Source organism: Mustela nivalis (assembly GCF_964662115.1).
Source record: "Mustela nivalis genome assembly, chromosome: X".
NCBI classification, from domain to species: domain Eukaryota; kingdom Metazoa; phylum Chordata; class Mammalia; order Carnivora; family Mustelidae; genus Mustela; species Mustela nivalis.
This window is the reverse complement of record NC_139040.1, coordinates 112,358,971-112,428,063: the sequence shown is the minus strand read 5'-3', so window position 1 is coordinate 112,428,063 and position 69,093 is coordinate 112,358,971. Positions and strand designations below refer to the sequence as shown.

General features: G+C 41.6%; 2 protein-coding genes across 3 annotated transcripts; both read left to right on the top strand.

Annotated features, from left to right (window-relative positions):
• The first annotated feature begins 13,273 nt into the window (after nucleotides 1-13,273).
• Nucleotides 13,274-54,400, top strand: LOC309855939 (uncharacterized protein). The gene is made up of 5 exons (XM_082716531.1): nucleotides 13,274-13,322; nucleotides 14,597-15,609; nucleotides 46,806-46,920; nucleotides 47,530-48,548; nucleotides 53,242-54,400. The coding sequence occupies exons 2-5, from the start codon at nucleotides 14,634-14,636 to the stop codon at nucleotides 54,285-54,287; spliced, it is 3,156 nt and encodes a 1,051-aa protein (XP_082572657.1). The 5' UTR covers nucleotides 13,274-13,322; nucleotides 14,597-14,633; the 3' UTR covers nucleotides 54,288-54,400.
• A 3,012-nt stretch (nucleotides 54,401-57,412) lies between these two features.
• LOC309856498 (melanoma-associated antigen B5-like) lies at nucleotides 57,413-60,907 on the top strand. Of its 2 annotated transcripts, none has more exons than XM_082717783.1 (2): nucleotides 57,413-57,494; nucleotides 59,635-60,907. In XM_082717783.1, exon 2 carries the CDS (start codon nucleotides 59,686-59,688, stop codon nucleotides 60,766-60,768), a length of 1,083 nt encoding a protein of 360 aa, XP_082573909.1. In that variant the 5' UTR covers nucleotides 57,413-57,494; nucleotides 59,635-59,685; the 3' UTR covers nucleotides 60,769-60,907. The 2 variants fall into 2 exon arrangements, with proteins under 2 accessions (XP_082573909.1, XP_082573910.1); XM_082717784.1 differs by lacking the exon at nucleotides 57,413-57,494 and adding an exon at nucleotides 57,677-57,711.
• The last annotated feature ends 8,186 nt before the right edge of the window (nucleotides 60,908-69,093 follow it).

The following is a 69,093-nucleotide window of genomic DNA, read 5'->3' as shown; positions in this document are numbered from 1 at the left end:
CTTTGGGTGGAAAGAAAAGGTCATAATCAGGAGTAAGAAAATTATAAAAGGCCAAGAAACAGACTCTTAATTATTAAGAACAAACTCATGTTTACCAGAGGGAAGTGGGGGGAGGGGATGGGTCAAACAGGTGATGGAGATTAGGAAGTGCACTTGTGATGAGCACCAGGTGTTGTATGGGTGTTGAATCACTGTATAGTACACCTGAAACTAATATAAGACTGTATATTAACTAACTGGAATTCAAATGAAAAGTTAAAAAAGAACATTACGAAGGTAAAATTTCAAATGTAAAATAAAAATAGTAGGTTATTCACTTATAAAACCAGTAAGGAAGAAAAAGCACAAAATCACAATATGTATAAAAATCTGTCAAGGGAGTCACAAATAAAAGGATATAAAGATACAAAGTATTATATCATATACATAAAATATGAAGGGGAGGGAATTAAAATTTAGTGGTTTAGGATAGGTTGAAACTTAAGTGACCCTTGACGTAATATAGACAGCTATATGTGTAAGATCTCCAAATGAACCTAATGGCAACCACACATCAAAAGGAATCCAAGTATGTTACTAAAGGAAGCCATCAAACCACAAGGGAAGAGAGCAAGAGGAAAAAAAAGGAACAGAAAAGAACTACAAAAACAACTATAAAACAACAAAATGGCAACAAGTACATAACTATCAATAATGGCTTTCTTTCTTTTTTTTTTTTAAAAGATTTATTCATTTATTTATTTGACAGAGAGATCACAAGTAGACAGAGAGGCAGGCAGAGAGAGAGAGAGAGAGATTGAGAGAGAGAAGCAGGCTCCCCGCTGAGCAGAGAGCCCGACGCGGGACTCAATCCCTGGACCCCGAGATCATGACCTGAGCCGAAGGCAGCGGCTCAACCCACTGAGCCATCCAGGCGCCCTCAATAATGGCTTTTAATGTAAATAGTCTAAATGCTCCAATCAAAAGACCTAGGGTGACAGAATGGATTAAAAAAAAAAAAAAAAAAAAAAACAAGATGCCTCTATTTGCTGCCTACAAGAGACTCACTGCAGACCTAAAAAGGCACATGCAAAATGAAAGTGAAGGCATGGAAAAACAGATATCATACAAATGGAAGTGACAAGAATGATGGGGTAGCAATTCTTACATCATACAAAACAGACTTTAAAGCAGACTGTAACAAAGGACACTACATAGTGATAAAGGGAACAACCCAATAAGAATATTTAACAACTTTATATACTTACGCTATCAACACTGGAGCACCTAAATACATAAAGCAACTATTAACAAACGTAAAGGAAAAAACTTACAGTAATACAATTAAAGTAGGGAACTTTCACATCCCCTTACATCAATGGATAGATAATCCAGACAGAAAATCGATAAGGAAGTGGCTTTGAATGACATACTGAACCAGATGGATCTAACAGCTATATTTAGATCCTTTCATCAGGAAATGACAGAAGATTCTTTGCAAGTACATGTGGAACATTCTCCAGAATAAATCACATGTTAGGCCATAAAACAAGTCTCAGGGTGTCTGAGATGATTTTGAGGAGAGTTAGTTCTGAGGGAAGTAGGAGCTAAGTAAAATGAACTTGACACAGTAAGAAAGCCTTGGTTATTAGAAAGAATGGTCAAGGGGCGCCTAGGTGGCTCAGTGGGTTAAATCCTCTGCCTTCAGCTCAGGTCATGATCCCTGGGTACTGGGATGGAACCCTGCATCTGGCTCTCTGCTTGGCAGGGAGCCTGCTTCCCCCCCTCTCTCTGCTTGCCTCTCTGCCTATTTGTGATCTCTCTGTCAAATAAATAAATAAACTTAAAAAAAAAAAAAAAGAAAAGCCTCAATAAATTCGAAAAGATTGTCATACCATGTATCTTTTCTGACCAAGACTGTATGAAACTAGAAATCAATCACACAGAAAAATCTGGAAAGAACATGATACATGGAAGGCTAAATAACATACTACTCAACAATGAATTGGTCAACCAAGAACTCAAAGAGGAAATTAAAAAAAAAAAAACACAGAGACAGATGAAAAATGAAACAACAATGGTTCAAAATCTTTGGGATGCAACAAAAAACTCTTCTAAGAGGGAAGATTATAGCAATGCAGCCTACCTGAAGAAACAAACAAAAATCTCAAATGAACAAACTAACCTCACACCTAAAGGAGCTAGAAGAAGAACAAAGCCCCAAACTAATAGAAAGAAGGAAATAATGAATATTAGAGCAGAAATAAATGAAAAAGTGACTTAAAAAACAATCAGACAGGCCCATGAAACCAGGAACTGGTTCTTTGAAAATATCAGTAAAAAATGACATGCCTTTAGCCATACTCATTATCAAAAGAGAGAGAGAGAGAGAACTCAAATAAAATTAGAAATGGAGGAGAAATAACAACCATGACCAAAGAAATACAAAGGATTATAAAACAATATTATGAAAAATTACATGCTAACAGACTGGACAACCTAGAAAAAAAATACATTCCTAGACACATAACCTTCTAAAAATGAATCAGAAAGAAATAGAGAATTTGAACAGACTGATCAGTAACATTGCAATTCAATCAGTAATCAAACAATTAACAACAATAACAAAAATCCCAGAACAGATTGCATCACATTTGAATTCTACCAAACATTTAAAGAAGAGTCAATACCTATTCTTCTGAAACTATTCCAAAAATAGAAGAGGAAGAAAAGCTTTCAAAATCATCCTATGAGGCCAGCATTACCCAGATACACAAACGAGATAAAGACAGTACAACAAAAGCTTACAAACTGATATCTCTGATGAAAATACATGCAAAAATTCTCAACAAAATGCTAGTAAACCAAATTCAACAATAAATTAAAAATATCATTCATCACAATCAAGTGGTATTCCTGGGATGCCAGGGTGGTTCAATATTGGCAAATGAATTAAAGTGATATATCACATCAATAAAAGTTAAGGATAAAAACCATATGATCATTTCAAAGAATGAAGAAAAAGCATTTGACAAAGTACAACATGCAATCATGATAAAAGGCATCAACAAAGTAGTTTTAAAGGGAACATACCTCAACTTAAAAAAGCTATCTATGAAAGACCCACAGCTATCATTGTATTCAAAGGTGAAAAACTTGAGAGCAATTCATTTAAGATCAGGAACAAGACAAGGATGTCCACTCTTACCACTTTTATTCAACATAATAATGGAAGTCCTAGCCACAGTGATGGGACCAAAAAAAAAAAAAATCAAAGGGCATTCAAATTGGTAAGGAAAAAGTAAAACTTACATTATTTGCAGATGGCATGATATTATATATAGAAAACCCAAAAGACTACACCAAAAACCTGCTAGAACTGATAATGAATTCAGTAAAGTCACAGGATACAAAATAAACTTACCGAAATCTGTTGCACTTCTATAAACTAATAGTGAATTAGTAGAAAGAAAAATTAAGAAAATAATCCTACTTAAAATATCACCAAAAGAAATGAAAAAAATTTTTAAAAAAGCACCAAAAGGAATAAGATACCTAGGAATAAACGTAACCAAGGACAAACGTAACCTATACTCTGAAAACTAAAAAACAATGATGAAAGTAATGGAAGACAACACAAGGAAATGGAAAGATACAACATGTGTACGGATTGGAGGAACAAATGTTGTTAAAATATCCATACTACAGGGGCACCTGGGTGGCTCAGTGGGTGAAAGCCTCTGCTTTCAGCTTAGGTCATGATCCAGGGTCCTGGGATCGAGCCCCGCATCGGGCTCTCCGCTCCACGGGGAGCCTGCTTTCTCCTCTCTCTCTCTGCCTGCCTCTCTGCCTACTTGTGATCTCTGTCAAGTAAATAAATAAAATCTTTAAAAAAAAATCAATACTACATAAAGCAATAGATAGATTCAATGCAATCCCTACCAATGTATCAATAGCATTTTTCACAGAACTCCAAAAAATAATACCAAAATTTTTATGGAACTACAGAAAACTCCAAACAGGGAGAGCAATCTTGAAAAAGAAGAACAAAACAGGAGGTATCACAATCCCAGATACTACAAAGCTATCATAATAAAAAAATAACATGGTATGGCACAAAAGCAGACATGTAGATTAAGGAACAGAATAGAGAGCCCAGAAATAAACCCATGCTTGTATATAGTCAATCAATATATGGCAAAGAAGGCAAGAATATACAATAGGGAAAGACAATCTCTTCAACAAATGGTGCTGGGAAAACTGCAGAAGAAAATATCAGCAGTAATTTCTTTGATGTTAGCCATAAAAACATCTTTCTAGACTTGCCTCCTCGGACAAGGGAAACAAAAGCAAGATTAAACTACTGGGACTACATCAAAATAAGCTTTTGCATAGTACAGGAAACCATCAACAAACCAAAAAGGCAACCAACTGAAAGGGAGAAGATATCTGCAAATGATATATCCAAGAAGGGGTTAATATTGAAAATATACAAAGAATTTAAGCACACACACAAAAAACACATACTCTGGTTAAAAAAAGGGCAGAGGACCAGAGTACACATTTTCCAAAAAGACATACACATGGCTGACACATGAAAAGATACTCAACGTCACTTACCAGCCGAGAAATGCAAATTACAACCACAATGAGATAACACTTTATGGGGTCAGATTGGCTAAAATAAAAAACACAAGGAAAAAGTGTTGATGAGGATATTGAGATAAAGAAGCCCTCATGCACTATTGGTGGGAATGCAAATTGCTGCATCCAATGTGAAAAGTTCCTCTAAAAATTAAAAATAGATGGGGCATCTGGATGGCTCAGTTTGCTGAGCAGACTCTTGATTTTGGCTCAGGTCATGATCTCAGGGTCATGGGATTGAGCCCCATGTTGGGATTCCAGGCTCAGTAGGGAGTTAGCTTGAGGACTCTCTCTATCCTCTGCCCCCAACCTCCACCCACTGGCTCTCTCTCAAATTAATTAATTAATTAATTTTTAAAAAAAGACAACAACTACCCAGCAACCAGAAACACCATAAGATCCAGTAATTCCACTATTGGATATTTACCCAAAGAAAATGAAAACACTAATTTGAAAAGATATATGAACCCCTATGTTTACTGCTGCATTATTTACAATAGCCAAGATATAGAAGCAACTCAAGTGGTACTCATATATATATCTATATATATGCCACCTCTTTATCCATTCGTCTATCAGTGGATATATATATATATATAATATATATATATATTATATATATATAATAAATTATTCAGCCACAAAAAAGAATGGTATCTTGCCTCTGTGACAACATGGATGGACCTAGAGGGTATAATGCTAAGTGAAATAACAGAAAGAAAGACAAACACCATATGTTTTCATTAATATGTAGAATTTAAGAAACAAACCAAAGAAACAAAAAATAGACTCATCTACAGAGAACTGGTAGTTGCCAGAGGATAGATAGGTGGGGAGATGGGTCAAATAGATAAAAGGGATTAAGATCACACATTTTTTTATATGAACACTGAGAAATGTATAGAATTGTTGAATCATTATGTTGTCTATCTGAAAACAGAACACAATGTGTTGATTATATATTAATAAATTTTTTAATGTTAAAAAAGAGTAGTAGCTATGATATTTTATAAATCAAACTAAGAATTCTTACATTCTATTTATGATAATAATGTAATGTAAATGTAATAATGTGGGTTGCCTGGGTTGCTCAGTCTTTAAGCGTCTGCCTTCAGCTCAGGTCATGATCCCAAGGTCCTGGGATTGAGCCCCACATCAGGTTCTCTGCTCGGCGGGGATCCGGCTTCTCCCTCTCCAGCTCTCCTTGCTTGTGTTCCCTCTCTCACTGTCTCTCTGTCAAATAAATAAAATTAAAAAAAAAAAGTAATGTGATAATATAATATGGCCTTCTAATAGGCCTTTCTTTGGAAATATCAAACAACTCAGCTGTAAAACTGTTGTGCTCATGAAATAGAGGAAAATAGAATCAAAGACTGTCAACTCGTGGATTCCCCAATACTGTCATTCTGTAAAATTTAAAAATGCATACTTCGATTTGTTTAACTTATCTGAGAATGTAGGCTATAATAAATCTTAATAAATGGCATACCATATTCACTGGTTCATTTATTTCCTTAATATTGAGTATCTGCTCTTTGGAAAACACCATGGTATTGCTGGAGATGTTAGGATTTAGGATAGGAGCAATTTTCAGTTGCTGGGATATCATGGTAGCCCAGGGGGACAAGGAGCAAAAAGGAGGGAGGAAAGTAGATTTCTGGTGTAAACACCCTGAGACAAGTCTATTTGGGCATTTGGAAAACTATATTTCTTTAGTGGTACCAAAGATTAAGAGTAGCTATGCAGTGGTTGCTAAGGTTGTGGGAGGAATAAACAGGCGAAGGAATCTTAGATGATGGTGCTTGCATATTTGAGAGACTAGAGCCTAGAATATAAAAGCGAGTCTAGAAACATCGACAAAGTCAAGGGTAGCAAGGACAAAAATGAACTAGGAACTTCATCGAGATAAAAAGCATTTGCAAAGCAAAGGTCAACAAAACCAAAAGACAACTGACAGAATGGGAGAATATATTTTGCAAATGATATATCAGACAAAGGGCTAGTATCCAAAATCTATAAAGAACTTATCAAACTCAACACCCAAAGAACAAATAATCAAGAAATGGGCAGAAGACCTGAACAGACATTTCTGCATAGAAGACATGCAGATGGCCAACAGACACATGAAAATATGCTCTACATCACTCGGCATCATGCAAATACAAATCAAAACCACAATGAGATACCACCTCATGCCAGTCAGAATGGCTAAAATGAACAAGTCAGGAAAGGACAGATGCTGGCGAGGATGCAGACAAAGGGGAACCCTCCTACATTATTGGTGGGAATGTAAGCTGGGGCAGCCACTCTAGAAAACAGTATGGAGGTTTCTGAAAAAGTTGAAAATAGAGCTACCCTATGACCCAGCAATTGCACTACTGGTTATTTACCCCAAAGATACAAATGTAGTGATCCAAAGGGGCACATGCACCTGAATGTTTACAGCAGCAATGGTTATAGCAGCCATGTCCACAATAGCCAAACTATGGAAAGACTCTAGATGTCCGTCACCAGATGAATGGATAAAGAAGATGTGAGATATATATATGTTATGAAATATTATGCAGCCATAAAAAATGAAATCTTGCCACTATAAGGTATTATGCTAAGTGAAATAAGTCAATCACAGAAAGACAATTATCATATGATCTCACTGATATGGGGAATTTGAGAAACAAGACAGCAGCTCACAAGGGAAGAGAGGGGGAAAATGAAACAAGATGAAGCCAGAGAGGGATAGAAACCATAAGAGACTTTTAATCTCAGGAAACAAACTGAAGGTTGCTGGAGGGGAGTGGGGTGGCTGGGTGATGGACACTGGGGAGAGTATGTGCTATGGGGAGCGCTGTGAATTGTGTAAGACTGATGAATCACAGACCTATACCCCTGAAACAAATAATACATTATACATTAATAAAAAAAAATGTGAGACCCGTATAAATTATTTTACCTCTAATAAAACATTTCTAGTAAAAAAAAAAAATAGTGACTCTCAGCGGTTACTAAAAAATTCCAGATAAATTAGAAAGAAAGCTTCCGCGAAGAAGGAAAGGGAGGTGTTTTGAGCATTAATCCGAGTGCATTTGATCACTATGTGCAGAGTAATTGTTTTACAATGAACACGTTACCTTCCATCACAAAAGAAGGATAACAACGAGGCTAAAACCAGGAACCCACAGAATGAAGCTGAGAGCCAGAATTATTCTCAAACTTCGAAATCTTATCAAGAAATTGACAACTTGGGCGCCTGGGTGGCTCAGTGGGTTAAGCTGCTGCCTTCAGCTCAGGTCATGATCTCAGGGTCTTGGGATCGAGTCCCGCATCGGGCTCTCTGCTCGGCAGGGAGCCTGCTTCCCTCTCTCTCTCTGCCTGCCTCTCCATCTACTTGTGATTTCTCTCTGTCAAATAAATAAATAAAATCTTTAAAAAAAAAAAAAAAGAAATTGACAACTTTTGCCTCATGGAATTTCAAAACAGCTATTTGATTCTTCTGTACTTCCCAAGACACCTGTTTTACACGGGAATTTCTATAGCTATTTTCCCATTCCTGTCCTAGCACTGTACACTGAGTATGTTAGAACACACAACTTTTAGCAGGTTCACAAATGGAGAGGTACGGTGTTGAGTTGGTGAGTAGAGAAACTACACAGCAAAAGCTTCATCATCTGCAGCTGGAGTTTTGAATACCGAATTCATGTTGTGATGGGATCTGGCTTATTCTGTATAAGGCAGGGATATGAAATAATAATGGGTGTAGGGGATGGAATGTGGCAGACAGAACTGTACTGGGCCCTCATCAAGCACATCTCCTTCCTGTAAGTCATACCTCTGTGGACGTCTGTGCTGAAGTGAGGGTAGGGCCTGGTGGCTAGTTTCTAATCAACAGACAATATCGAGGCGATGGGTGTCCCTCCACTTACTACACTACAGTATATGCCAAAGATAGGACATCAGTTCTTTAATTAGAGACATTACATAAGATACTGTTCTGCTAGCAAATAAGTTCTTGCTTTCCCACCAGCCTTGAATAAGAAAACTGCCAAGTTTGAAACTACTTATGGACAGGATTATGTGGCATGGAGGTGGGGAGTTTGGGAACCAAGAACTGCAAAAACTCTTGGCATGAATGACTCTGCCTAAACCTCCGCACTAAAAAACTTGACTGAACTCAAGCAAGGCTTTTAGCAGCCTAAGGCTACATCTTAGGACAACCCAGCTGTCCATGAGTTTCTATTTGGAAAATACCGAGTCTACAAAAAGAATTACCATTTGTTCCAGCCAACATCTGATGATAGCCCCCCCATCTTCCTTTAGAGAATCTATTTAAAAATCAACGCCACAGGAACAATAAAACCTTTTAATTATAAATCCATCCTTCGACCCTTTGAGGTGTTTATATATGTCAAACAACCCAGGAATGTCTTTTTCAAAGATCTGAAAGACTTCCCATTGAAATGTAGTCATCAGAAAAGACCAGGCCTGTCTCTCCATCACTGTGGGAGGAAAAAAGCCACAAAACAGAAAGACCAATAACTCAACTTAAAAACAAAAACAAAAACAAAAAAAACCCCACCATATTTCTCTAAAAAAAAATCTACCAATGGCTAACATGAAAAGATGCTCAACATCATTAGTCATTAGGAAAATGTGAAACAAAGACACAATGGGATAGCATTTTACTAGGGTGGGGAAAAAAATATGGGGAAAAAACAAAAAACAAAACAAAACCAAAAAACCCCACCCAAACAAGTGCTCACAAGAATGTGGAGAAATTGGAACCCACATACAGTCCTGGTAGGAATATAAAATGGTTCAGGCTCTTTGCAAAACAGTTTGGCAGTCCCTCAAATTTAAACAAAGAATTACCATATGACTCAGCAGTTGTACTCCTAGGTATATAAATAATCAACATTATTTTAAGAATAATCAAAGAAATATTGGTGTACAAATATTCACAGAAGCATTATTATTCATAAGGCCCCCAAACGCAGACAACCCCAAAATTCCATCAACAGATGAATAAACAAAAACAGAGTATATCCTTGCAATGTAATATTATTTGGTCCTAAAAAGGAATAAAATACCAATACATGATAGACCATGGATGAACCTTGAAAACACTAGGATAGGTGAAAGAAACCAGACACAAAAGGTCACATATTGTGTGACAACAAGTATAGGAATCATCCAGTCTAAGCAAATTCAGACACAGGGAAAACAGAATGATGACTGCCAGAGGCTAGGGAGAGCAGTGAATGGGAAGTAACTTTTTGAAGGGTAGGAAGATGTTTTTTGGAATGATGATTGTGTTTGGAATTAGACAGAGGTGGCTGTACAATGTTATGAGTGTACTAATGCTACTGAATTGTTTACTTTAAACGTTATATATAAAAAAATACACACACACACACAAAATCGGTGGAATGATCGAGGATACCATTCTATAGCCCCTAATGGATTTACAGAAAAGGGTGAAGATCTCAGTCAACATCACCACAAAGCAGAAACAGATATTAGGTATTTCTGAATGGTATCGCTTTGTCTCAGAAATGGACATGTCAATAAACTGATAAATAAATCTGAATTTGAATAGTATTTGTCCTGTGACATTGAGGATTATTGATGCTGAGTTTCAGGTACCTTGGGTTCATTATTCTCTTCTCTGTAATGTGTGTATGATTGCTTTAATTATAAGTATCATGCCTTTAAATTTGATAATCTACATAAAATGAATAAATTCTACAATACATAAACCACTGTACTGAAGATAGTCAAAACCTATAGCACCATCAGAATTTTCCAAGACAAGTCAGGTTTGGAAGCCAATTATACCAAATGGTTAGGGGAAAACTAAACACCATCTTATTTAAATTCTTCCAAATTATACAAAATGATGGGAAATGGATCAACCATTAACAGAGTAGCTCTCCTTGATAAAAATGCTAGGTAAGAATGCCCAATAAAAGAGTACTCAAGCAAAGATCACGCACATGGAGACAAATAATCTTTAAAGTAAATTTACAGATATTCAATATAAGCATGAATTAAACGAATAAACAGGGTGACTAAGAAACACAATGACTGTTATCACAGAAGAAAATACCGACAAATGGAAATTACTACATTCACAGAAAAAGAAAATGCATTTGTAAATGTAAATATTTTTCTCTACACCTTTGCTTTCAGTGCTACAGACACCAAATGAATGAGGTTTTGGGTTTTTATCCCCCACACCAGCTAGGTATCTACAACTCGATTCTATTCTGACAATATTTACCTGAAATTAGCATCAAATCTCACAAGTTAAGGGCTCATTCCCATAAGACAATCATATACTTAATCACAAATCTGGGCCCCCCATACTTCTGACTGGCTATAAATCAGGGGTTCCCACGAACCCCTCTTTGGGTTGGAAAATTTTCTAAAATGGCTCACAGAACTCAAGAAAACGATTTAATTACTAGGCTACTAAGTTATAAAAACAGAATGAGCCAGCAACACCCAAACGTAAGAAATGCTTAAAGCCTGGTGTGGGGAAGGGGCACAGGGCTTCCATGCCCTCTCTCCAGCGGCACCCCCCCCCCCAGTACCTCCAGGATTTCAGCAAACTGGAAGCTCTCCAAAACACTCTGGTTATGTTGTTGTTGTTGTTGTTGTTGTTGTTGTTGTTTAAGAGAAAGAGGGTGCAGGGGGAAGGGCAGAGGGAGAGAGGGAATCTTAAGTCTGATCCAAGCCCAGCACGGAGTCCAAATGCTGTGATCCATCTCAGGACCCCTAAATCATGGCCTGTACAGAAATCAAGAGTCTGACGCTTAACAGACTGCACCATCCAGGTGCCCCTGGTTAGGATGTTTACTGAGGCTTCATTACATATGCACAATTAAGTAAATCACTGGCCACTGCTGAGTAAGTGAATCTCCAGTCTCTCTCCCCTCCCTGGAGGTCAGGAGGTGGGGCTGAAGTTTCCAACCCTTTAAATATGTAGTTCAGGGGCTCCTGGGTATCTCAGTGGGTTGAAGCCTCTGCCTTCGGCTCAGGTCATGATCTCAGGGTCCTGGGATATCCTGGGATAGAGCCCTGCATCGGGCTCTCTGCTCAGTGGGGAGCCTGCTTCCTCCTCTCTCTCTGCCTGCCTCTCTGCCTGCTTATGATCTCTGTCAAATAAATAAATAAAATATTAAAAAAATTTGCAGTTCATTGCCCTGGCAGGCAGCGCCCATATTTAGTGGCTTTCCAAAACCACCTTATTAACATAACCACCTCATTAACATAAACTCATTAACATAAACCACCTCATTAACATAAACTCAGATATGGCTGAAAGGCACTTGTTCTGAATTATGCAAAAAGCACTCCTGTCACCTTTATTGCTCTTATCACTTAGGAAATTTCAAGAGTTTTGGGTGTTATGTGTCAGGAATGGGGATGAAAGCACAACCCGTATTTCCTATTATAAATCATGATATCACAATTTAATGATATGCAAGAGTAAGGAAAAGGCCTTTGATAAAAACTCATCACGAGTTCAAGTTAAGGAATTTTAGCAAACTTAATTAGAGGTGAATTTCCACTTTGTATAATCTATAGTAAGCATACATAAATGGAGAAAGTTCTAAAAATGTCCAATAAAGTACGAAACAAGATATGGATGTTTGGTACCAATTTTACTATCTGAAATTAAACAATTTTCCTGCTTTGACATGTAAAGATGTTAGAAATCATCACTACCATTCTTCCAATAAGAAAAAAAAAAAGCCAAGCAAACCGAAAAATCAATAATTGTTCTTGACCTATTAAGAGAATTGAAGTTACACGGCAAATCAATACCCCCCAGACTGAAAGAGACAAGGGAATCACAACTTACTGGGAGCAGAAGCCCCTGGATTCAGGAAGGGGTAGGAAACCTTACACTGTAAACATCCCCTGGCATCAGGGCAAAACCGCAATGAGATACCACCTCACAAGGGGGGAATTGGAAATACTCTGGTGTAAGACACTTGTACTAATAGTGACAGTACAGTGTTATTTGAAACAGGATTTGAATAAGGTGTAAATGTCTAATGAAAGCTCTGGAAGGTCACAGGAAGGAGTGGTCAGATGAGGGGTACCCACATGATTTATCAGGAGGACTCTCAGAGAGTTGAAGTCATTGGTATGAGGCCTTAAGTTAGCAAAGGGGAGGTATCACAATTCCCACAAGAAGTAAATGAAAGACACTGAGAGACGATTAAGGGAGTCCCCACCAAAGTGAACAGACCCCCCCCCCCGCCCCCGCCCAAGCTACCACCTGCTGTCAGACCTGGGAAGCCCTGGGAATAGCAGCTAAGCTCAGACACCTGGAATTCTTACTAGAGGTTGGGTACGAAATGACACCATTGGTCTCAGGCCAGCATACTCAGCACAGCAGAGGGAGAATCACTGGACTTGCTAAGAGTCACTGAAAGCCCCTTTGTGAGTTCTGAGGGACTCACCTCTACAATCCAGCACACCACACACTACCCACATTCACTCCCCACCCCAACCACAGGGCCCCGCCCACAGGGCCCCGCCCACAGAGTCCCCTGCAGCCCACCCCCACTTTCCAGGGTCCTCCTTGGGGCCCAGACTCACAGGAACGGAAGTGGACCTCCCAGCCCTCAAGAACTTCCTCCTGACCCCGCCGTGGGCAGTGAGGCCTTGTCGGACAGCTCCTGCCTAGGGTGAGGCCAGACAGGGGTCCTGCATATTGTTAGGGGTCAGGGTATGAGGAGTCCCGGGTTACAGCTGTGGGGACACACCCTCGACAACCCCCAGCCCCTACTCCCCTGGAAAGAGGGGTCCAACAGGCCCTGCCCCGCTCTGCCCCTGCTCTCGGGGCGCAGAGGCCCCAACATGGCGGTTAAGCCCCAGGTCCCTTCACTTACCTCATGGGGTCTTGGGGATTGCAGGCCTTGGCCGGGGACTGCCAGACTGTGGCTCAGCTCAGCACAGGCAGAGACCCCCAGGCCTACTGGCGGGAAGGAGACGGCCTTTGGGAGGAATTCATACCCCAGAACAGAGGCCACATGGAGTCTCCGCTTTGGCCTGGGAGGGTCCGGGCTGGTCTAAAGACTGAGGTGCTGCCTCACTTTGTGCTCCAGAAACTTGGGGAGGTAGGGGCCCGGGTCTAGGGGGCTGGCTGCCGGTCAGCAGAGGGAGGATTTCCAGGTCGTGCCGGGACTCAGGGGGAGGACCTTCCGGCTCCTAATGAGTCTCCAGCACCTGCCGCCATTAGCGTGAGTGGCCAGAAGCGGGGCAAGGGAGGACCCGGAGTGAGGACCGCGGGAAGCAGGAACAATAGGGCTTGTTCTCTCCTGTCGATCCTTAATAGGCCCAGAAAAGGCTGTCAGCCTGAGACATCCCATCATTTCTCCCATCAGGTCTCAGGCAGGTTTCAGCTTGAATTCGCAGGGGCAGCCTGCAGTCAGAGGAAGGGAGGGTCCCAGGTCCTACACGGAGTCAGAGTGGGGGTTCTGCGTCATTCCGAGGATCCCAGGAACTCAGGGCAGAGAAGCCCTCCCATCAGTGGTCAGCACTAGGTGCCCCTGACTTCAGTGGTGGGCTGAAGGCTCTCTCCTTCCCTTCTTGAGGGTACCATGGAAGATCCCAGGTCGCCTTCAGAGCAGGGGAGGAGGGTGGGGGCCCAGGTCTTCCCAACACTTAACGGGGGACCCTCCCCTCCACCCCCCACTCCTCAGGCCTACCTGGACACTGGGGTCTTCACTGTCAGGAACACTGACGTCACTCCCGTAGCGCCCAGGCAGGGCTGGCTGGCTGGCTGGGGCCCAAGGCTCACACCACCTTCCTCCTCATGGTCCAGGCTGACCAGGGTAACGGAGCCCTGCGGGGTCCTAGAGCAGTGCCCTGGGGGACCGTGCAGGGGTGTCCATGGGCAAAATCAAGGTGGGATCTCTCTGCTGAAGGGCCCCCCCACCTCACTGTCCCCCCTCTCCAGGTGTCCTCGCTGCCTCCCAGCCCTGCCCAGTGTCACCATGCCTCGGGGCCAGAAGAGCAAGGTCCGTGCCCGGGAGAAACGCCACCAGGGCCGCGGTGAGGCTCAGGGTGTCGGGGATGCTCCTGATGCTGTAGCAGCAGCAGCAGAGGAGGAGCCCCCCCCTGCTCCCCCGTGCTCCCCGGAAGAGGCGGGTCCATCTTCACCACCACAGGGTGGCTCAGCCCCTGGATTTCCTGGCCCAGGGTCCCCAGGCCTGCCAGGTGACCAGGGTGCAGAGAACCTGGCCGCAACTGCGGCCCCAGCCGCCCCGCTGGCCGCTCCCCGGGCCGCTCCCCAGGCCGCTCCCCGGGTTGCCCTCCGGGCCATCCGCAAAAACCCTCTGATCCGCAAGGTCGGGATGTTGGTGCAGTTCCTGCTGGAGAAGCACAGCTCTGGAGAGCCCATCACACGGGCGGCGCTGCTGAAGATCGTTGGCAGGAAGTACGGCGAGCACTTCCCCGAGATCTTCAGGCTCACCTCCCAGCGCATGGAGCTGGTCTTCGGGCTGGAGGTCCGGGAGGTCGATGCCCGCGGCCAGTCCTACATGCTGGTCAGCAAGCTGGCCCAACCGGGCGAGGGCACCCTGGGCGGCGGCGGCAAGGGTCTGCCCAAGACCGGCCTCCTGATGGCGCTCCTGGGCGTGATCTTCATGAAGGGCAACCGCGCCAGCGAGGAGGAGGTCTGGGAGTTCCTCAACGTGCTGGGCGTGCAGGAGGGCAGGAGGCACCTGGTCTTCGGTGAGCCACGCAAGTTCATCACTGAAGACCTGGTGCACCAGGGCTACCTGGAGTACCGCCCGGTACCTGCCAGCGACCCTCTGCGCCACGAGTTCCTGTGGGGCCCACGGGCCCGCGTGGAGACCAGCAAGATGCAGGTGCTGCAGGCCCTGGCCAAGATCAACGACACCTTGCCCAGCTGCTTCCCTCAGCTATATGAGGAGGCTCTGCTAGAGGAGGAGGAGCGCGTGGTGGGCCGTAGCAGGCGCCGGTTCTAGTCAGGCAGCTGGGGCGGCTCATTTCCCCTGGGGTTGGAGAGGGCACTTTCCCAGTAGTGCAGACCCCTAGGGATGGGAGGGAACAAAGCATAGGTGTTCTCACAGTTAAGAAAGAATTCAACATTTTAAGTAGTGGGGTTTGAGGTGGATGCAGTTTTAACAAAGCATATCTTCTTTTTGTCCCTTCCTCACATGAGTTATTCAAGGTAAAGATAAATAAACAGATATTAGCTGAAGATATTTAGTATTTTTTCAAAATTTTTAATAGAAATTTTACTTAGCTTCATAGTATAAATATATAAACAACGTGGGCCATATAGTTTTTGCTGTTTAAAAGGTTTTAATGTTCCAGTTTTAGTATTTATGAAACAATTTTAAAATACTCAATAATTTGTTCATGATCCAGACAATACAACACGCCATCAGAACACAATTTACATGGAGATGTGAAGGAATCCAATAGCAAAATAGTTGGGATCACAAAGTGTATGAAAAAGCTTTTAAAATTTAAGATGTTCAATTCTTTATTTCTTTTAGTCTTTTATCCCTAATATTAGAAGTTATCTACCCTGGATTTGTGTGATTTATTAAAGACTGTTGAAGAGCAACTGTATATTCTCTAATATCTACTCGACTAAGAACAAAAAAAAAAATAGGAGGTTGATAACTTGGGGTTTCAAAATAATCATAAATATCAATGATTAAAGATCCAATATTTCCCCATAAGAATGCCAAGTGCTTTACAATACAGTGTGTATTCCAACATTCCTACAAGACAGGACTTAGGAGACTCCCTTTTCTGACAAATAGCTTGTCCATTTCTCACTTTCATAAGGTTGGCAAGTGATAGAGCTAGGGATGGTCACAGGGATGTGAAATCCTTGGAGTAACACAGGGAGGCCCCTTCCAGAAGAGGGTTTTAACAGAAGTCAAGGCAGTAACACTGAGTAACAATAAGAATACTTTTCACAGAAAGAATGAGGCTATATACAGCCCTCTCCCTTGTTGGGCCTGAGAGACCCAGGTGTGGAAACATGATGAATCATACTCGCTTCCTCCCATGGCATCTCCTATAGGGGAGAAACCTCATCAGGTCAGCAGAGGGAGAATTTCTAGATTGTAGCAGGAGTCAAGGTGAGAACCCTTAAGACTGAGGAGACCACCAACCCCATAACAGTGGGGGCTGAGGCACCAGTCCAGATCCTGACCAAGTGAGATCTAAGGGGGTCACCAGCCTCAGAACAGTGCAGTCCCATAGAGCCTCACCCCTTCTACCAGTCTAGAGAGAATATAGACTGGTGGGCGGTGGGGAGCAGATGGGGCTCATGCTTGCTTTAGCCTCTGAAGTCTGGAGTGTGAGCATCTTAATCTGATGTGAAGTTCCTCAGTAGTGTTAGAAAGTTGTACAACCCTTTATATTTTCTATTTACCAGAACGATATAACATGTTATTGGCATAGGGACTGTCATGAAAATGTGAACTAATTCTATGGGAAAATTACTTAGGAATCATGAAAAAGAAAAATTGGACAGTAAATGGTTAAATTCTTGGCCAGGCTCATTTTAGTCTTTAATATGTATCTGCATCTCTACCTGTCTATATATATATATATCTATATAAGATACATATGTAGATATATAATAAATGATTATATACATATTAAATATATATGTGTGTGTGTATGTATACACACACACACACCACACACACACACACACACACACACACACACATACCTGGATTTTCTCTGCTTATTCAGGATTATGGGTGAAATGAAATCATAATACATTAGAAACCCTGCTTACTGTCTAATTACCAAGTATTAATTCACCATCTTCTCTTTGGGAAACTTCATTGTAGTATGGGGGAATAGAAAGAAAAAGAAGACTGAGTCACTGTCCATAGATTTACAAGTCTAGGAGAAGCTGTCATCAAAGGAAGATGGTGAGATATACTCTAAGACCTAAAAGTCAACAAAAAAGAAGCAGTGAGGAAGAGGAGGAACTTCCAGATGAGAGCAGTCAAGTGTAGATTACGTGAGGCCAGGTAGTTTGGAGCTGTGACTCTGGAGGTCTTCAGAGGCAGAATGTGTTGGGCTACGTGAGGCTAAGCGAATTCTAAGCAAAGGACAGACATCAGATTGTGTGTCTGGGAGTGGACAGACTGAAGCCTGGAATGAATTCTTCTTTTTTAAAGATTTTATTCATTTGACAGAGACACAGCAAGAGAAAGAACACAAGCAGGGGGAGCGGGAGAGGGAGAAGCAGGCTTCCCACCGAGCAGGGAGCCCAATGTGGGACTTGATCCCAGGACTCTGGGATCATGACCTGAGCCGAAGGCAGATGCTTAACGACTGAGCCACCCAGGTGCCCCTGGAATGAATTTTTTTTTAAAAAGATTTTATTTATTTATTTCAGAGAGAGACAGTGAGAGAGAGCATGAGCAAGGAGAAGGTCAGAGGGAGAAGCAGACTCCGCATGGAGGTGGGAGCCTGATGCGGGACCCGATCCCAGGACTCCGGGATCATGACCTGAGCCGAAGGCAGTCGTCCAACCAACTGAGCCACCCAGGCATCCCCCGTGGAATGAATTCTTAACAGCAACCTTGGGAATGTGGGAAAACCAGAGACACCTCTCCACCTGAAGCAGGAATAGATGGGGTCCTGCACTTTTGTCCCACTGCTGATGAACACAGTGGACAAACTAGGTGTTTCGTGTACATCATATCTAAGAAACTTCTAAGAAACAGGGTTCTACTCTCTTAAAGTATGGTCAAGAAGCCACCAAGTTCACACTCTGCCTTGGATGAGGAGAGCCAGAGCCCACTCCATTGAAATGGCATTGTAATTAGGTTTTCTTGAGTACAATTCTGCAAATTCTAAGTCAGGGACCACTGAGCTGCATCTAACTGGGTAAGACTCATACTGAAATTAAAATTACATACCCCTCGAATAGGGACAATTTTCTTGCCAGGAAACATATTGGCTATTTTGGTGTTTTCTGTCCTGCAGTGCATATTCTCTGACATAGGCTGAATGAAAGCAAACAAACAAAAGTATTACAAAGGTGTGGGTGGTATCACCTGGGACCAAGATGATCTGAGTAAAAGTTGTCATTAATAAGAGACCCAATATTTGCCAATCAGTGTACTAGGTGCTCTATATACATGGATGGATGAAGGCCTTGGCCCTTCACATCCCACTCTGGAATCTCTTAATGTTGTGGTATTTGAGACTGGCCTCCGAACAAAGACACGGATGAGGGAGCTTAACCAAGTGGTCAATAACCAAAGCCTCCCTCGCAATTTGGGGATGAGGAATGACCCGGGATCTCACTATGCAGCAAGCACCTGCTGACGCTGAAATCCTCAGAAGCCCAGAGCACTTCTGTAAGAAGAAAGTGGTTCCTTGGGAGACACGCTGTCTTGGAACAGCAAAGATTAAAATAGTTCAGCACCGTTCTGTTGCCTCTTATCTCAGTCCTTGCCGCAGAGGAATACCTTGGTTTTTCCTCGCCTACTGGGGCTTCTAAAGTGTCCTGCCCGCCCAGTCATGCTGAGGGTTGCCCAGACTCACGAGTTAAGGTTTTGACCATGCTTTAATAGAAAGAGAACATTCTTTCCCTACTGAGATTCTGGAATCTACTGCAATGGTTAACCCAGAAAGAAGCTTTTATGAGAAGAAGATGTTCCTTCCCTGCTTAAGTTTTATAGGATCCTTTGGATAAACTTGATGTGATCTTGTATTGTGAATCCCCTGTCACATGGTAGGGTCTTAAGAATGTCGTAGAATTTTAAGGCAGACTTAGCCTTGCCAGAAACGCCACCAGGAGTGGAGGAGATTGTTTTCATACCAAATTCTTTTTTTTCTTTTTAGATTTATTTGAGAGAGAGAGAGAGAAAGCATATGCAAGGGAGGGGGCGAAGGGAGAGGGAGGGAGTCTTAAGCAGACTCCCTGCTGAGTGCAGAGCTAAAGTGGGGCTTGATCCCATGACTCTGAGATCATGACCTGAGCTGAAATCAGGAGTCCAAAGCTTAATCGACTGAGCTACCCAGGAGTCCTGTGTTAGAATTTGTTATAATGCTCTTTTCCTGAGCATCTACTGTGTAAGTTTATGGGAGAGACTAGAGCTACTCATCCATAGGTGTCTTGCCCTCCTCTTTGGCTCACCAGTAGACTACGCTGCCCAGTTCGCTTGTAGTTAGGAAGGGTCATGTGACTACCCATGCCACTGAAATATAAGTGGAAACATTTTTTTTTTTTCTCATTTCTGGGCCTATATATTTGACAGAGTGTATTCCACCTCCACACTTTTCTTCTTTTGCTCTATAGCGAGCACTGAAACCCATGTTTAGGTTATGGATAGAGCCTGAATCACTGGGTCACGTAATAGCACAGACCCCCCCCACCCCCGCTTCCAATCCACATCCAGAAATGTGCCTTCATTCGATGAAGCTGTTCAGACTTCACATTGTGTCTGTGGCATCAGCTAGCAGTTGCTTTAATACACACCTCCTATTTGTTGTTAGACTTATTTAAGTATTTTAATTACCAAGATAATGGTGATATATTCTTGCATCAAAATAATTCAATACAGAGAAATCACAACTGCCTACTCTACATCAAGCCTAGTAAATTCTGTAACAGCCTCTGTGGTGAATAAAATTAGCCTGTGACAGGTATTATCTTAAAAATAATTCTATACTTTTTTTTTTTTCCTATCAGGACTCATTTATTTTACAACTGGGAGTTTGTACCTTTTGACTACATTCACCCATTTTACCCACCTTACTTTCCACCTCTGGCAAAAACCAATCTGTTCTCTGTATTTAAGCATTGGGGATTTTTTTTTTTTGGTTGCTGGTGGTGTTTTTTAAAAATTCTCACATATAAGTGAGATCATATGGTATTTGTCTTTCTCTGAATTATTTCACTTAGCACAATGCCCTCAAGGTCCATCCATGTTGTTACAAATGTCAGGATTTCCTTCTTTTTAGGAGTATGTAATATTTTATAGGTTATATATGATATATATAATAATATATTTAATTATAATAATTAATATAATTAATATATATTTCATATTATGTTGTATATTATATTAATTATTATAATATATTAATATATATTGTATTATATATTAAATATTATAATATTTTATTACATTTATTTTATTTTTTTATTTTATTACATTTTATTTATCCACTCATCCATCAGTGGACACTGAGGTTTCCATGTCTTGGTTACTGAAATAATGCTACAATGAATGTGGGAGTACAGATATAGTTTTGGTTTAGTGTTTTCATTTCCTTTGGAGACACAGATGTGCTATAAAAACTTATTGTGGGGGCGCCTGGGTGGCTCAGTGGGTGAAAGCCTCTGCTTTCGGCTCGGGTCATGATCCCAGGGGTCCTGGGATTGAGCCCCACATTGGGCTCTCTGCTCAGCGGGGAGCCTGCTTCCTCCTCTCTCTCTGCCTGCCTCTCTGCTACTTGTGATCTCTGTCAAATAAATACATAAAGTCTAAAAAAAAAAAAAAAACTTATTGTGACTTCAACATACACTAATCTTTTCTTCTGTCATATCTAATCTGTCATTAGTCCAAAAGAGTGTATGTTTTTATCTCAGGCACAGAAGTTAGTACCACAAAGTTCATTTGTGTTTCTTTGTCTTACATATCTCTGTTTAATATGTTTTATTTTTATTTTTGTTTTTGAAAAAAAATGGAATATAGTTATAACTCTTTTGATGTAATTGTCTACTCATTCTATCAGCTATATCCTTTCTAGATAAATTTTAATCACTTAATTTTTATTCCTGCTAGTGGACATATTCTCCTGCTTCTTTGCATGCTGGGCAATTTTTGATTGGATGCCAAACATCGTGAATTTGGCCTTGTTCACACTTATCAAGCCCTGGTGTGTCAGATACTGTTTTTTCCCCAATACCTATATATTTTTGAGCTTTATTCTATAACTCAGACAAGATTCTTAGAAACACTTTTTTTTTTTCAATTTTTGCTTTAAAGGTTTGTTGGGTGTTGCCAAACTGCATAAATCTAAGACAAAGCCTGCATCATGGCAGAAGCAACTTTCTGAGTACTCTCTTTTATGCTCTGGGCATGATATGGTTTTCCATTCTGACTTGTGCAAGTAGGAAATACCCCATGTGGAGTCTGAAATTCTCTCCCTGTGCACCTCTCTCAGTCTGGGACTTTGCCCTGTGAACTCGAACTTCCTGGTCACCCTCTGACCCTCAGTCTTATCTTCTCAACTCCTAAGCTATGGGTTTCACTTTAACTACCAGTCTCTGACCTATAGATTCAAGGCAACAAGCTGGTGCAATTCTAGGCTCACTTTTTTCTTTTCAGTCTCTCGGGGGTCACTGTCTTTCCTTTCCTGATGGCAAATATATTGGAAATGGTTGTTATATATATTTGGCATTTCTTCCTGTTTTCTTAATTGTTTCTGGCAGGTATCTAGATCCATTTCCTATTGTTCCATCTTCGCCAGAAATATAAGTAATATAATCCAAATTTAAAACCTTAATTTTTGTGATCAACAAATGCCTTCAAACTGTAAGCCATCCAGTATTTGAAATACATTAGAATAAAAACTTGGATGGAAAGACTGTGGAACACACACAAGTATGTTTGTGTGTGGATATATGTATGTATGTGTATGTGTATACATATGTACATATATTCACAGACACATTTATGCATAAGAAGCAGAGTATAAACATTCAGGGCAAAATATCAAAAATATTCCTTTCCTCCTTGTGGAAAGGTATATGATTACTTATTTATGATTTCTATATTTTCCAACACTGATAAAATATATATGCATTTCCTTTATGTTTATAAAATTCTATAAATATTCAAAATTATTTACATACCTTGCAGAGAAACTGAACCTATAGGATGTTTGTTTGTATATATATATACACACACACACATACATACATCTCTGTGTATCTATGTATCTATCAATCATTCTAGAGAGATTTATTGTAGGTAATTGACTCACATGATTATGGAGGCTGATAACTTCCAAGATCTGCAGGATGAGGTGACAAGCTGGTTGCCCAGGACAGCTGCAGGTTTAGTTCCACTATGAAGCCCAGCAGACTTGAAACTCCAGTATTTCGAGTCTAAAGATAGGGGGAAAAATGTCCAATCTCAAAGGCAATCAGGTGGGAAGAAATCTCTCTTAGACCTTGTTCAATTCAGGCCTTCAAGTGATTATAAGAGGAATACCCACATTAGGGAGGACAACCTATGCATTTAAATGTTAATCTTATACAAAAACACCCTCACAGAAGCACCCAGAATCATGTTTGATCATGGCACCCCATGGCCCAGTTAAACTGACACATAAATCTAAAATATCCTGACACTGAAATTAAACACACATTCTCAAAATTTACCTTTTAATAATTAGGAAAAAATTTTTAAATCTATGGATTGGGCTATATGCATTCAACCAACTTAAAGGACTCCATCTAGAAAGTTTTAAGTTATATTTTAAAAGCAGAAATATATACATATGCATATACCTACATATAACTTACACAAATCTTCTCTGACATGATTGGATTCATTCACTATATTCAATATTTATATGAATTGCTGATAGGCAACTAATCATGGCAACAACATAAAACACTGATCGCTTTTATTATATATAACAAACATATTTCTATGTTTGTTACCCGAGCTCATATAAAGACTGTGCTCTTTATTTTTTTAATTTAATTTTTTTTCAGTGTTCCAAAATTCATTGTTTATGCACCACAACCAGTGCTCCATGCAATACATGGCCTCCTTAATACCCACCACTGGGCTCACCTAGCCCCCTCCCCCCATAAAACCTCCTCCCCTCTAAAACCCTGTTTGTTTCTCAGAGTCCACAGTCTCTCATGGTTCCTCTCCCACTCTGATTTCCCCCAACTCACTTCTCCCAATGTCCGCTGTGTTATTCCTTATGCTCCACAAGTAAGTGAAACCATATGATAATTGACTCTCTCCGATTGAGTTACTTCACTCAGCATAATCTCTTCCAGTTCCATCCATGTTGATACAAAAGTTGGGTATTCATCCTTTCTGATGGAGACATAATATTCCATTGTATATATGGACCATATCTTCTTTATCCATTTGTCTGTTGAAGGGCATCTTGGTTCTTTCTACAGTTTGGTGACAGTGGCCATTGCTGCTATGAACATTGGGGTACATACATACATTGGGGCCCTTCTTTTCACTACATCTGTATCTTTGGGGTAAATACCCAGTGTGCAATTGCAGGGCCATAGGATAGCTCTATTTTTAATTTCTTAAGGAATCTCCATGCTGTTTTCCAAATTGGCTGCACCAACTTGCATTCCCACCAAGACTGTAAGAGGGTTTCCCTTTCTCCGCATCCTCTCCAACACACGTTGTTTACCGTCTTGTTGATTTTGGCCATCCTAACTGGTGTAAGGTGGTATCTCAATGTGGTTTTGATTTGAATCTCCCTGACGGCTAATGATGCTGAACATTTTTTCATGTATCTGTTGGCCATTTGTATGTCTTCTTTGGAGAAGTGTCTGTTCATGTCTTCTGCCATTTTTTGATGTGATTATCTGTTTTGTGTGTGTTGAGTCTGAGGAGTTCTTTATAGATCTTGGATATCAGCCCTTTGTCTGTAGTGTCACTTGCCAATATCTTCTCCCATTCCATGGGTTGCCTCTTTGGTTTTTTTTGACTGTTTCCTTTGCTGTGCAGAAGCTTTTGACCTTGATAAAGTCCTAAAAGTTCATTTTCGCTTATGTCTCTTTAATAAATGGTGCTGGGAAAACTAGACAGCTATATACAGAAGAATGAAACTCGACCATTCTCTTACACCATACACAAAGATAAACTCGAAATGGATAAAAGACCTCAACGTGAGGCAGGAATCTATCAAAATCCTAGAAGAGAACATAGACCTCTTCAAAAACGGCCACAGCAACTTCTTTCAAGACATGTCTCCAAAGGCAAAGGAAACAAATGCAAAACCGTGCAATTTAAAATATGTAATATTTTCACTGCTGCTATTAATTTCAAGTAGTAACTGAAAATGTATTTCTTTTTTTACTTATTTTCATGAGGATGATGTCAGATAAAGCAGATTTTCCCTCACAGACTACTATTTAACACATCTCCTAAGTTAACATGTGAGTATCTTTCACAAAGTAAAAACCATGGAAACAGAACTGGGATCCATGATTTACTTAATTCTCCTCTCCTACTGTCAATGCTGCTAACCTCTCCATTGTTAGTTACACACCACATACTTATTTTCTGGTGTCGAAATTCTTCTATTACAAAGTTTGCATTTATAAATTGTCCTGATAACAAAGGCACTAATGATTTTGTTCACATTGATATAAATTTCTATTATTTCACGCCCAAGTAATTTTCTCCCTGTGGTATCACCTGCTCCGTTAGTTTATTTTCCTTTATTAAAGAATTCTATTTTCTCTTCTCCAGTGAGCATGTTTTATTTCTTTTCGTTTGAACCATGGCCTTCTTTTCAGAACTCATCAATTCTCAAGTTTTACCACATGCTTTTGATCTGAAGGTGATTCCGCAGATTCGCCATCACACAGGGCATATACATATTAGTTGGCAGTACAATTCTTAAACTACTTTACTTTTTCTCTTTAAAAGTTTGCCCGTATTCTCTAAAAAAGGTGAAAAAGAATGAATAGACATCAGTATTTTCCCTGATACCATTTTATAGTTAGAGCAGCACCTGAATATTGCAAATGGAAACTCGTCCTTCTTTTTCCAATTTATCACCTTGCTTCTTTAGCATGCCTTTGCTGCAGAGCTAAACGATCTGCTGCTGCATTCTTGCTTTTAAGTAGTTATACATTCCTACCAAATCATAAAGCAGTTGCTGTTATTTTTTAAAAAGATTTACTATTTGGGGGGGAGGCAGAGGGGGCCGGACTGAGTGTGGAGCCAAACATGGGGGTACATTTCACGATCCTGAGATCATGACCCTGAGATCACAACCCAAGTCAAAACCAAGAGTCGGACGCTTAACTGACTGTGCCTTCCAGGAGTCCTAGCAGCTGTTATTATTTTACATGATTATAACATATGCTATCATTTTTGCCCTCTCTGCGACTTGTGTGTTCCATATTCCTTTCTGAACATGGGCATATATATGTCTGCTGTATTGAAAACCCACTTTGCTCAATATTCTGTTTTGTCAAACTGGCATTAGATATTCAGATTCCATGTCTCTGAACACCCAACTCTCAATGAGCAAGTTTCTTAACACCTCTGTATTTTACTCATATTTGAACATCAAGGTAGGACAATCCTGTTACCATCTAACACTGCATCGCATCTTTTATATCTATAGTCTTTGAAAAATGTTTCTGTGTCATTTTCTTACACACTTTCACTTTTCTTCATAACATGGCTTGATTTACTCATCAATATAATTCAGTCCCTTGAGTCTCAGAAACAATTTAAGGATATTTACAGTAAAAAGACTTTACAATAAAATAATATAATAATTTAAAATTTGAATGATTAAAGATAGCTTTTTAAAAAAATTAGAGTAGAAATGCTATGTTGAATTCAATGAAGACCTAATACACAAAATATCTGATGTAGATCCCTGTTTGGGAACAAAGTTTGGTCCTGCCCTTTCTAACATCCAACATGAAAAGGAGATCAAAATACAGTAAGTAATTGATAAGGCCCATAAAACAAAAACAAAAGCCTTTATCTGACATAGCTCTTTTTCACACTACCGAAAGTGAAGGACAGAGAAAGAGAAAAAGAGAGAGATCCACTTGCCTTCTGTCCTTCAATGTCTGAGGAGGAAAGAGCGTAGGTGGCTCACCCTGCTCTTACCTCCTCCTTCCCGCGAATGTGGCATCTGTCACAGCAATAACATTGTCGCACAGGATTATTAAGTAAATGCAATCTAATTCAGATGGTAAAGTTTGAACATGCACTGATCTGACAGGGGGTAGAATTCCTGAAGCTTTTATTTATTTATTTATTTATTTATTTATTTATTTATTTATTTATTTTTTATAAACATGTATTTTTATCCCCAGGGGTACAGATCTGTGAACCACCAGGTTTACACACTTCACAGCACTCACCAAAGCACATACCCTCCCCAATGTCCATAATCCGACCCCCTTCTCCCAACCCCCCTCCCCCCAGCAACCCTCAGTTTGTTTTGTGAGATTAAGAGTCACTTATGGTTTGTCTCCCTCCCAATCCCATCTTGTTTTTATTTTTTTTAACCCCACATGTATTGATTCATGTAACAATAACCATAATCAGGATACAGAACTGTTTTCTCACCATATAAAATGTCTCCAGCACTCCCTACCTGAAGTCTCACCTTTCCCCCAAATCTTAAACCTTGACAACCATGGATCTGTTTCCATTTCCTATAATTTGGTCATTTTGAAAATGTTATAGAAGTGGGATTTTATGGTATGTAAATTTTACACTCAGGTCAGCTTTTCTGCTCAGCAAATAATCTCAAGATCCACCCAGAATGTTTCTATCATCAATTTCCCCTTCTCTTGGGCTCGCTTCGGCAGCACATATACTAAAATTTCTCCTTCTCTCTCTGTTTTTTTTTTTTTTTTTGACAGAGAGAGAGATCATAGGTAGGCAGAGAGGCAGTCAGAGAGAGGAGGAAGCAGGCTCCCCGCTTAGCAGAGAGCCTGATGAGGGGCTCGATCCCAAGACCCTGGGATCATGACCGGAGCCAAAGGCAGAGGCTTTAACCCACTGAGCCACCCAGGTGCCCCTCTCCTTCTCTTTTTAATGCTGAGGAGTAGTCCATTGTATTGATGTACCTGAGCCTTTTATACATTCTCCAGTTGAAGGACAGTTGGGTACTTAAGTTCTCTTAAATTCCAGACTGCTACAATAAAAGCTGCTATATGCATTTGTTCGTGACGTTTTAGCTGCTGCTTGATCATATGGTAGGTGCGTGTTTAACTACACAAACCTGGCAAATTGATTTTAAGAGATCCTGGACCATTTTCCTTTCTCACCATCCGTGTATGAGCAATTCAACTGCTTGAAATCCTCACTAATACTCGGTATTTTGAGTAATTTCTATGTCAGCTAGTACAGCAGGTGGACAGTTGCATGTCATCACTGCATGAATTCACAGTTCCTTAATGGACCTTCATGCGGAACATAATTGCATCTGCCTCTTTTCCATTCATAGATCCTCTTCTGTGAGATGTGTTCAAGTTCTATGCATATTTTCTAACTGTACTCTTTTTTCCTTATTGTTGTTCGGCATATTTTTTCTTATTTCGTTTGGATCCAAGTGTTTTGTCACACATGTGAGTTGCAAACATATGCAAATCTTCCCGTCTATGGTCTTTATTCTCTGTCTTTCACAGTGTGTCTTGTAAAGCAAAGGGTTTTAGTTTTGAGGAAGTATAACTGATCAGTGCTTTTGTTATGGATCAAAAGTTAGGTCCAAAAATGCTTCACAGTGGAGGGAAGGCGCAAGCCATACACAGCTGTACTGGCTCTGGAGCCTGCTGTGAAAGGTAGATGGTGAGATCCCAGAAGGAAAAGGTCTTAAAGTTCCGCCCTTTTTTCTTCCCAGGAGCCTTGGAAGACTGACTTTCTACTGCTACACTGTAGGAATCAGAAGAAGCACCTCAGCCTACACAGAAGGAAGTTGTGGCATGGTGACTCCAGAGAATATAAAAACACCTAAAAACTATAGGGAAGTACTAGAATTTTTAATTATCATTTTAATAAACTATGAAGAATGGATGAAAAATAGAATAGTTATTATCATAGCAAATCACATGGTAAGACAAAGTAATTCATGGAATTTTTGAGATGATGCCTACATATATATGAACATGAAGTCAACTAACACACACAGTTGGTAGGTGTTCTTACTATTCCATATATATCTTACTATAATTGAGGGTCAAAGGCACTGTGGCGGACATTGTGATGTTATGTAATATCAAAAGACTGGGAGCTCACAAAACGTCCGGTTCAGCACCTTATCTTTAGAAAATAAGTATTTGTTTTGAAGAGGATACATAAAGTCTGGCTGGTGAAGAGAAAGAACGGATAAGTCTGTTTATTATCTGACAGCCAGCTAGGGCCTGAATGTTTGTGTCCCCTCCAAAATTTATACATTGAAACCTAGCGTCATTAGGCCTTGAGGGAGGAGCTCTAGTGAAAAGGCACCTGAGGGATCCCTCAGCCCTTCTACCATGTGAGGACACAGTGGGAAGTCAGCAGTCTGCCGCCTAGAAGAGAGCCTTCACCAAAGCTACCACACTGGCATCCTGATCGGAGACTTCCAGCCTCTAGAACAAGAGAAATTTCTGTTGTTTACAAGCTGCCTAGTCTAGTATGTTGTTACCAGCCCAAATGGACTAAGACACGACACTTCACCTGTCTTGTGCACTATGCCTTTTGCTGCAGATTCTTTTTCTTTTTCTTTTTCTTTCTTTTTTTTTTTTTTTTAAGATTTTATTTGACAGAGATCACAAGCAGGCAGAAAGGCAGGTGGGGGGTGGGGGGAAGCAGGCTCCCCGCTGAGCAGAGAGCCCCATGCGGGGCTCGATCCCAGGACCCTGAGATCATGACCTGAGCTGAAGGCAGAGGCTTTAACCCACTGAGCCGCCCAGGTACCCCTTGCTGCAGGTTCTTCTCTCACATCTGGCCTGAGCAAAATCTCAGAGCTTGGAGGGAGGTGACATTGCTAGAGAGTCTTACCAAGGGGCAACGGTCACATAGGAGGACCTGCCTGGGGGAGGACTGAAGTGACCACAAACTGCAGAACAGAAGCATACCCACATCCTTGCCTCTGCTTTCAGATCTGAGAGGAGCCAGGCAGCTGTACTCAGCCTTGGATGAGTGGTAGCCAGGATCTAGAAGGATGTCAGGTCACTGCAGCAACAGCAGAAGCATCCTTCATTTCCTCCTCTCCTCTTTTCTGGTGTTCCCCAGACGCTGCCTGCCACTAGGACACAAAGCATTCTCCAGGCGTCTCAGATTCCCCCATCCACCACCCAGGGCACTGCAGATTCGTCATGCAGCAGAAATGAGGAAGATGCCAAAAGCCAAGAGGATGAAAATCCAAGCACTTCACAAGCCCCACCTGGCACAGAGAACTCATGCAGAGACCCTTTAACCAAGAAGGCAGCTTAGTTGATGCCGTTTCTTTTGCTCATATAGATGATAAAGCAGCCCATTACAACAGCACACGTACGAAAAGAGGTCAACAAAATGTGTAAGGACCATTTTCTTATGATCCCGTGGAAAGCCTCTAATATGTGGAGCTGGTCTTTGCCCTTGACTTGAAGGATTCTGACACAACTAAACATTGCCCTCGTTAGCAAAACGGATTCACCTACCATGGAAACTAGAGTGCTGCCAGTGGTTGCGAAAGACTGGTCTCCTGATGACCTTCCTGAGCATGACCTTTGTGAAGGGCAGTTGTACCACTGAAGAGAGAATCTGAGAATTCCTGAATATGACGTAGATATACGCTGGGAGAAAGCCCTTCACCCATGGAGAGGCCAGAAACTCATTATCAGAGATTTGGTAAAGGAAGGGTACTTAGAGTATCAAGTGAGCTCTTGATAGTGATCCTACATGCTATAAACTCCTGTGGGGTCCAAGAGCTCAAAGGAACCAACAGGATGAAAGTCCTGAAATTTCTGACCAAGGTCAATGATATGGCCCCATTTCTGCCTATGCCAGTATGAAATCTTGGTGAGATGAGCAAGGGAGAGCCTGAGCCAGAGCTGCTGATGTTCCGGCTATGGCTCAGATACAGTCTGGGGTCACATCCAGCAGCTTCATTAGCCCTAGTAAGGTCTTAGGCCAGTTCTTCACTTTCTGGTTGAATAGGTCCATCAACCATATAAGTAGTGAGGGGCTGCTGCTGGGCGGGTGGGAACACATTACACACCATCATCATATTTGCTTTACCAGGTAACTTGGGAGATTTTTCTTCCTACTTTCCACCCTTCCTTCCTTCATTTCATTCTTTCCACTTAGTTTCTAAATGTTGTTCCTTTAAATAGAAAATTTAAACAGCTTCGGAATGTAAGCTTATGAATCACCACTTTGATTATACGTTATTGTTTTGCATCAAGTTTAGGAGTAGAAGCTATGTGGTTTCGTAAAACCAACTGGGAAAATTTCCATCTTATTTTGTGATCTAAAACAGAATAATGTGGCAATTGAGTAATTGCTTCTTTGGAAATATGAATGGATTCAACAGTAAAATTGTTGTGCTTAAGAAATAGCGAGGAAGTGAAAAACAAAGGCTCAACTCTTGAATTCCCTAAACGTTCAGTTTGGTGCTCTGAAAAATTTGAACACCCACAGATCTACTTAGCTTACTCAAGAATGCAGGAGAAATTCAATTTTAATAAATTAGATACTGTGTTCATTGGCTCATTCATTCCCTAAGCATTAACTGAAGATCTGCTTTTGGGAAAACACCACTCTATTTCTGGGGATGTTTGGATTTCTATTATCGGAGCAGGTGGATGTTGGTGGGGTATTATGGTAGTTCAGAGGGATAATATAAAAGAAGAAAACAGGAGGTGGGAATCTAAGCAAGAGCAATTTACTTTAAACATCCTGAGACAAGTTTGTTCAGGGTTTCGATAACTGCAATTCTTCTGAGGTTCTGGACTTCAAGTTCTGCCCTGTGGTCTGAGAGGTAAGGCTGTGGGAGTGGTGAACTGGTGCCAAAACCTCACATGATGTGTCTCAGAGTTGAGAGGCTAAAGCCCGCAATGCAAAGTAGCTCTCACAGTTATACATGGATCCTGAATAAGCTCGGGAGAATGTTTCTATTGGAGTAGGCAAGGTATGTGTTATGGGTACCTGTTCCACTACATGTGATAACCATTTGCAAAGTATTTCTCTATAGTCTCCACTGCAAACACAGTCTGCCTTAAATTTAAAAAGGAAGGATAACATGTTTCATAGATCCACACATAAAGATGTAATGTGGCCAGGGGGTATCCTTAATTAACAACTACACCTAGAAATCTAATCATTGGTGGGGGGTATCCTTAATTAACAACTACACCTAGAAATCTAATCATTGGTGGGTGGACCTCATTTAAATGATAATATTTGAATTTTGAGGTGTTGTTGTACTTGGATCAGGCTTTTAAGGATATTAGATAGGAGAGATATATTTTGTATCAGGTAGGGACATGAGACAATGGGACTTAGAGGATAGAGTGTGGCATAAAGAACTGTACTGGGGCCCATGATTCCCCACCTCCCAATGGCCATACCTTTGCATACTTGTACCTTCAAGTGTAGCGCTTATGGTTGGACTGACAAAAGTGCTGGGATGTCACTCCAATAATTATATTACATGACATGACATGTTAAAGGTAAGACAACACTCCTCTGATAACAGACCCTATGTAAGACACCATATTGCTGTCAGATTTGCTCTTACTATCTTTCTTATTTTTGAAGAGGAAATCTGCTGTATTTTGAATGGCCTATGGAGCCGGCAAAGTGGCATGAAATTGCAGGCTAGGTTTAGGTACTGAGGTTAGTCCCTAAACAACAGTCAGCAAGGAAAATACCTTCTAAGTCCTAGAGACAAAAGGAAATTAACTCTGGCAAACAAAATGAGTTTGAGAGTGGATTTTCCTTGGTCACTTCCAGTTTCCAGTCTAACAAGTAAGGAACGTACCTTGTCACTCCCATTCTCCCAACAAGAAAACATTTGAACCAACTGCAAACTGGCGATTCTTCTATCCATCAGAGAACTGAGGTCACAACGCTAACTGCTGCCCCCCAAAATGAAGAGAGAAACTGGATGAATAGAAAATCACAGCTCAGGGCGCCTGGGTGGCTCAGTGTGTTAAAGCCTCTGCCTTTGGCTCAGGTCATGATCTCAGGGTCCTGGGATTGAGCCCTGCATCGGGCTCTCTGCTCCGCAGGGAGTCGGCTTCCTCCTCTCTCTCTGCCTGCCTCTCTGCCTACTTGTGGTTTCTGTCTGTCAAATAAATAAAATCTTAAAAAAAAAAAAAAAAATCACAGCTCACTGGATCATAAGTCCAAGAGCAGAAACCAGGGCTGGAGCTGGCACCAGGATTGGAAAACTTAAAGTGTATTTCACAAATTTCTGGAGACTCACTGCAGAGTAGCTTCAAGTTAAAAACTCTAGGTAGGTCTAGTCTAATAGGGACCCCAACACTTTTCTAAGTTTTACTTCCAGGAGCCCAACCAGGTTTTTACAGCAATAATAAAGGTCAGATATGCCATTGTATTTCTAGAAGGAGAAAGGACAAAGCAGCCAGTTTGAAAAATGCCCAAACTGATCTGTTTTTCATCAGAAGACTTTCCTACAGAGAAACTATTTACCAGAGCCAAACTGAGTAGGGTTTTATTAGAGCCTAAGCCATGTGGAGGAGGGGAAAATGCCAATTCTAGATCCTCTAGCCTTCTAAGAGGAGAAAAGGAAATGCCACAAAATAGGCCCTCTTTACTTACTGCTTTAACTAAGGCGTGAAAGAACTGAGAAGTACTTGTGAAGTCAGAACCGAGGGGCACAGGCTCACTATAAAACCAAGACCTAATCAGATTACAGAACACTCCCCCCCACCTCATGTCCCATCCATCACTACCACATCAACAGGGCTCCTGTCTAATAACAAAGGATTACAACTGAAGAAGCTGTACATCTTGGGCCTTATTTAAGAAAAACAGAGAAGATGAAAAGGACACCAGAGAAAATTTAGTCTCCGACAATTGCAGCTATAGCGAACAATAAACACTGCCTGACTCCAGGCCAGAGAATCATAAAATCTTTCACCCAGTACATTACATTTCAATGGCAACAACAAACATTATAAAGTATACTAAGAGACAAAAAAAACATAGTTTGAGGAGGGAGAGGGCAAGCATGAGATCTAGAATCAGATATGGCAGACATTATGGCATTGTCAGAGCAGGAATTTAAAATAACTATGAGTAATATGCTGTGGGCTATGGTGGAAAAAGGAAAACCAGGCAAGGATAAGTAAGAGGTAATACGGGCAGAGAGATGTAAGATCTAAGAAAGAATCATAAAACAATGCTAGAAATCAAAAACATTGCCAAAGAAATGAAGAAAGCCTCTGACGGGTTCATCAATAGGCTGGACATGGCTGAGGAATGCTATCAATAAATTTGAAAACATGTCCACAGAAATATCCAGATGAAGCGTAGAGAGAAAAAAGAATGAGAAAGATGGAAGAAAAGAGCCAAAAACTGTGGGACGACATAAGATGTAACATTTGTGGGGGTGCCTGGGTGGCTCAGTGGGTTGAAGCCTCTGCCTTCGGCTCAGGTCATAATCCCAGGGTCCTGGGATCGAGCACCGCATTGGGCTCTCTGCTCTCTGGCTGCTTCTCTGCCTACTTGTGATCTCTATCTGTCAAATAAATAAATAAAATCTTAAAAAAAAATATGTTACATTTGTGTAATGGGAATACTAGAAGAAGGAGAAGGAGAACAAGAAAGAGAACAAACATATGAAATAAAGACAACTGAGAATTTTCCAAAATTAACAACAGATCCTAAATCAACAGTCCAAGGAGCTGTAAGAATGCCAAGCAGTATGAGCAACAGAAACTACACCCAGGCATGGCATATGCAAATTGTGGAAAACCAGCCCAAAGCAGAAATTCTTGAGAAAAAGAGAGACACAAGGGTAAGAATCACATCGGCCTTCTTCTCACAAACAGGCAGGCAAGAAGAGAGTTAAAGTTTGAAAGATTTGAAAAACAGAACCCTACCAACCTAGAATTCTATATTGAGTACAATTCTCCTCTCAAGTGAAGGAGAATAAAAGATGCTCACAGACAAACACAGACCGAGGAAATCTGGTACCAGGAGACCTCCCTTGCAAGAAGTGTTAAGAGAAGTTTTTCAAGGAGAAGAAAAATAATAAAGGTTGGAAACTCCCATCTATATAAAGACAAAGGGAATGCCAGAGAAGGAATAAATGAAGGTAAAAATTTTTTTTTCCTTTATTTGCTCTAACAGATACTAGTCCAAAAAAGAAGAGACAATCAATTCCGTAATTATACCTTACAAGGAAGTGCGATGAATGACAGCAAGTTTATGAGAAACAGGAGGGAGGGGCTGGCACTACCTGCGAATCTGCGGCCCATCATCAGAAAATGGACTTGGGTGAGTTCTAAATGCGTATTCCCGAAGTGAGAGCATCCACTAAAAACAAGTAAAAATAATTGCTATGCCAAAGAGGAGAGAGAAAGGAATCATAAAGTGCTCAATTATAGCCGGAGAAGGGAGCAAAAGGGTGAAAGATAAAAAAGAATCAAAGAACAAGAGCGGCAAATAACAGGGACAAAATGTAATGGTAAGTATAAATCCAACTATAGCAAGAATTACTTTAAAAGTCAGTGGTTTGAATACACTACTTGAAAGAATACAAAATCTCAGAGGGGATAAAAAAACAAGACCATATAATACACTGTCTACAAGAAATCCACCTTAAATGTAAAGACACCGATAGATTAAAGAACCCAAAGAGATGGAAAAAGACATACCGCTCTGATACAAATGAAAGGAAAGCTGGACTAGCCGGTTTTCTTTCAGACAAAGCAGAATTCAGATCAAAGAAAATTATCAGAGAGAACGTGAGGCATTACATAATCACAAAGGGGTCAATTCTCCAAGATAGATTACTGTTTTTAATGGGTATGCACCAAAAAACACAGTGTCGACACACATGAGGGAAACACGGATGAGACAAATACACAATTATAATGAAAAGACTTCAGCACACCTCTCTAAATTATTGACAAATTAGCCAGAAAAATATTAATGGTATAATTAAACTGGATAGCACCATCAGTGAAGAAGGTCAACATGACATTTTTAGAAAACATAATGACAGGAGAAAACACATTTTTTTTCCAAGTTCACATAGAACATACATCAAGAAGAACCACATTCTGTGCCATAAAACACCGTCTGATTTAAAGAACAGAAAACATACACGCATACTCTAGGGCCACAGTGGAATTCAACTAGAAATAAACAACAGAAAAAATAGCATAAAGATTTCAAATACGTGGAGATTAAACAACATACTTCTACATAAGAAGACGTTTATTACTACATTGCATTTGGAAATTATAAATTAAAAGAAAGATATACCACTACACCCCTGTTGGGATGGCTCAAATCTAAAACTCCGACAAACCCGAACACTGGAAAGGATGCAGAGCAATGGGACCTCTCAGTGCTGGTGGGAAGGCAAAATATATAGCCACGTGGAAAACCATTTTAACAGAACCTTACAGAAGTAAACCTACTCCTACAACCCAGAAAATGTACTCTTTAGTGTGTACTCACATGAGCTGAAACATTATGTTCAGACAAAAACCTGTACACAGAAGTTTACAGCAGCATTATTTATAAATGCCAAAGAATGAATGCAATCAAGATCTCCTTCAACAGCTGAGTAGAGAAACTGTGGTACATCCAGACAATGGAACATAATTCAATTATATAAAAAATGAAGTTTCAAGCTATGAAAAGACCTGGAAGAACACTAAATGCGTACTGCTAATTTAAAGCAGCATATATGAAAAGATTATATACCCTCTCTTTTTTTTAAACTGTTCCTCATTTTCTTTTTAAATTTAATTTTATTTTTTCAGTGTTCCAAGATTCACTGTTTATGCCTCACACCCAGTGCTCCATGCAATCCGTGCCCTCCATAATACCCACCACCAGGCTCACCCATCCCCCTACTCCCTTCCCCTCCGAAACTCTCAGTTTGTTTCTCAAAGTCCACAGTCTCTCAAGGTTCCTCTCCCCCTCCCGATTTCCCCCAATTCACTTTCTGATGGAGGCATAATATTCCATAGTGTATATGGACCACATCTTCCTTATCCATTCGTCCACTGAAGGGCATCTTGGTTCTTTCCACAGTTTGGCAATTGTGGACATTACTGCTCTGAACATTGGGGTACAGATGGCCCTTCTTTTCACTACATCTGTATCTTTGGGGTAAATACTCAGTAGGGCAATTGCAGGGTCATAGGGTAGCTCTATTTGTAATTTCTTAAGGAATCTCCACACTGTTTTCCAAAGTGGCTGCACCAACTTGCATTACATTTGCTCTTATTTTAAATATGTGCCATTCTGGAAAAATGTAAAACTCCAGAGACAGGAGAAAAGATTAGGAATTCAGGGGGATGGAGGGAGGGTGCCTCCGTGGAGCACAGGGGATTTTTCATGCAGCAGAACCACTTTCTGTAATACTATAATGATAGATACATGTCATTATACATTAGTCGAAACCCATTGAATGTACAATGCAAAGAATGAACCCTAATGTATGCTATCTACTTTAGTTACTAATAATATACTAATAAGCCAATATTGGCTTATTAGTTGTAACGAACACAATAAATGAATGCAAGATAAGATGTAAATAATAGCAGAAACTGTGTGTAAGGGGATGAAAGGGTGTATGGGAACTCACTCTACTTTCTGCCCAATTTTTCTATAGATCTGAAAGAGCATAAAAAAATAAAGTTTCTGAATAAATAAATATCCCCTTAGAGCTATATATTTAGAGTAGTTTTTGTTTTCCTGAATTATCTGAATGTTGCAGTTGGCCAATTATTTTTATTGACTTTCTCAGGTGAAACCTCACTTTCTCTTCTGGGAGAAAAAAAAAAAAAAGGCAACTCTCTTACTAGTGGTTAAGTTTGCTCAAATTTCTTCTATCATTAATAAGTAAAATGAAAACAAAGCAAAATACCCCCATGAACTCTGGAACTTGAAACCTCCTCTAAACAATTCTATTTCGGTCTAGTACTTCTATGCATAAACACACACACAGATGTTCAAAAAATCATAAAAGCATTGAGAGATACACTCAACTTGTAAAAACTGAGCACCACACATTCTATTGCTCAAACAGCCCAAGGGGGTACATACAGGGATATTTACTACATTAATCAGATTTATTACAAACATGTTTAAAACATCCAAACAATTCAAGAAGCTAGAGAAAGAACAGCGTATTAAAGACAAAGAAGCAAAGGAAGGAAACAATACAGATGAATGCAAAAGCGGTCAATTACAAGACGTTAGAGCCACCTAAAAAAAGCCCGTTCTTTAAAAGGATTTATATAACAATTTTTATAAGTATTATAAGCACAAATGAAAGAAGCACTTATAAATGATAATAGGTAAATAAAACTGGATAAAATTTAGGCAGAGTAGAGACACGACAATGATAAAATAACACTGTAGGTATTACCAATATCTCAAGATGAGTGATGGGCAATGAAGAAGTTTTACCTAACAAAGAATTTCAGATACAAAACTCAGAAATTGGGCGCCTGGGTGGCTCAGTGGGTTGGGCCACTGCCTTTGGCTCAGGTCGTGATCTCAGGGTCCTGGGATCGAGTCCCGCATTGGGCTCTCTGCTCGGCAGGGAGCCTGCTTCCCCCTCTCTCTCTCTGCCTACCTCTCTGCCTACTTGTGATCTCTCTCTGTCAAATAAAGAAATAAAATCTTTAAAAAAAAAAACAAAAAACTCAGGAATTTTGGAATTAGAAAATGACCATCCTGCTGCCTCTAATGGACTCAATGGATAAAGATGACTGCCAACATTACCACAAAGGAGGGTGCCTGGGTGGCTCAGTGGGTTAAGCCGCTGCCTTCGGCTCAGGTCATGATCTCAGGGTCCTGGGATCGAGTCCCGCATCAGGTTCTCTGCTCAGCAGGGAGCCTGCTTCCTCCTCTCTCTCTCTCTCTGCCTGCCTCTCTGCCTACTTGTGATCTCTCTCTGTCAAATAAACAAATAAAAAATCTTTTAAAAAAAAATTACCACAAAGGAGACAACAGACATCATGAACATCCTAATAGAAGAGCACATTTTTACCCCTGTTGTGCATTTGCAAACACCTAAACCTTAATAGGAACAGGATTCTACCCATGAAAATTGAGGATTGCTATTGACTAAAATCACGTAACTGGATTCATCATTCTAGTCTCCATACTCTTGTATACATTTGAGAATTTTTATAATACAAAGGCTCTATTTAAATATCCTACCTTTAATATGAAATGTGATGTGGGGAGCCTGGGTGGCATGGTCAGTTAAGTGTCTGACTCTCGGTTTCAGCTCAGGTCATTATCTCAGTGTCATGAGACTGAGCCCCGCATTGGGCTCCCCACTCAGTGCGGAGACTGCTTGAAATTCTCTTTCCAGAGCACCTGGGTGGCTCAGCGGGTTAAAGCCTCTGCCTTCGGCTCAGGTCATGATCCCAGGGTCCTGGCATGGAGACCCACATCGGGCTCTCTGCTAGGCAGGGAGCCTGCTTCCTCCTCTCTCTCTGCCTGCCTCTCTGCCTACTTGTGATCTCTCTCTGTCAAATAAATAAATAAAATCTTTAAAAAAAAAGAGAGATTCTCTTTCCCTCTCCCTCTTGCCCCTCTTTCTTATGTTCTCTCTCTCTCAAAATATACAAATAAATCTTGAAAAAAAAAAGTTATGTACAGGCAGATCTCATTTTATGGGAATTCTCAGATCATTATATTTTCTACTAAATGAAGGTTTGTGGCAACTCTGTGTAAAGCAAGACTATCAGTGACATTTTTTGTGTAAAGCAAGACTATCAGTGACATTTTTTTAATGCAATTTCCTCACTTTGTATTTTTTTTTAAGATTTTATTTATTTGACACAGAGAAAGAGCAAGAGCACAAGAAGGCAGAGAGGCAGGCAGAGAGAGAGGGGGAAGCAGGCTCCCTGCTGAGCAGAGAGCCCGATGCAGGACTCAATCCCAGGACCCTGAGATCATGACCTGAGCAGAAGGCAGAGGCTTAACCCACTGAGCCACCCAGGTGCCCCCTCACTTTGTATTTCTTTTATATTTTGATAATTCTCCCAATATTTCAAATTTTTCATTATTATTATATGTGTTATGGTTATATATGATCAATGATCTCTGCTATAACTACTGCAATTGTTTTGAAGTGCCAAGAATCACACCCAGAAGATGGCAAACTTAATCAATGCTTAGGTGTGCTCTGACTCTCCCACTGACCAGTCGTTCCCACCATGTCTTCCTTTCCTCTAGCTCGCCTATTCTGAAACACAACAATACTGAAATTAGGCCAATTAGTAATCTCACACTGGCTTCTTCGTGTTTAAGTGAAGGGAAGATTTCCATGTCCTTCCTTTTAAATTGAAAGCTCGCAATTATTAAGCATAGTGAGAAAAACACGTCAAAAGCCAAGACAGGCTGAAAGCTGAGGTTCTTGCACCAAACAGTCAAATAGTAAATGCAAAGGAAAAGTCCTTGAAGAAAATTAAAAGTACTACTACAATGAGCACACAAATGTGAGACATGGATAAAGTTTCAGTGGTCTGGGTAGAAGATCAAACCTGTCAGAATATACATTCCTAAACCAAAACCTAATCCAGAGCAAGGCACTAAATCTCTTAAATTCTGTGAAGTCTGAGAGAGGTGAGGAGGTCCACAAGAGAAAATCTGAACCTATCAGAAGTTGCCTCATGAGGTTTAAGGAAAGAAGCCATCCCACAATGTAACAGTAAAACGAAATGCACCAAGTGCTAATGCTAATGTAGAAGCTGCAGTAAGTTATTCCATAGATCTAGCTAAGATAGTTCGTGAAGGTGGCTATACTACACATAGATTTTCAGCGTAGATGAAACATCCTTCTATTGGAAGAAGATGCCATCTACGCTTTTGTCGCTAGAGAAGAGAACTCAAAGCGTGGTTTCAAAGCTTAACTCTCTTCTTAGGGACTAATGCAGCTGGTTGAAACCAAAGCCCATTTCCCATTCCAAAAATCCTAGGACCCTCAAGAATTATGCTGAATGTATTCTGCCTGTGCTCTGTAAATGGAAAAACAAAGCCCGGGTGAGAGGACACCTGTTTATAACATAATTTACTAAACATTTTAAGCCCACTGTTGAGACCTACTGCTCAGAAAAAAGGTTCCTTTCCAAATATTATTGCTCAGTGACAGTGCACCTGGACCCCTGAGAGCTTTGATGGAGATGGACAATGAGATAAACATTGTTTTCATGCCTGCTAACATCCATTCTGCATTCTGTGGATAAAGGAGTTAATTTCAAATTTTAAGTCTCTGATTTAAGAAATACATGTCATAAGGCTATAACTATCATAGTTAATGGATCCTCTGATGGATCTAGGCAATGCCAACTGAAAACCTTCTGGAAGGAATTTGCCATTCTAGATGCAATTAGGGACATTTAAGATTCATGAAAAATAAAAATATCAATATTAATGGGGGTCTGGAAAAAGTTATTCCAATCTTCATGGATGACTTTGAGGGTTTCAAGATTTCAGGTAGAGGAAGCAATTGCAGATGTGGTAAAAACAGAAGAGGACTAGAATTAAGTGGAGCCTAAAGATACGACTGAATTGCTGTGATCTCATGATAAAGATTGAATGGATGAGGCTTTGCTTCCTAAAGCTGAGCAAATAAAGTGGATTCATGAGATGAAATCTACTGCTGGTGAAGATATTATCAGTGTCAATGCTACAAAGAAACTGTGTGAGAGAAAGAGTCAACCGATGTGGCAAACTTCGTTGTCTTATTTTAAGATATTGCCATAGCCATCACAAACTTTAGAAGCCACAAGCCTGATCAGTCAGCAGTCATCAACATAGAGGCAAGACCTTCCATCAACAAAAAGATTATGACTTGCTGAAAGCCCAGATCATGGGTAGCAATTGTTAGTAATAAGGTACTTTTTAATATTTTTTAAAGATTTATTTGAGAGAGAAAGTGCGTGCATACAGGGGAGGGGGCAGAAAGTCTTAAGTAGGCTCCATGCCCAGCACAAAGCCTGACGTGGGGCTCAAAATCAAACCTCTGAGATTGCAACCTTAGCAGAAACCAAGAGTCTGGTGCCCAACAAACTGAGTCACCCTGGTGCCCCGTATTACTATATGCACTCTTTTTTTTTCCCATTTCAGTTACTTATATGACAGAGAGAGAAATCACAAGTAGGCAGAAAGGCAGGCAGAGCGGCAGGCAGAGGGGGGAGAGGGAAGCAGGATCCCTGCTGAGCAGAGAGCCCGATGCAGGGCTTGATCCTGGGACCCTGAGATCATGACCTGAGCCAAAGGCAGAGGCTTAACCCTCTGAGCCACCCAGGTGTATTGCACAGTGAAAAAAATGACAATACAGTGTAAATATAACTTTTTTTTTTAAAGATTTTTATTTATTTATTTGAGAGAGAGACAGTGAGAGAGAGCATGAGCAAGGAGAAAGTCAGAAGGAGAAGCAGAATCCCCGTGGAGCTGGGAGCCCGATGCGGGACTCGATCCCGGGACTCCGGGATCATGACCTGAGCCGAAGGCAGTCGTCCAACCAACTGAGCCACCCAGGGATGAACTGGGAAAACGAGAAATTCAATGGACTCTCCTTGCCACAATATTTGCTTTATTCTAGCAATCTGGAACCAAAACCACACTATCTCCAGGGTATGCCTCTATACCACAGCTCATCATGTATCTCTCAGCTCAATGTCTCACCATATAAAGCAGCCAGTCAATTAATTTATCTAATAGGTATTCACTGAGCGCCGATCAAACTCAGGTTTTCTCCAGAAATTATTAAAAACCAATTTCCCCATTTTCCTCACTTCTAGTATAACTCGTATTCTTTGAAAGGTTTTTTTGTGTTTATGTCACTATCTTTGATGACTATTTAAAATTCATTCACCTTTGAGTATTTACTACAACTTCTTAAGTCTTAGAAGTTATAATTTCAATATGGAAATTGCCATCGTCTCACTTTATTTTTAAATGTACTTGTAGTATCCTTCATTCAAATTACATAAAAGTGACACACATTTTATACTCATACATCACAAATAAAAATGAGTTTAATGCATTTATAGCTGAAAAGCATTTAGAAATTTCACTTAGTTAATATGTCCCACATAAACAGAACTGTATGAGCATGGGGTTTTCACTAAGCTATTTTTAAATTAAGGTATGCACACTTTATTTTTTTTTAGACATAATGCTTTTGTACAAGTAATAGACTATAATACAGTGTGAATATAACTTTTAGATGCATTGGGAACCAAAAAATTCATGTGACATGCTTTAATGTAATATGTACTAGCTTTATTATGGTAGTATGGAACTGAACCTGCAATATCTTTGAGATATGCCTGCAAAATGGCACATTTTATCAAAATACTGTGAAACTAAATAAAGGAAAACTCATCTACAATGGAGGCAGAAGGCCAGAAAAAGGAGCTCTCATAATTTACCACTTGTCTTCAACTGTAGACAAGTAGAAAAGTATTCCCAATAGGACGAAGCTCATAATACTTCACTACAAGAGCAGGAGGAAAAAAAGATTTTTTTCCCTGCCCAGGAACAGCCCAACCAGTGAGAGACTCTCACAACTTAGCCAATGAAAAGCCATTTCAAACTCCAAGTTTACTCCAGTGGACTTTAAAAGAGCTCCCCCAACTCTTCCTTCCAGCTATAAAAGACTACTCCTCTCCATTGTTCTTGGACTTCACTATGATTGTGCCTAGTCTCCAAGTCCCAAACTGAAATTCTCTGCTAATTCCAGATAAACCCATCTTCTTTTTTTTTTTTTTTTTAAAGATTTTATTTTTATTTATTTGACAGAGAGAGATCACAAGTAGGCAGAGAGAGAGAGAGAGGGAAGCAGGCTCCCTGTTGAGCAGAGAGCCCGATGCGGGACTCGATCCCAGGACCCCGAGATCATGACCTGAGCCGAAGGCAGCGGCTTAACCCACTGAGCCACCCAGGTGTCCCTAAACCCATCTTCTTGGTAAAATAACTGGATGCTTAGTTTTAAGGTTAAAGTAATATAAATAAGGAACTAAGCCCACAGAGAGACAGAAATCTTCAATCAACAAAATTAGAAATTGAAACAGCAGTTTAACCCAGGCAACATCAAAAGACTCCAGGGCCATCCAGGCCTTTGGGCTTCTTACACAAAATGATAAAGGAAAAAGTAATCAACACCTCATGTAAACTTTTTTAAATTATACAAAAACTCAGGAGTATTCAACCATTAAAAAATAGGCTACCTCTTTTTGATACAAAGACCAGGTGAGAATTCCTCAATAAAATAACACTAAAGCCAAGCTCACTTCATAGAGAAAAATATCCTAAATAAATTCATAATATTTCCAATATAGCAGTGAATTAACATTAGAAAATGCATTCCAAATGGAAATCACTATCATAGCAAAAAAAAAAAAAAAAAAAAAAAGAGGGAAAAAGGATGGGACTGTGTGCAAGGGTAAAGAAAAAGCTTTTGACAAAATAAATAAATAACACTTGCTGATGATAATAAGTTTTGGCAAGCTTGCATTACAAAAGAATTTCCATGCTTGCTTTGGCACCAAATACAGTAACATTGGAACAATACAGAGAAGACTAGCATGGCCCCTGTGCAAGGATGACATGCAAATTTCTTAAGCATTCCATATTGGAAAAAAATAAATAAAAAGAGAGAACGAAAGAAAGATTGATTTCCATTTTCTAAAATCTATAATGAATATACTAAACAGGAACTACTGCAAATACATCTAATAGGTTTGACAAGAAAACAAAGACCTATGATATCAAATCCACTGTCTACAACTGGATGAAAATGCATACATAGTACACAACTATTAGGCAAAACTATGAATACCAAAGTAAATAAAAGGAAAGAATAATGAAAAGAAAGAGGTAAAAATGGTGGCAACATGATATCTTAATTAAAAAGTTCCAAGTCATTGGTACAGAAATTAGTAAGACACATAAACAACTTCAGAAAGATGTTGTATAAAAAAATCAACACAGCAAATTAAGGAATCTGATAAAACAAAATCACTAACAAATTACAACATGTAATGGAAAATATATTACTGAAAACAATAATATCCAATATATACTTAATACAAAACCAAAAAGACATCTACAGTTTCTTCAGGAGATAACTACAAAAACATACTGATAGGCTAACACAAATCAAAACCACAATAAGATACCAACTTACATCAGTCAGAATGGATAAAATTAACAACACAGGAAACAACAGGTAGTGGTGAGGATGCAGAGAAAGGAGAACCCTCTTACACTGTTGGTGGGAATGCAAACAGATGCAAACACGCTGGAAAATAGTATGGCAGTTCCTCAAAGAGTTAAAAATAGAACTACCCTACAACCTGACCCTTATCCAAAGGATACAAGAATATTGATTTGAAGGGCCAGCAACATCCACAATAGCCAAAATATGGAAAGAGCCCAGATGTCCACCAACAGACAAATGGGTAAAGAAGTAGTGGTATATATATATATACATACATACATATACACACATACATACAGTGGAATATTATTCAGGCATCAGAATGAAATCTTGCCACTTGCAATGACGTGACTGGAACTAGAGGGCATTATGCTAAGTGAAATATGTTAGAGAAACACAAATACCATATGATTTCACTCATTTGTGGAATTCAAGAAACAAAACAGATGAACATAGGGGAAGGGAAGAAAAAATAAAAGAAGATGAAAATAGAGAGCGAGACAAACCATGAGAGGATCTTAATACAGGACGCAAACTGATGGTTGCTGGAGGGGAAGAAGGTGGGTAGGGGAATGGGCATTAAGAAGGTCACATGATGCAGGGCACCTGGGTGGCTCAGTGGGTTAAGCTGCTGCCTTTGGCTCAGGTCATGATCTCAGGGTCCTGGGATCGAGTCCCGCATGGGGCACTCTGCTCAGCGGGGAGCCTGCTTCCTCCTCTCTCTCTCTGCCTGCCTCTATGCCTGCTTGTGATCTCTCTCTGTCGAATAAATAAATAAAATCTTTAAAAAAAAAAGTCACATGATGGAATGAGCACTGGGTGTTATATGCAACTGATGAATCACTAAACTCTACCTCTGACACTAATAATATATTGTACGTTAAACTGAATTTAAATGAAAAAAAATTTAAAAACTCACTGAAAGGGACACCTGGGTGCTACAGTCGGTTAAGCATCTGTCTTCGGCTCAGGTCAGGATCCCAGGATCTTGGGATCGAGGCCTTCATCGGGCTCCCTGCTCAGAGAGAAGACTGCTTCTCCCTCTCCCACTCGCCCTGCTTGTGTTCCTTCTCTCGCTGTGTCTCTGTCAAATAAATAAATAAAATCTTAAAAAAAAGTATGGGTTGTTTGTAGCAGTGTGACTCCGCAAGCTGTGCTAATAACCAATTGAAAATTTGCCATTGAAAGTGGACTGGGCTTTGTTAACATCTCAATAGAACAAAAGGTACAAGGTACAAACTAAAAGAGACTAGCAAGTATCACAATAATTATACACAAGGATGGAAATTCATTCCAGAACCTTGGAGCAATGAGAATGATGTCAACTAAAAGAAGCCCCAGGAAGGTGGTCAGGTTAAGGAGCACCCCACTTTCCCATGGGATTTCTAAGGGCCTTGATGGGGGTATGGGGAGGTATGAAGTGAGAAAAGGAAGGAACTCCAGACCTGCTAACTATCTGCAAGTTCCCTGAATGAAACCTGAAGGGCTCATCCACCCAGAAAAGGGATCCCATGGGATTCTTACCCTATGACAGCCACGTCTGGGAAGCCTCAGGCAGGAGCTGTGTGATGAGGTGTACCTTGAATTCCTATCAGAAGGCTCACAGATTTGAAGTCTTCAGTGTGAAGAGTTGGCCTTAGGTCAGCTGATTGGAGGAGCCAAGGACCTTTTAGGAATGTAGTGAGACACTGAGCGAGTAATGAGGTATGCACCCCCCACATAAGTGGGGCCCAAGAGTCCCACATGTGGAGGGCTCCAACAACGCAGCTAAGCTTAGGCACCCAAATACTTCCTAATGGAGGTAGGGAACAGAATGAGACCCTTCCTTGGTCTGAGAACAACAGGCTGAGAAGAGTCAGTGAAAGCCCCTGTGTGAGCACTGTGAGACTCCTCCCCCTACAATGCAGCACACCACACACTACCTCCATCACTTCTTTCTCCGCCCACATAGCCCCGCCCACAGAGCCCCACCCATAGAGCCCCGCCCACAGAGCCCCGCCCCCACCTCCCAGGGTCCTCCTCCGGGACCCAGACCCACATGACCGGAAGTGGACCTCCTGGCCCTCGACAACTTCCTCCGGACCACGCCGTGGGTAGTGAGGCCTTGTCGGAAAGCTCCTGCCTAGGGTGAGCCCGAACTGGGGACCTGTATACTGTTAGGGGTCGAGGTGCGAGGAGTCCTGGGTTACAACTTTGGGAATACACCTTCGACAACCCCCCAGCCCCAAATCCCCCGGAAAGAGAGGCCCAATAGGCCCTGTCCCGCTCCGCCCCTGCTCTCGGGGCTCGGAGGCCCCAACATGGCGGTTAAGCCCCAGGTCCCTTCACTTATCTCGCAGGGTCTGGGGGATTGCAGGCCTTGTCCCGGGACTGCCAGACTCTGGCTCAGCTCAGCACAGGCAGAGACCCTAAGGCCTACTGGCGGGAAAGAGACGGCCTTTGAGACGACTAAGGGGAATCCATACCCCAGAACAGAGGCCACACGGAGTCCCCAGTCCTGGCCTTGGCCTAAGAGGGTCCAGGCTGGTCAGGAACACTGCGGTCACCCTGGTAATGCCCAGGCAGGGCTGGCTGGGCTCACACCACCTTCCTCCTCAGGGCCCAGGCTGACCAGGGTAACGGGAGCCCTGTGGGGTCCTAGAGCAGTGCCCTGAGGGACCCTGCAGGGGCGGCCGTTGGCAAAGCCAGGGTGGGATCTCTCCGCTTAAGGGGCCTCCCACCATCCCTCCTCTCCAGGTGCCCTCGCTGCCTGCCAACCCTGACCAGTGTCGCCATGCCTCGGCGCCAGAAAAACAAGGCCCGTGTCCGGGAGAAACGCCATCAGGGCCGCGGTGAGGCTCAGGGTGTCGGGGGTGCTCCTGCTGCTGTAGTGGCAGCAGCAGAGGAGGAGCCCCCCCGCGCTCCCCCGGGCTCCCCAGAGGAGGCGGGTCCATCTTCACCATCCGAAGGTGGACCCGCCCCTGGGTCTCCTGGCGCAGGGTCCCCAGGCCTGCCAGGCAGCCAGGGCGCCGAGAACCCGGCCGCGGCCGTGGCTGCGGCCGCGGCTACGGCCCCGGCCGCCCCTCTGGCCATTCGCAAAACGCCCCTGATCCGCAAGGCTAGCATGCTGGTGCAGTTCCTGCTGGAGAAGCACAGCTCCGGGGAGCCCCTGATGCGCGCGGCGCTGCTGAAGATCATCGGCAGGAAATACCGCGAGCACTTCCCCGAGATCTTCAGGCTCACCTCCCAGCGCATGGAGCTGGTCTTCGGCCTGGAGGTCCGGGAGGCCGACGACCGCGGCCAGTCCTACACGCTGGTCAGCAAGCTGGCCCAACCGGGCGAGGGCACCCTGGGCGGCGGCAGCAAGGGGCTGCCCAAGTCCGGCCTCCTGATGGCGCTCCTGGGCGTGATCTTCATGAAGGGCAACCGCGCCAGCGAGGAGGAGGTCTGGGAGTTCCTCAACGTGCTGGGCGTGCAGGAGGGCAAGAGGCACCTGGTCTTCGGTGAGCCGCGCAAGCTCATCACCCGAGACCTGGTGCGCCAGGGCTACCTGGAGTACCGCCCGGTGCCCTCCAGCGACCCTCTGCGCCACGAGTTCCTGTGGGGCCCGAAGGCCCGCGCGGAGACCAGCAAGATGCAGGTGCTGCAGGTCCTGGCCAAGATCAACGACACGGTGCCCAGCTCTTACCCCCAGCTGTACGAGGAGGCTCTGCTAGATGAGGAGGAGCGCGTGGGGGCCAGACCCCAGGCCAGGGGGGCTGCCACGAAGGGGGCCCGTAGCAGGCGCCGCGTCTAGTCAGGCAGTCGGGGCGGCTGCTTTTCCCTGGGGTGGAAGAGGGCACCTTTCCAGTAGTGCAGAGCCCTAGGGATCAGAGGGAAAAAAAGCATAGATGTTCCTCCTGTTTGTTCTAAACTGTTAGCTTCTATAAGCATATATAGTTATTTAGGTGTTCTCAAATTTTTTTTTCTTGTAATAGTTCATTTAGCTCTAGAATATAAACTTAAGAATGGCATGGATCTCATTTATTGCTGTCTCACAAGGGAGAGTTATAGGTTTGGTATATGAACAAGAAAGTCACAAACCATCTATACTATATGTATGATCCAAAAGCAGATAACAAAGGGCATTGCTTTTTTTTTTTCCTGTTCCACATAAGTAATCTGTAGGTCTATTTTTTCTTTAAGTGTTCAAATGTTGTTCATTTTAATTGAATATTTTGCATCTGAATCTAAGTTTATTAATGCCATAGATAACACATTTATTACTATTCAGGTTTAAAAGTAAGATTTTTGTTTTTGTAAACAAGCTGAAAAACCTATAGTATTTTCTTTTTGCTACAGAGCAAGGTAACATGTTACTGGAATTGGGTTTTTCATGGGAATATGAAAGAACATCATAAGAAAATACTTGGGATCAAAAATTGATGACACATAAGTAACCATTCTCTTTGTCTTTACTTTTAAAGTTAAATAATATATACCTGGATATGCATAGCTAATTCAAAAAGTGTGAGAAATTAAATCAAATAAATTAAACTTCTGGCTCATTCCCTTTTTTCCTCTAGCATTAATTGATTACTTGCTCTTTGGAAAACTCCCTAAAAGCACCGGGATGGTTAAGAAAAATAAGACCGGCCCATGGCACATAGAATTATAGACTTTAGGGGCACCTGGGTGGCTCAGTGGGTTAAGCCTCTGCCTTCGGCTTAGGTCATGATCTCAGGGTCCTGGAATCGAGCCCAGGGTGGGGCTCTCTGCTCAGCGGGGAGCCTGCTTCCCATTCTCTCTGTGCCTGCCTCTCTGCCTACCTGTGATCTCTCTCTCTCTCTCTCTCAAATAAATTTAAAAAAGAAAAAAAAAGAATTGTGGACTTTAGCAGTAGTCAGCATATAATGAGGATGGTAGGATACATTCTAAGAAATAAATAAATGACAAGTAAAAAAAGAGGTGCACAAGGTGGGGGGGGGTCCTAGATGAGAACAGTATGGTGTAAATTACCTGATCAAGGCTGTGCTGGCCTGGGTAAAGTGCCAGTCCCTTGAGGGGGAGGTCTTTCTAAGCCAAGGTGTGCAGTGGGCTGGATGTGGCTGTGGGAACATCTGGCAGGACGGGACCAGGTCCTCAGTCAGTGACTAGGCCTAGAATGGAAAAGATTTTCACAGTTACTTTGGGATTGTGACAAAACCACGGACAGTCCCTGGCTGGGGCCGGAATGGAAGGGGTCCTGTATGCTTGCTCCAGTGCAGGTAAGCCAGTGCACAAATGTGTTCTAGGCATAGAGTGTCCAGAGGGTTTCTGAGTAATCAGAGTAATACTCCATTGAAGTGAGATTCCAGAAGCCCCTGGACTTTACCACTTATCAAGGGGTAAGTAAAAGCTCTTACTCCATTAAAAGGGCATTTTAACTAAGTTTTTTTTAGTATAATTTGTCAAACCCTTAAGGGAGGGGCCAAATTTTAGTGGCGATAAAATGAATGAAAATAGGGGCTGGTTTGGATGGAAATGGACCCATGAGGGAAGTTGTTGATCCTCGGCACAAATAGCAACTTATAGTTGCATCCACCTGGAGAAGACAACCCCAAACCCATATTAAAGAATAGATGCTTTGATGGGCAAATAGTATTGAGTTTTATTTGTCCAGGAGCATTTTGTGGATTTAGATTTCTATATTATTTGGAGTTGCATATTCTCTAATTCAAGCTGGAAATAAAATTCTGTGAGGAAACAATGTCACCATCTGGGGTCAAAATCATCTTAGTAATAACTGCCATTCATTAAAAGTACCAAACTTAGGGGCACCTAGGTGACTGGCTGTTGGCTAAGCGGCTGACTTCAGCTCAGGTTATGATCTCAGGGCCTTGGAATGAAGCCCTGAGTCCGGCTTCACACTCAGTGGGGAGTCTGCTTTTCCCTCTCCTTCTCCCTCTGACCTTCCCCCTGCTCATAATCTCTCTTTCAAATAAATAAAATCCTTAAAATAAATAAATAAAAATACTGAACTTTGCCCAACACTGTGCCAGGTGGGCAACACTGAGGTGGGTTAAACACATCCAATGTAGGTCTGTTGTCCTACCTGATAAATATTGGACTCACTTTTCAGCTGAAGAACTTAGAAGATTCTCAAATTTAAGGCGGGAAAGTAACTCTGCTGGCCTAGACCCTGGCTCTGGATTCCTCTAGAGTCCACATTGCCACTCCTCCCAGGGTGAGGCACACCTGTGTCGCTTATTTCATTTTTTTAGCTCAGTATTCAAAATGTATTTTAGGTGTTAAAAAGCACAACTTCATACCCAAAATACAGTTCTGGAATACACAGCCCAAGGAGCAAGCAATAGAAATAGCAAAATCAGGGTGCAGTATGAATAAAGAAAGAGACAGTATTCAGTAACAATTACATTATCAACAAAGGAAATGTCAGTAAACCTCAAAAGATCAGGGACTCACAGTATCATGTGGCTGAGCCCCTTCATTGTGGAAAGTAAATCTTTTAGAAGTGAAATTATGGAAGGGGCTGAGACTGTGATGTGAAGAAGAGAGCAGCTTGCTTTCTGTGAGAGCACACCACCAACCGTGGGCCCCTACCTCTCCCAGCTTCTTCATCTCACATCACCCTGGGAATCAACCCATTCACTGCTAGCTTTGCAGTAGGGAGACTAAGCAAGTGTTTGGAAGGATGAGGTATTTCCCAGGAAGCCTTTCAAAGAAGAGACAGAGGTCAATACGAAAATTCTGAAGAATGAGGACTACGGAGGCAAACACCCCACAATAACTAGAATCACGGGAAGACTGGCGGGTGACCCCCTTGGCAGAACCGCCAAGATAAGCATTCCCTCACTCATTTTGGGGTCCTCAGGGCCAAGAGAGCTTTGGTCCACATGGGTGATCTTAGGCTGAAAGAAAGTGGAAACCCAGGGCCTGCTAGGAGTCAAGGTAAGGATCCTAAGAGAAGACTAGCGGCAAACCCCCACCTGGGTCAGAGAGGGACCCCATGAAGCCTGAATCCTGATATCACACCTGGAAAGGAACAGGCAGGAGTAACTTGTGCAGGCCCTGTGTTTCCACTTTCTTTCAGCCTAAGATCACCCATGTAAACCAAAGCTCTTGTGGTCCTGAGAAACCCTAAACAAGTGAGGGCATGCTTATCTTGGCAGCTCTGCCTTGGCCTCCTGGGTCTGAGAGGGGTCTCCGGCCTGTCTACCTATGAAGCTAGTTACTATGGGGCTCCCATGGTTTAAGGTAAGACACCTCAGGCAAGCAAAGGAAGGAGTCTCAGGTCCTACCAGTAATGAAAAGGAGGATTCTGAGTGAGAACTTAGGGAACCCTTTTCCCTGAGACCTGAGAGAATCACATAGAACCCTGCCTTTGCTAGAAGCCCTTGAATACCTGAGCATTGCTGACATAATGTGACATATTCACTTCCTCCTATGGTGTCACAAGGGGATGGGAGACTTAGTCTAAGGGGGTGTGGCTTAAGCAGCAACAGTGGAAAGATTTCACAGGCCAAAGTGAATAGCCTGAGGATTCAAGGAGTCACACGCCCCTAACAGTAGGAGAACTTGAAAGCATTAGTTTCTTACAAGTGTCTAGCTTCAGGACACCAAAGACAGGTATGACCAGATAAAGAGATCCTCACTTTCTTCTAGGGGTCATAGGGTGGTAAAGACCTTGATATGAGGGGCAGGTCTAAGAGTAAGGGAGGGAGGAACTCCAGGCCATGAAAAGGGTCAAGGATCAATGCAAGGACCAAGGGAGTACCCACCACTGAACAGAGAGAGTGACCAAGAATCTGGCTGCACGCCTGGCTTCAGCCCTAAGAACTAGTGCCAGGTTATCAAGTCAAAAATCCCCCAACACTTATTTCTATCAGATTTACAAGGACTGAAATCCTTAGTTTGAAGGTACAGTTACCATTCAATGAAAGGGGTGGAGTTGCCAGCCCCTACACAGATCCAAAGTAAGGACCCTTAATGAGGATTGAAGACCACAAAGAGGCCAGGATAGAAAATTCCCCACTGAACATTCCGACCTAGACAGGAATTATAAGCTGGAGACCACTTTTACTTCCTTATTGTGGGTGCCAGGGATGCTTGTGATGTCAGCCTCAGGAGAAAAGAGGAAAAAACCCCATGACCTGCCACTAGTTGGATGCGTGTCTTCCGTAAGAGACTCCTAAACTACAAGACCGGCAGCCCCTCCTGTCACCCCAGCATGCCTGAGGCAGGTCTGACAGGAAGCAGCATAAATCTCACTCTACTTTGCTTCACAGGTTTCCCAACGGACTGGCTGATTTGGGAACGGGAGCCCTGTGGGTTTTTAGAGAAGTGCCCTCGAGGAAAACCACAAATGTAGCCTCCTTATATACCACCAGCCAAGGTGGTGTATTCATGCTGAAGGTGGGCACATCCCGTTAAACTGTCTTCCTTCAGTGGGCCCTCATTGCCTGCTCTCCCACTCACACTCCTGACCACTGTCTGTGATCATACTCATTATGCCTCGGAGTCAGAAGAGTAAGCACCGCACTCGTGAGAAACACCACCAGTCTCACAGTAACTCCCAGAATCACAAGGGAGTTCAGGCCCCTGTAGCAATGGAAGAGGCCCCCACCTCCTCTTCTCCTGTTTTAGAGGGTAATGCCCAAAATCTATCAGCTACAGAGTCAACTAGCACTTCCCAGGAGTCTTGGGGTGGCACATCTACCACCATTACCTCTTCAGATATTTCTGGTACAAGATCTGATGAGCGTGAGGACAGACAAAATAAGGAGCACCTATGTTTCCCTAAGGTCTCATTTTCCACTAAGAGCTCATGCACTGATATTCTAACTATGAAGGTGGGTTTGCTGGAACAGTTTCTTCTGTACAAATATAAAATGAAACAGCCCATTGTGAAGGAAGACATGATGAAGGTTATTGGCCAAAATTACAAAAACCAATATCCTGAGATCCTTAAGAGAGCCTCTGAACGCATTGAGGTTGTCTTTGCAGTTGAACTGAAAGAAGCTGATTCAACCAGACACTCCTATGACCTGGTCAGCAAAGTGAAACTCCCTAACAATGGGAGGGTGCGTGCTGGCAGGGGGTTACCCAAGACCGGTCTCCTGATGACAGTCCTGGGTGTGATCTTCATGAAGGGCAACTGTGCTGCTGAGGAAGACATCTGGAAATTCCTGGGTATGATGCGAGTATTTGCTGGGAGGAAGCATTTCATCTATGGTGAGCCCAGAAAGCTCATCACCAAAGACTTGGTGAGACTACGGTACCTGGAGTACCGCCAAGTACTGAACAGTGAACCTCCACGCTACGAGTTCCTGTGGGGTCCAAAAGCTCAAGCTGAAACCAGCAAGATGAAAGTCCTGGAATATTTGGCCAAGGTCAATGATACAGTTCCCAATGTCTTCTCATCAAGATATGAAGAAGCTTTGAGAGATGAGGAAGCAAGAGCCCGAGCCAGACCTACCACAACAGCCAGTGTGCATTATAGGGGCACATCCAGCAGTTTCTCCCACTCCTATTAAAATCTGAGGTTTCAAAAAAAAATCATCTAAATAAGAAAATATGACATCATCGTAGGGGTTTTCAGGGAAATGTGGAAGAATCCCACAGTAAATTTACTGTGATAAAGGAATATAAAAAAATGAGAAAACATCAACTTTGGTGCTCTTTATGCCTTCAGTCTTTTGTTTCATAAAATTAAAGGATCTACACTTCAATATCCTTAGTTTCATAAAGAATTTAGGGGACATTACTTCACAACAAGTCAGACCTCATATTCTCTTATTCCCCAAATGTCTACTAGTGACCTGCTTTCTGGAAGGTGCAATGCTAGGAATGGGAATGCGAACATAAAGACCTAGCCTTTCCCACAGAACTTTAGAAACTAGTAGCTATGATGGTAAGGAAGATACTGAGATACCCTCTGTGTCTTATGAAGTTAAAAAAAAGAAAAACAGGATGAGAAGGGAGGTGTCCTAAGGCAGATGAGTGTGTATATTCCCTGAAACAAGGCAGTTTAAGTTTGGGGATCTTGCAGGTCAATCTATGTGATATAATTTAAAATTAATCTACATGATGGACTAGACTGAGGGTATGGGAATGGTGATCAGAGGCTATACCGTAAGATGATGCATCTCAGAGATGAGAGAAAAAAAAAAAATCTCTAAATGGAAAACTACACTGTGCTGTAAGGTCTGAAATTAAGGTTCAATATTATGGGTTCCTTGACATTTAGTGAAACCAACAGGGCCTCAAATTGCCTAAATGAAAGCTCCCCTCCAGACTGTACACTTGAAGATAAGGTCCACTATCAAACAACCATCTTCATCAAGGGGACAAGGGGCATACCTTGCTTATTCCTAAGTAGCAGATCTCTGTTCCCTTCCAGCTTGCAGAATTATTCAAAGAAGCTGATTACATGGTACCATGGGAAATAAGGTCACCTCAACCTCTTGACACCAAACATTGCCTCCCACAGATGTACTCATTCATTGTATACTTCAGTGACCCTCACATTTTACTATGTAGCACATTGTGCCCTTCTCCCCTAGCCAAGTGAGTACACATGATTAATAACCAGTTGTCTGTCTCATCTCTGCAGTGTCGGGTGGTACATGTTTGAAGTCCACATAACCATAGAGTGGAAGTTCCTTCCTCACCTCATGGGGTAAAAAGGAGGCCATTAAAACAAACTCTGATAAATTACTTTGGCATTGTAGATAATCCAAAAAGAAATGTCTACCTGGGGCAGTGTATTAACCTGTTAGGAAAGCCCTAAGACAATAACACACGCTGGGTGGTTTAAAATCAAATTTATTTTCTCATAGTTCTGAAGGCTGAAGTCCAATGTCAAGGAGCTGGCAAGATTGGTTTCCTCTAAGGCTCCTCTCCTTGGTTCCCATATGGCCACCCACTTTATTTGGTTGTCCTTTTGTGTGTAAGAATCTCTGATGTCTCTTTTGGGCCCTAGTCTTTTTTTAAATAAGGACACTAATCAGAGTGGGTTATGGCCCACCCTAATGGCCTAATTTTAATTTAACCATCTCTTTTATGACTTCATTTCCAACTATAGTCACATTCTGAGGTATGCGGCCAGTGGGGGGGGGGGGTGTCATGGCATCAACATACACTTTTTGGAGACACAATTCAGCTCCAAAAGAAAAACAAGAATCAAAGGTATCTTTGTTACTATCTCAATAAAGAAGAATATACTGCACAAATAGGTGTTCTAAATACAATGACTCCAGGGTGTTTCAAGAGAAAAGGATGAACTCCCTTGAGGTGACACCCCCAGAAGGCACTGTATTGACATTTATTTGCTTTGAACTGGTGAAGTCAGAGTCCACTGTATTAAAAGAGCATTTTAATTAGATTATCTTGGTTATATTTTTGCAAATTCTAAGAGAAGGTTAGATTTGGTGGGGAGGAAACAAATGAAAATAGAGGTGATTTGAATGGAAGGACAATTGGGAAGAATGTAAAGAGTAGGTCCCTGACAAAATGCAAGGAGTTTTAAGTTGTATCCAGGTGGGGAAAGAAAAGCCACACACCAAAATTCAATAATAAACACTCTAATAGGGAAGAGATACTTAATTTTACTTGCTAAAAGTGAATTTTTGGATGATTTGATGTTCTTTTGTCTTTTGCCAGTCATCTTGAAAGATGCTTTATAAACAGTACCTACATTCCTACAGTCTTTCAATATAGTTTACCAAACTCAGCTGGCACATGAAGAACTGCAAATATTCTCATATGCACAAGGTGTTAAGTGTCAGAACTAGACTATACCACTAGTGTGAATTCATCCAGGGCATACAGTGGGTTACCACTCCCATCCTGAAGCAGACCTTATGAAACTTTATTCACTTTTCTTGTCACTACTTCGAATATACCTCAGGGGGAAAAAAGGAATATATGGCCAGAGCAGTAAGAATACCAAAATAAATGAGAAGTACAAATAATGAAAGGAAGGATATAATATCTCCAAACAATGCATAGTGTTGCTTAACTTCAAAAAATGGCAGTCTCATGAAACTGTCTGGCTTAGCCTGGTTCCTATGGCAAGCATTTTAGAACAGAAGCTACCTAAGAGGACAAGTTTGGGTAGTAGAGAGAAGGAATGGATCAGTGTAGTTTTTTACTCTGATATTTTGCTGCCCAAGCTAAGTCTCTTAATTGTTTTTCACCTTCCCCATCTCCTATCAGTCCTGGGACACAGACTCATCCTCTTTAAGATTTGCAAGAAGGTGATCACTTAAAAGTTTGCAGGGATGTGGCATTGCTTTGAAAGCCTTTCATTAAAGAGACGAGAGCCAACATGAGGACTGTATGAACAAAGGCGGACGAAAGCAACATGCAGTCAGGTAGGCAGTCATACAGTGACCTCCCCTCCCCTGCTCTTACTTACATCTACGCTGTCAGACTGATGTCTCTGTAAGTAAGGTATCAAGGATGTGAGGGCCATGTAAGGGTGGTGTTGGAAAGAAGGGCCAGGGTCCTAGATGAATGTAACTGACAATCCTGTATGACACTAAGGGTGTTCTCCACCCCAGAACAGAGGGGGCACCAGAGATCCCGCCCCCTGCTGCCAGCCTTGAAAGACCATGTCGTTGGTGACAGGAAGAACAGCCTTCACTTCCTCTTGGGGCGTCTAAGGAAGGTACGAGACTTTGCAGTCGGCGGCCACCTTAGGACAGGCAAGGGAGGAATCCTCCTGAACCAAGCACAAGGTGAGGAGCCTGATTAAGGAATAAGAGAACCCCCTCACCCCTCAACGGGCCTCCTTCCGAGGCCCTGCCGCCACCGCCACTTTTGGTCCTAGCCGCCCCCCCCCCCCCCGTCTACCCGTCACGCCTGCGCCTCCTTATCCCCCCCCCCCCCCGCACGAGTGCGCACACGTGGCAGAGCGGTCAGTCAAGCTGAGGTTGATTTTTCAAAGGTTGCAAGGTGAGGGCTTTGGTGGGAGGCGCTAGTTCAGTAGAGGGAGGAAAAGACCCTAACAAGAATCAAGGTTAGGAAACTTAGGTAGAAATTCTGAACAGAGCCATGCTAGCGGCTCCCGGGGAAAATAAGCATGGCGGTCGGTCAGGTGGGCCTGAGTTTTCCCTCCATATTTGAAGGACCAGAACGCTGAAGGTATTGATCTCAGGGGAAGTGTACCATGCCCTGAAGGAAATCAAGGATGTGGAAATCCGAGTTAGGACTGCAGGGACCAATAATTCTAGAACAATAAGGTGGCATAGAACTAACTGCAGCCATCAATCCTGGGGAGCTCTGGGGCAGGGCTGTCGGGCTTCTTGGGGATGAAAGAGCCTTGGTCTGAGGGCCAGGGCCCTAAGTTAGCAAATGAAAGTATTCAGCTGGGAATCAGAGCAAGGACTCTGAGAACTAAAGGAATCTGTCCTGATGACATATTGACTGACATTCATTTTTTTCCTATGGTGTCACGTGAGAGTTGTGGGGGAGGAGAGTGTGTGCTGGCGGGGGGGGGGGGGGGGGGGCGGCAGGTGAGAGATTTGGTTTAAAAGGGATTGTTTGGGGCACCTGGGTGGCTCAGTGGGTTAAAGCCTCTGCCTTTGGCTCAGGTCATGATCTCAGGGTCCTGGGATCGAGCCCCGCACCAGGCTCTCTGCTCAGCAGTGAGCCTGTTTCCCTCTCTCTCTCTCTGCCTGCCTCTCTGTCTACTTGTGATCTCTCTCTGTCAAATAAATAAATAAAATCTTTTAAAAAATAAATACATAAAAGGGATTGTTTGCCCTCTGCAGTAGGAGGATTTCTAGATCTTTCTAAGAGTTAATGTGAGGACCAAGACATCTGAATAGAACAACCACAGTGAGAGTACAAGAGAAACCATCCCCAGTTCTTAGCCTTGGAAAACAATGGGCAGGGAAGACAATTCCCATATTCTTACAGGTGGTGTAAGGAGATATTGGCAGGGAGAGAAGATTTCCAGACTATGCTAGGAGCCAAAGAAAAGCTGGAAATGACTACTGGTCATTTGGAAAGATAACAAAAATGATAAAAAATCAGATCCCTAACTTTGCATTCAGAACTTGAGTTCTTTTTTTTTTTTTTTAAAGGTTTTATTTATTTGAAAGAGATCACAAGTAGGCAGAGAGGCAGGCAGAGAAAGAGGGGAAAGCAGGCTCCCTACCGAGCTGAGAGCCCGATGTGAGGCTCGATCCCAGGATGCTGGGATCATTACCTAAGGCAAAGGTAGAGGCTTAACCCACTGAGCCACCCAGGCACCCAGAACTCGAGTTCTGAGACTCACCCTCACTTATTTATTATCAAATCTGAGAGAGAAGAGATCTTTAATGTGAGGGTACAACCACAAGTGGGCAGAAGGGAGGTATGTCAGGCACTACCTGGAGGCCATGACTACCCTGAATGAGAAATAAGTACCAAAACAGCCCAGGAAGGAGAGGGCTCCACACAGCTCTCAGTTGGGGACCCCCGATAGGGATTGGGAATAAGAAGCTGCTAGTTTACTTCTTCCTCTGGGGTCTCTGGCTTTTGTTTGAAATATCGACTTCACAGCAATACAATAGAGGAGGCCAAGGACCTGTGGAGAGTTGACAAGATGATCTTGAAATTGAACTGAGAAACCCTGGCAGCCCAGAATAGAGGTCCCCTACTGGCAGCCTCTGATGTCACTCCAGTACACCCCAGGCAGGGCTGGCAGATAGCAGTCTAAGGTTCCCTTTAATTTCCTCTGTAGGGTTCTTAAGGGACAGGCTGACTAGAACAGGAACCTTGTGGGTTCCTAGAGTACTACCCTCAAGTAAACCTGCAGAGGCAGCCTTGGTTAAAGCCAAGGTGGAATCTTCTACTGAAGGTGCTCACATCATCTCATTCTCTTTCCTTCAGGGGTCTACGTCCCCTGATCTCTTGCCTGCTGTCTGTGACTCTAGTGTCATCATGCCTCGGAGACAGAAGAGTAAGCTCCGGGCTTCTGAGAAACGAGGCCGGGCTCGAGCTGAGGCTCAGGGTGAGGGTGCTCAGGCCACAGTAGCCGTGGAAGAGGAGTCCACTTCCTCCTCTCCTCCTCAGAGTGAAGATACTACCCAGAGTCTGCCTCCTGCTGTGTCAAGTAGCACTTTTCAGGGGCGTCGAAGAGCACAAGCCATCGCCATTACTTCTACAGCCAATATGTGCACTAGATCTGATGAAGATTCCAACAGCCAAGATGAGGATAGAGCAAGCCCCTTTGAGGTCCCATACTACACTGAGAGTGCAGGTGAAGATTCTTTAATCAGGAAGCCTGGCTTGCTGGAGCAGTTCCTTCTGTACAAGTATAAAATGAAACAACCCATTTTGAAGGAAGACATGCTGAAGATTATTGGCCAAAATTACGAAGACCAATTCCCTGAGATCCTCAAGAAAGCCTCTGAGCGCATTGAGATTGTCTTTGCAGTTGATCTGAAGGAAATCGACTCAACCAAACAATCCTACGACCTCATCAGCAAGCTCAAACTCCCCAACAATGGGAGGGTGCGAGCTGGCAGGGGGCTACCCAAGACCGGTCTCCTGATGAATATCCTGGGAATGATCTTCATGAAGGGCAACTGCGCTGCTGAGGAAGACATCTGGAAATTCCTGGGTATGATGCGAGTATATGCTGGGAGGAAGCACTTCATCTATGGAGAGCCCAGAAAGCTCATCACCAAAGATCTGGTGCGGCTGGAGTATCTAGAATACCGCCAGGTGGCCAACAGTGATCCTCCACGCTACGAGTTCCTGTGGGGTCCGAAAGCCCAAGCTGAAACCAGCAAGATGAAAGTCCTGGAATTTCTGGCAAAAGTTAATGATACCATCCCCAGCGCTTTCCCATCCTATTATGAAGAAGCTCTGAAAGATGAGGAAAAGAAAGTCCAAACCAGAGCCATGGTCACGGCTGGCACTATTGCCAAAGTCCTTGTACCTTCCAGGCCCATGCCCCAGAATATCTTCCCACCCCTAGTGAAATCTGAGGTCTGTTATCCTCAAGATAAGAAAACATAAATTCACAATAGGGATTATATTATTAGCAATGTGAAAGAATCCCATAGTATAGTAGTAAGCATAATGGAATAGAAAAAAAAAAATTAAACATGGTTATTCGAGTTTTTACTTGTTCCCTTTAGTCTTTAGTGTTACAAAATTAAAGTATTTACTCTTCAGTTTTGTTAGTTTTTTCAAGAAAGAAATTAAATCTTATGAAATTATACTTTGTGTTTATTGGCTCTTCTGTTCGTCACACAGTGGGTATCTGCTCACGGGAAAGCTTAGTGTTAGGAGTGCGGACGCGAGTATAAAGGAAACCCAGCCTCTACTCACAGAATTTTAAAGACTTTGAGCTTCATTCATACAAGTAAGTTGATGAAATATCCTCTGTGGCCCACAGACTTATCTGTCAAAGGAATGGGTGAGGAGGAGGGTAATCATTGTGAGAATAATGAAGTGGAAATTTCCTGAGCAATGCGGTTTGGAACTTTAGGAACTTGCCAGCCCTCGGTGGGATCTAATTTTCATTTCTGGTGTGTGGTGGGCTAGCTGAGGTTGTGGAATTGGTGGGTAGAGGCCAGACTCCTCATTGCTACACTTGAGAATTGCGGGACACTAACCCTGTGTTAGTCTGCTCTGGCTGCTATAACAACATACCAAGGACTGGGTGACTTAAACAACAGACATTTTGACCGTGATGGAGGCTGGGAAGTTCACAATCCAGGTGCCAGCAGATTCAATTTCTGGTGAGAGCCCTCTTCCTACATTGCAAATGGCTAACTTCTCCATGTGTCTTCACATGGCAGAGAGAGAAAGTTTTGGTTTCTCTTATTCTTAGGAGAACACTAATTACATCATGGGTGTGCTATCCCCATGAACTCATCTAAACCAAATTATCTCCCAAAGTGTCCACCTTCAATTACCTTCAAATTAGGTGTTAGGGCTTCAATATATGAATTTTGATGTGGCGGGGCGGGGGGGGGTTGTGGGACGGGGCACAAACATTCAGTCTATAACAGAAAACTGGTGCTACCAATTTACTTTGGGATTATGGGTAAACCTAAGAGAAGTCGCCATTTGGGACAGGAAAGGAAGGTGTCATTTGTTCTTATTTCAGTGCAGATGAATACAGCAGGCGAAGTAGGTAATCTATGCACAACATCCTCATGAAGTTTCTCAGAAATAAGGGTGAGAGTGGTGCCTGGGTGGCTCAGTGGGTTAAGGCCTCTGCCTTCGGCTCAGGTCATGATCCCAGGGTCCTGGGATCCAGCCCTGCATTGGGATCTCTGCTCAGCAGGGAGGCTGCTCCCCCCCCCCTGCCTGCCTCTCTGCCTACTTGTGATCTCTGTCTGTCAAATAAATAAATTAAAAAAAAAAAAAAAAGAAAAAGAAAGAAGGGTGAGAGCCCCTTCAGGTGGGATACCACTGTGCTGGCACTGCTTGCCCTGTGTTGGGAGAGCCAGAGCCTGCTCCCTTAAAAGGGCATTTTAATTAGATTATCTTGAATATAATTTGGCAAACTCTGAGCAAGGGCTAGCTCTTGTTAAGGGTGTAATGAATGTTAACAGAGGTCATTTGGGAGGACACTTAGAAGGGATGGGAGGGCCTGTACCTTGAGACCAACTGTAGGAACCTGAGTTGCATCCAACTGAGAAAGACAACTCCATGCCTAAATTAAATGACAGATGATCTAATGGGGAAAATGTAGTTACTTTTACTAGCTAGGGCAAATTTTTGATTGCCTGTGTTCTTTGAGAATACTGCATATTCTCTGATACTTTCTGGATTAAAAAAGAAAATAACAGTGCCTTCTTAGCACAGTGGGCAGCGCGTCAGTCTCATAAAAAAAATAACAAGAGGGGTGGGTGGTATAATTGGGATCAAAATAATATTAATTTCCATTTTTAAAGTACTGGGTAATATTTGCTAATCACCTTGTCATGTGGTTATGTGTATATATTCCAAATGAAAGAGTTTACCAAACTCACTTGGGTGATGCAGAACTTGCAATTTTCTCAAGTTTACAAGAATGGACTGTACCAGAGCTGGGACTAGACACCTGGCTTAAATTTGCCTAAAGGCCACATGGTTCTACTTCTCCCAATGCAAGGCAGACCTTATATACTCACTAACCCAAAATTTTTCTCAGGTACTACAAAGGCATTTGAAATCAAAGTACTGAAAGCAGGCCTACTGAAGGGAAAGTAAACATAAAAATAAATCATAATTTGGAGATTATCCTTCATTTCCTTTTTCTAGGATCCTACTGAAAGCTAACTCTGCCCCAGACCTGGTATTTTGTCCAGTTCCAGCAACTTCAGTCATTACAGCACCCTTCACCTGGGACTTCCCAGTGTGCCCTCCTTCCAACTCTGGAACCTGACCTTCTGACCAGTTCTTCACTGTGGCCTCCTCTGATGGATGCTCGCTGTTCTTAATGGAGCAGAACACCTGTATTAACTGCTCGTGCCCTAACTTAGAGCATTCCAACTCCCTGGCGGTCACTTGCTTCACCATATCATCTTTATATGGTGTTTATGTGGTAATACGGAGATCTTCTTTTCTTTCTCTCTCTCAACACACCTGAAATTGCCTTCTCCAAATGGTAAACCTTTTAATAGATGGTTTAAATAGCTTCTGCAAATAAATTTATGAATCATTTTCTTCACACATTTATTAACGTGTATCAAGTTTACAAGTAAGTTTTTGTATTTTGTAAATCAAATTGGAAGACCTTCCCAATTATTCTGAATTCAGAACAGGACAACAGGGCATTAGAATAGGTGCTACTTTGGGAATATAAAATAACTTCATAGGAAAATTATCTGGATCAATAAAAAGAGCAAAATAAAGTAAAAGATTATCAATTCCTATCTTCCTTATCTTGTCTAGCCTGTTGTTCAGTAAAACTTAATGACACATACCTAAATTTGCTTACTTAAGAATTTATAAGAAATTAAATCTAAAATAAATTGGAAAATATGCTCAACTATTCTCTTAATATTAATCAGGCATCTTCTCTCAGAAATACACTCTGCCATTGCTGGAGATGCTGGGATTTGGGGAGTAGGGTGGGGAGGATGTCTAGGAGAAATCATCTTATAAGGATGATAGTAAGGTATTATAGTAAACTAGAAGGACAATTAAAAAGAGAGTGAAAAGGGGCACCTGGATGGCTCAGTTGGTTAATCCTCTGATTTTTGATTTCAGCTGGGGTTGTGATCTCTCTCGGTGCTGTGGGATTAAGCCCTGCATTAGTCTCCTCGCTCAGCACGGAGTCCCCTTCTCTCCCTCTCCCTTTTCCTGTGCTCTTCCCCATACTTAACGCATTTTTTTCTCTCTCTCTCTCTCAAATAAATAAATACTTAAATTAAGGGGGGGGGGTGTTGGAGTCCAGATGAGCACAGTGAGGTGGCAGGTAGGAGGAGATGTTATGTTTGGAAAACTGCACTTTTTCAGTGAGACTGAAGTTCAGGTTTAGCAGTGTGAGCTAGGACTGTGGGAGTGGGCCAGTTCTTCACATGAAATGTTGAAAGACTGAGAGACAAACTTGGAGTGAAAATGGCTTTTGAATCCTGGATAAACTATGAAGAAACTTTCCATTAGCTGAGGTAAGGTAAGTGTTCTTGACTCCTTTTCACTGCATTGTAATACATTGTGTAAAGTCCTATATCTTATGCGCACAACAAAACCTGCACAATTTTTGGTAAGTTATCTTATCATTTTACTTGATACAAGATACATTTTAAAAATTTCTCTTGCATTTTCTTTTTACACTCGTGTAATTTATTAGTGTTTTATTTAACCTTCATGCTTTGGAGATTTTCCAGTCATCATTTTGTTAGTGATTTCAAGCTTAATTCCATTATTATCTGAAATAGAAACTACTATTTGTTAGATGCGCTTTATGGCCCAGAATGTGGTTTATCTTGGTGAGTGTCCCATGCAAGCTTGACAAGAATGTGTATTCTGCAGTCGGATGAAGTAGTCTATAGATGTTAATCATATCCAATTGACTTATGATGTTAATGAGTTCAACTATGTCCTTATTGATCTTCGGCCTGCTGGATCTTTTCATTTCTGATACATAAAGTTGCAGAAGTCTTCAACTATTCTCACAGATTCATCTACTTTTTCTTATAATTTTTGCCTCATACATTTTGATATTCTATTCTTAGGCACATAGCCATTAAGATACTGTTATGGAATCTTGGAGAACTGACACTTTATTATGTAATGCCCTTCTCTAGCCCTGATAACTTTCCTTGATCTGAGCTTTGCTCTGTGTGAAATTAATACACCTAACTCCCATTTTCCTTTGGTTAATAATACCAAGGTATATCTTTCTTCATTCCTTAACTTTTAATCCATGTGTCTTTATATTTAAGGTGGGTTTGTTGTAAACAACATGCAATTGAGATTTGTTTCTTGATCATACAGATATTCAATCTTTTAACTGGTGTTTTCAAATTGTTGATATTCAGTTCAAAACTATTATTAATATCTACCATATTTGTTATTCTTTTCTATTTATTGACCCTTTTCTATTTTCCTATTTTTGACTTATGCTCTTTTTCTGTCTTTTGCAATTTTTAAGGTTAATAAACTTGATTGGGGGAATCCTTACACAGGATAAATGTATACCAAGACATCACATTGCACACATTAAATAAACACAATGTGCATTTGTCAATCATATCTCAGTAAAACTGGAAAAAATCAGACATTTTTTATGATGCCATTTCTCTCCTTTCTTAACATATTAATTCTCAATTTTAAAACATCTTTTCAGGGGTCACCCTAGTGTTGACAATATATATTTATAAGGAATCCAAGCTCACGTTGAAATAAAACTGTATATGGGGTGCCTAAGGGGCTTAGTCAGTTACGTGGCTACTTTTGGCTCAGGTCATGATCTCAGGGTCCAGGCCTCGAGCCCCACATCAGGCTCCCTGTTCGGTGGAGAGCCTGCTTCTCCCTCTCCCTCTGCCTGCTTCTCCCTTTCCCTCAGCCTGCTGCTCCCCTACTTACTCTATCTTTCTGTCAAATAAATAAATAAGATCTTAAAAAAAAAGAAAGAACACTGTATAACTTTTATTATTATGTTCAGTTAGCCAACATATAGTACATTAGTTTTTGATGTACTGTATGACTTTGCAGATAGTTCAAGTAACTTATGTAATCACAAAGTATTCCTAATTCCTTCCTGCTATCCCTTATTTCTGTCATTCATTTCACTTGTGCATTAAATTATAATAATCAAATATACTACTGTTATTATTTTGGAAGTAGAAAAATAAGTCTCATTTTACCTCCACTCATTTCTTCTCCAAGGCTCTTCCTCTTTTAATATAGATTCTATATCTTCTTTCTTTTCTTTCCTTTAACAAACTTCTTTTATCATTTTTTTCCACACAGTTCTAGTGGCAACAAATTCCCTCAACGCTTGACTATCTGAGGCAGCATTTCTCCTTCAGGATACAAACTTATAAATTGGTGGATTTCTTCTCTTGATACTTGAAATATCTCACTACATTCTTTACCTGTTTGTATGATTTCTGAGAAGCAGTCAGATGTAATTCTCATCTTTGAGGTATGTTGCTTTTCCTCTGGTTTCTTTGAAAATTTTTATTTTTTTCTTTTCTGCATTTCAAATATAATATGCTACAATGTGTGGGTTTCTACAATCAAGAAATTCCCCAATTTAACTCAATAATGACCCTATCTACCTAGAGAATGCATCAGATTTCAGGCCACACAAGACTGCCCCCACATCAGATACCCATCATCAGTCCCAGGATGCTAGTTTTACTTGTGACTTACAGGTTACAAAGTTCAAAGGTGACTCTCAGTCCCTACATCCATTAAACAGGACAGGATGGCTATATGAGATTGAAGTCATTTATTTTCATCCTCCCATATGGAAGGCTAGAAGTCTCCAGTTGAATATTTCCTTTCTCCCAAGTCAGCTGAGCTCTGATACAACTCCAATAGTTTCAACTCTGACAATAAGAGTTTTTCCTGAGGACAGGCCTTTCTGAGAATGGAATGCTCTGGCATATCTCAAATGATTATTTTTCTCTCCCCTTCTAGAAGCCAAAGAAGACTTTCCATATTCATTGTGAAAATCTGTAGAGCTCCTGAAGGTACTACTCACAAATGTGCAGAGTTTTAAACTTTCAGTCTTTTCTATGAAGAGCCTCTAGCTATTTATCAATTACATTTCATATTTTCCTACACTGGTACTAGTTTCCTTGGAGGTTTCTCCTCTGCTAAGTTCTGGTTCCCTGTACTCCCTTTAATTGAGGGACAGTAGTTTGCCATGTGATCTCACTTCTCTGGTAGATATAAGATTTGTTGATTTTTCAGTTCCCTCACCTTTTTACCTGATGTTAGGATGGAATGATGACTTCCAAGCTCCTTATGTGATAGACAAGAAACTGGAACTCCTTTATTTCTTCAATTATTCTTTCTGTCCCCTTCTCTCCAATGTCTTTGAGACTCCCATTATATGTATGCTTTTATAATTAATGGTGTACCACAAGTCTCTTAGGTACTGTTCATTTTTCTTAATTATTTTTTCTTTTAGTTTCTCAGAGCAGATAATCTCAAATGACCTATCTTCAAGTTTATTAAGTCATACCTTTGTCTTCTCAGATCTCCTGTTGAATCCCTACAATGTATTTTTCATTTTTGTTATTCTTTGAAACTCAAGAATTTTTATATGGTTCTTTTAAATAATTTCTATATCTTGATTGATATCCCTTACTTGGTGATACTTCATTTTCATAGATTCCTTTAGTTCATTGTAGATGGTTTCCTTTATTTCTTTGATAATATTTAAAATAGCTGAATTAAGGTCTTTGTCTAGTAAGTCCAGCCTTTGGGTTTCCTCTTATAATGATTCAATTGATGTCATTTTCCCCCTTACTTTATTATTTTATTGCACGCTTCATGATTTTTTTTTTTTTTGAAGTTTAGACATTTTGAATATTATAATGTGTCAGCTTTGGAATGAGATTCTTCCCCATTCCTGGTTTATTTTTTTTTTTTTCTTCTTATTGTAGATTCTGTTTCTTTGCTTCATGAATTTTGTAAACTAACTTTTTAAGATCTGTGGCTTTTGCCATGTGTGGCCAACGATATCTCTGTTCAATTCATTTCTATGCCATCTGGTAATTCGGCAAAAATTTCCTTAATGCCTGAAACCAAAATATAAATCACTTTGATTCTCTGCAAATGGGCTCTGTGTTTGTATGGGAGTATGCCTTCTGCAGTCAACTGGGCAGCTTACAATTTTGCCTATACTTCTGCTTGCACAGAGCCTAAATGTGAGCCTGAAGGAAGAGATTTAGGGCCTTCAGTTTCATTTTTCAACAGAACCTTATTCTAGGAATTCAGAAAGTCATCTATAGTCCTATGAACATGTGATAGCTTTTCAAAACCTCTTTTCCCCAAAGTATCTCATTCCTCAAATTTTCTTTCCATGGTTTTTTATTTGTCTATTATTTGCCCCAACTGTTACCCATTGCCATAAGTATCAGCAGCTAATACATTGGTCTTTAAAAGTTTTTGACAGACATCCCCTAGAAAATAATTCCACCCTGGGAGAGTTCTGAGTTAGGAGAAATAAAAGGAGTCCTTTGAACTCATCCTTCAGAGAGACACAAATCAGGCCAAAACAACCATAATCCTCAAGAAAAAGTCTTTTCTGCCCTCTCTGGCATGAGGGACCCATATCTCTGGAAAGCAAGCTCCCATCCTCAAGGCTATCACTGATTGAGGGATCCAGGTATGTGGTAAGTAAAATTTTCACAAAGATCTCTGAACAAGATTCAGCTACCTTTTCTTAAATGGTCCACATGGTTGCTGGAGATCTGTGATTAATTTCCAGAGTTCTAATAAAGTTGATTCTGACAGTTTCTACCAGTTTATTAGATTTTTTTGTTGCAGAATAGACTTTTGGAGTTCTCTACTCCACCACTCATGGATTTAACTCCACCCCCCCACCCCCGCCACCCACTTTTTCTAGAAGAAACAGCCTTAACTTCTACGGTTGTGAATTGTTTGATAATATGTTTGTGACTTGCCTCCACATATTTGAAATAGGAATGGTTAAAAGCTTATTATATATTGCTGGCCAAAGGGGGAAAAAAAAATGGCTAAATATCATTAGGTATATAATGAGATTTTAAACAACTTAAAAGTAAAGGCTTTTATGATGGATTTTTGGTTTTCCAATATTCTTTCTAGTCTCACTGAATTAACCCTTCAAAAGGGAAAAATTGTTTACAAACATTTTTTTCAAGAATAATGTTTATAACACATAGCATTTCTAAGTAT

What these genes read in the sequence shown, in the direction of transcription:
- LOC309856498 (XM_082717783.1), top strand. Translation starts at nt 59,686, where the DNA reads ATGCCTCGGAGACAGAAGAGTAAGCTCCGGGCTTCTGAGAAACGAGGC.
- LOC309855939 (XM_082716531.1), top strand. Translation starts at nt 14,634, where the DNA reads ATGCCTCGGGGCCAGAAGAGCAAGGTCCGTGCCCGGGAGAAACGCCAC. An exon ending in GGAGGAGCGCGTGGTGGGCC is followed by an intron (nt 15,610 to 46,805) that starts GTAGCAGGCGCC and finishes CCCACCTCCCAG; the next exon opens with GGTCCTCCTCCGGGACCCAG. An exon ending in GGCTGCCACGAAGGGGGCCC is followed by an intron (nt 48,549 to 53,241) that starts GTAGCAGGCGCC and finishes ACTCCTGACCAC; the next exon opens with TGTCTGTGATCATACTCATT.